The sequence below is a fragment of the Bidens hawaiensis genome, unplaced genomic scaffold (assembly GCF_021521415.1).
Source record: "Bidens hawaiensis isolate Kalapana, Puna unplaced genomic scaffold, B.hawaiensis_p1.1 tig00011436_1, whole genome shotgun sequence".
NCBI lineage: Eukaryota > Viridiplantae > Streptophyta > Magnoliopsida > Asterales > Asteraceae > Bidens > Bidens hawaiensis.
Window position 1 is genome coordinate 702,779 of NW_027491890.1, and position 71,853 is coordinate 774,631.

General features: G+C 34.9%; 7 protein-coding genes and 1 pseudogene across 10 annotated transcripts; 3 read left to right on the forward strand and 5 right to left on the reverse strand.

Annotated features, from left to right (window-relative positions):
- Positions 1–2,867: 2,867 nt before the first annotated feature.
- On the reverse strand, positions 2,868–4,587 carry LOC143537896 (uncharacterized; annotated as a pseudogene).
- A 701-nt stretch (positions 4,588–5,288) lies between these two features.
- Positions 5,289–14,151, reverse strand: LOC143537922 (uncharacterized). Of its 4 annotated transcripts, none has more exons than XM_077031588.1 (10): positions 13,859–14,151; positions 9,855–12,988; positions 7,590–7,717; positions 7,401–7,467; positions 6,912–6,999; positions 6,633–6,802; positions 6,263–6,406; positions 6,041–6,169; positions 5,713–5,941; positions 5,289–5,547 (listed from the first exon to the last, which is right to left on the reverse strand). In XM_077031588.1, the coding sequence occupies exons 1-9, from the start codon at positions 14,064–14,066 to the stop codon at positions 5,762–5,764; spliced, it is 4,248 nt and encodes a 1,415-aa protein (XP_076887703.1). In that variant the 5' UTR covers positions 14,067–14,151; the 3' UTR covers positions 5,289–5,547; positions 5,713–5,761. The 4 variants fall into 4 exon arrangements, with proteins under 4 accessions (XP_076887703.1, XP_076887699.1, XP_076887705.1 ...); XM_077031584.1 differs by having other exon boundaries at positions 7,401–7,470; XM_077031590.1 differs by lacking the exons at positions 5,289–5,547; positions 5,713–5,941; positions 6,041–6,169; positions 6,263–6,406 and having other exon boundaries at positions 6,634–6,802; positions 6,912–6,989.
- A 3,246-nt stretch (positions 14,152–17,397) lies between these two features.
- Positions 17,398–18,495, forward strand: LOC143537923 (chlorophyll a-b binding protein CP24 10A, chloroplastic). The gene is made up of 2 exons (XM_077031591.1): positions 17,398–17,670; positions 17,788–18,495. The coding sequence occupies exons 1-2, from the start codon at positions 17,450–17,452 to the stop codon at positions 18,335–18,337; spliced, it is 771 nt and encodes a 256-aa protein (XP_076887706.1). The 5' UTR covers positions 17,398–17,449; the 3' UTR covers positions 18,338–18,495.
- Positions 18,496–19,239: 744 nt separating this feature from the next.
- LOC143537897 (uncharacterized) lies at positions 19,240–21,287 on the reverse strand. The gene is made up of 4 exons (XM_077031559.1): positions 21,028–21,287; positions 20,871–20,931; positions 20,325–20,469; positions 19,240–19,522 (listed from the first exon to the last, which is right to left on the reverse strand). The coding sequence occupies exons 1-4, from the start codon at positions 21,236–21,238 to the stop codon at positions 19,268–19,270; spliced, it is 672 nt and encodes a 223-aa protein (XP_076887674.1). The 5' UTR covers positions 21,239–21,287; the 3' UTR covers positions 19,240–19,267.
- A 10,301-nt stretch (positions 21,288–31,588) lies between these two features.
- On the forward strand, positions 31,589–35,509 carry LOC143537898 (large ribosomal subunit protein bL21m-like). The gene is made up of 6 exons (XM_077031560.1): positions 31,589–32,027; positions 32,600–32,680; positions 34,590–34,691; positions 34,954–35,021; positions 35,093–35,217; positions 35,314–35,509. The coding sequence occupies exons 1-5, from the start codon at positions 31,611–31,613 to the stop codon at positions 35,202–35,204; spliced, it is 780 nt and encodes a 259-aa protein (XP_076887675.1). The 5' UTR covers positions 31,589–31,610; the 3' UTR covers positions 35,205–35,217; positions 35,314–35,509.
- Positions 35,510–37,266: 1,757 nt separating this feature from the next.
- Positions 37,267–39,774, reverse strand: LOC143537924 (peroxidase N1-like). The gene is made up of 3 exons (XM_077031592.1): positions 39,326–39,774; positions 39,058–39,220; positions 37,267–37,866 (listed from the first exon to the last, which is right to left on the reverse strand). The coding sequence occupies exons 1-3, from the start codon at positions 39,701–39,703 to the stop codon at positions 37,448–37,450; spliced, it is 960 nt and encodes a 319-aa protein (XP_076887707.1). The 5' UTR covers positions 39,704–39,774; the 3' UTR covers positions 37,267–37,447.
- A 21,802-nt stretch (positions 39,775–61,576) lies between these two features.
- On the forward strand, positions 61,577–62,873 carry LOC143537899 (peroxidase N1-like). Its single transcript, XM_077031561.1, has 3 exons — positions 61,577–62,042; positions 62,138–62,300; positions 62,426–62,873. Exons 1-3 carry the CDS (start codon positions 61,653–61,655, stop codon positions 62,842–62,844), a joined length of 972 nt encoding a protein of 323 aa, XP_076887676.1. The 5' UTR covers positions 61,577–61,652; the 3' UTR covers positions 62,845–62,873.
- Positions 62,874–68,139: 5,266 nt separating this feature from the next.
- LOC143537941 (peroxidase N1-like) lies at positions 68,140–69,754 on the reverse strand (the record flags this gene model as incomplete). The annotated part of the gene is made up of 3 exons (XM_077031604.1): positions 68,140–68,936; positions 69,030–69,192; positions 69,272–69,754. Coding segments are annotated over 3 exons (1,065 nt in total), but the record flags the coding sequence as incomplete, so codon positions are not given.
- Between the last annotated feature and the right edge of the window lie 2,099 nt (positions 69,755–71,853).

Genomic DNA, 71,853 nt, shown 5'->3' on the forward strand with positions numbered 1-71,853 from the left:
GACGTTCTTTTCTTGCGTTGACAATAGAAGAGAAAATTGAGATGGTCGAGTTGTATACCGATGGTTCAATGGGATAGTTGTGTATGGTTGAAGTATGTTTTGTATGTGATTTGGTTTTAACTATGGTTGATGTTTTTTGCTTAAAAACTATGTTTTGTATGTGAATTGGTTTGATCAATGCATATTTTGGTTGGAATTTATGCATCTTTTTATATGTTTTTTATTTTTTAATAAATATTTGTTATGAAAAAAATACTTGTGCTAATGATAAAGTTGATATAATTATCTGTTTATTTTCTATGTACCAAACAAGAGAAATGATTCTCAGCTATATTTCTCTACTGAAATCTCTGTACTACCAAACAGAACAGTCAATTCTCATTCTCCAGACCAATTCCCTTTCTCTGCAATTCCATTTCTCTATTCCATTTCTCTACAATTCCATTCTCTGTACCAAACACCCCCTAAATTCTATACAAGGGTTTTGAGGAATGAGAACAAGTGGGTCTCCATTTACACATATGTAAAAAGATATAGGATTAGAACATGTTCAAAACTTAATTTACCATTAAGATAATAAGAAAAACAAAAATAAAACTAAGTGAGTGCATTATTGAAACTTGATTACTATATAAAGTTATATACTTATTTTATAAACCACAATGTTTGGGCATATGCATAGGTCAACCAATGATATGAATTCTTATTAAGGCTCAATGTTGTGGTATGGTAATTGAGTGCCATCCATCCACATGTACATTTTATTAATTTACCATTTCTAAAGTTGAAAACATCCTACCTTGCATTGACATAAAAGGCATATGATATGATTTTATCTCACAAGTCACAAGCTCTTCCATTGAACCAAATAATCAACTTCCTTTTGTTGTAGGATTCATCATCATATTTAGACTACACATACACACAAAAATAAAGAAACAATTTAAACCCAAGTGAAAGTGATGTCATATCATACACATCTCATGTTTAAATCCATATATCTATTCCAAATTCCTACTTAGATATGGGTGTAAAAGCTGTGTGCTCATCATACTTTTCCTTAATGGATAACACAAGAAGTTAAATACAAATAATTAACTAAAAATGATGTAAACATCGCTACTGTTCAGTTTTGGGTTCACTTAAAGGTATCCAGTAAATCTTCTCAAATATATAGTTTTTAATTAAATGACTTACTTTTAAAATCAAGATTCAAGACAAGTATGAACATAACTAATAGACAGTAATTAACATATTTGGCACATTGATCATTTATAAAAGAAAAACACCTGACAAGAGTGTTTTGGGCCAACCGACCCGACCTGTACCCAAAACGCATCTTGACCAGTACCAATATTGACAATAAACTGGTAAGAAACAGAGAGCAGAGGATGTACCTTAACTGTATTCGTAATGTAGAAAAAGCAGTTGACAACTTGACATTACAATTCAAGAAGGTTGAATCTGTGTTCAACCAAAGAGACAATCACCGTCAAATTGTCGGGCTAGACGCCGGCATATCTAGTGTATCCAGCTGCCTGAGCAGCATCTAAGAATGGACTTCTTACGAATGCAGTCTTCCCAAGTTCTTGTGTGCTCTTGTTGCCAACATGTTAGCAATTTCCTAAATGTAAAGGAATATTAAAAACTATTGATGCTTACTGCTTAGTCTCATTAATTAATGCGTTTTCAAATATTTGATACTATTTCTTAAATGTTTACCTGAGGTTTCATCCCAGCTTGCAGTGACTTGGAGACAATCATGATTATCTCTATCATATAGACAGTCAAAAGGTCGACAATCTGTAACAGATACAACTATGTCGCCCGTCTCTAGTTTAATCAAGAGTTCTTGATATCAGTTGTTTAAACGTTCAAGATGACTTTTTTTTTCTTTTTTTAATTCTTGATTTATTATTGATGAATATTTGGTTAGCATACATACCTCCACAAGTAGCAAAGGGTCGTTAGAGTTGTCAACTTGCAATGCAAAATGGGAATTGTGAAGCACTGGAGAAGACTTCTTATAATCTGCACCATGTCTTATTAAATCCCGTATCTCCAATATTAGCTACATGAAGAGCCTGTCATGAATTTAAATTTATAAATTAACAAGGTACTTGTTAATTAAACTCTATTTGGATGAAAATCAAATCACAAGTTAGCGAATATTTGGAATTTGAACAAGTATACTAAAGATGTCAAAACACTAATATTTGTAGACTTGAAGTGTGAATACTGTATTCCAACACTAATAATTCAAATATGCATGAAATTATTATTTAATATTGCATATCTTTTCATCTATATAGATGTCTTCGAGATCTAAATTAGTATAATTTTAACTTTTTCCCATAAATGAAGAACATTACATGTGCACTTAGATATCCAACCAAGTTTTACATATCAAACAGCTCTTGTTATTTAATATTGAGCAATAAGAAACCAGCAACTAAAATGTCGATTATCATAAATGAATGTTACACACAACAAGATATCATCTGAATATATGACAATTTCTTTTATTATCTTGAAAACGTTTACAAGAAAAAGGCAAACAAGCAAGGAGATTTGATGACCACGAAAAGAAGGATGCCAAATTCAGCAGGCTGATGAATGCATCGACATAACCCACTGAACTATCAAGAATAAGTCAATTAAATCTAATGAAATGATTGCTACATTTGATTTCCTAAATCATTAGAAGTGAAATTAATATCAAGAAAATCATCCTGAATATGGAGGTATATATAATGATACTTTTAAACAACACAAATCAGTCAACAAATTATCATAATCATGTACTATGCAACTTAAACAGACAAGAAAGCGAACACCTAAATTGGAAGTTCAGGAAACAGACCGAGATGTTTAATTATGTATTGAGTCATCTTTTCTTTCTACACTTGTTAGCTTTTGAAGGATAGTTCGCATACGAGAATCTTTTCCTGTGTTTGGGATCCCGAGTAGTATTTTCTCAAAAGTAGCATGATCAGGCATAAAACCTCGATTAATCATTTCTTCCAGAAAATTCTCTGCCTCTTGACACTCGTTTTTCTTCAACAATTCTTGAACAATGACGCTGTACGTGATGCGATTTGGCAAACAACCATTCTCTTCCATCTTTCTTAGCATTTCTTTTCCTTTAACCAACAACCCTTCTTGGCAAAACACGCTTATCATCACTGTATATGTCCTAACAGTTGGTTTCAATCCTTTTAATAAAAGTTCATCAAACAGATCCATAGCCAAGTTAGTCTTCCCACATTTGCTACAACCATCAATCAATATATTATACAAGATTACATCTTTCATCAGTTCTTTGCTTTCCATCGACTGGAAGAGAGTCAACGCATCAGCAGACTGGGAGTTTTTGCACATTCCATGCAACAAGATACGATAGGTGCATATATCGGGAGCCTGGCCCTTTGCTTGCATCTTGTCAAATAGTTCTCTAGCCTCTGCAGGATTCCCGGACTGAAACAAACCTTGTAACATCGTATTGTAAGTAATAACATCCGATATCAAACCCGAAAAAGATTCATAGCCCTGTAGAATCTCTTCTTCTTACAGTATCCATTTATCAGGCTGCTATATGTGATCATGTCAGGCACAATATTCCTTTCCATCATGTAACCAAGAACTTTCCCCGCTTCCTTTAATTCACCACGCAAACAATATCCATCGATTAGTGCATTATAAGTGATTACATCTGGATGCAGTCCTCTTCGTTGTACATCAAGCTCTGCGTCTTTTACGGATCCTTGCTTGCAAAAGGAGTTCACCAAGATATTAAAGGTAATCACGCCCGGAGATACTCCATATCCATCAGCATTTTTGCAGCTTCCGTCTCTCGACCAAAGTTACATAAACCCTGAAGCAAAGAGTTGTAAGTGAATACGTCTGCACGTACTCCCTTTTCGATCATCTTAACAGATAGTTCTAACGCACGATCAACCATTTTGTCTTTGCAAAGGCTGTCAATGATCGTGTTGTAATGAGTTACACGTGTTTTACAAGAGCCCGACTCCATGAACTGCAGCAATTCAAGCGCTTTGCTAGTGTGACCTCCTTTACAAAGCCCGTTAATAACGGTTCCATACATAAACTGATTCGGCTCACAAAGTTTATGTCTAATAAGTTTCTTGAATAAGTCGACAGCTTCAAACACCCGATCAGCAACACAAGCGCGTTTATGAGCGTGTTATAAGTGGCCAAATCTGGTGGATGACCCTGCTTGAAGACGGTGGCTAAGAAGGCGAAACCGTAAGTAACTCGTTTCAACCGGCAAAAGAAGTTGATAGAGATGTTGATTGTATATATATTAGCAGGGATACCCATTAACTGCATTTGGTTAAAGAGTGTAAGTGCAGTGGAATAGTGTTTCACGTTTACAATAATATTAATCAGTTTAGTAAATTGGATGATGGAAGGTGGGGGTTTTCTTTGAAGCATTTCACCAAACAGTTGGTGGGCTTCATCAACTTTAGTGGCTCCTGAAGTGTTTTTAAGATGCTGAATTCTTTGATTGAAATTGTGGGCTGAAGCAGTGGAGTAATAATGAGGTCTGATAATTGTGCACTTCATCCGGCAATTGATCTTACTTGTATCTTATGGAGTCTCAACTCAATACTATTGGCTTGAGCAAAAACTTTTTTTTAAGGAATAAATATTTCTATCAATCTTCTTATTTAACTGCTAATTTGATCACTGACCCACCCAATCATCTTCATTTCACCTTCATGACAAAACCCACCTATAGATGAGAAAATCCTGGCCAAACTTAAACAAGCTATATAGTGAGACTTGAAAGTTGAAACCAAAATATATTTGTGTTAATGTATCTTTTAATAAATTATTTATATACTTTGAAATTCTGGTATCTAGACAACAACTAGCAAGGAGCTAGAACCCAAAACAATTACAATGTAACTGAACCAAAGGTTGAAGGAGTACCAATTGGCCCACTCCAAATTACAAAGATGAGCTCTATATCTAAGAACCTTTATATCATCTAAGATCTTGTGAATTGTGATTGATTTGTTACTAAAAATCTTATCATTTCTTGCATGTCGCATACACCAACATGAGATCACCAACGGACTGACAACGGGTGATCCGCAATCAGGATGAATAGTATCATATGAACACGAACCGTGAGCAATGCCTGTGAATATAAGCGAATGGAAAAAAGATATCTAGATATATTCCCGCGGCCCAGGGTGGGGGACTTGATATATACATATGGAAAAGAAAGCCTATATCGGGCCATAAAATAATTAAGTAAGACTAATTTACATAATTCAATATATATATACAAATAGCATTCAAATACTAATATAGATTTGGTTACATAAAAACAATGCAACAATAACATGTACATTTCATTATTTTACCATTTCTAAACTTGAAAAGATCCTGCCTTGCATTGGAGGACATATAAATGCATACGATATGATTTTATGTCACCAGCTCTTCCCTTGAACCAAATAATCAACTTCCTTTTGTTGCGGTATTAACCTCCATGTATTCATCATCTTATTAAGGCTACACAAACACACACACACACACACAAAAAAAGGGAAATAACTCAAGACCCAGGTGAAAGTGAGGTCATGTAATGCACATCACATGTTTAAATCCATGTATATATTCTGAATATCTATTTATATCGAGTGTAAATTGGTAAGAAAGAGAGAGCAGATGATGTACCTTAACTGTAGTTGTAAAGTAGACATCTGATGTAAGAAAGCAGTTGTCGTTACAATGCAAGAAGGTTGGATCTGCTTTCCACCAAAGAGACAATAACCGCCACATTATCAGGCTTGCCGCCAGCATATCCTGTGTATCCGGCAGCCTGAGCAGCATCTGAGAATGGACTTCTTACAAATGCAGACTTCCCAACTTCTTGTGCTCTTGTTGCCAATATGTTAGCAATTTCCTAAATGCAAAAGGATTATAGAACTAGTTGTTTTCGTGTCTAAAAACATGTACCTAATTTGTTATATTGTAATAATTAATAAAGAACATAAATGCTAACCTGAAGTTTCATTCCAGCTTGCAATGACTTGGAGACAATCATGGTTATCTCTCTATCATATAGATTGTCAAAAAGTCCATCTGTAGCAGATATAACTATGTCACCAGCCTCTAGTTCAATCAAGTATTCCTGAGATCAGTTGTTAAAAGTTGATGACTTATTAGACTGTCAAAAATAATCTTTGAACCTATTATTGATGAATATGTTAGTTAACACATGTACCTTCACAAGTTGCAATGGGTCGTCAGAGTCGTCAACTTGCAACGCAAAATGGAACTCGTGAAGCAATGGAGATGACTTCTTATAAACAGCACCATGTCTTATTATCAAAAATCCCGTGTCTCCAATATTAGCTACATGAAGAGCCTGTTGGAAATTCATTAATATAAATTTATAATTCAGCAAGGTATGTGTTAATTGAAATATATTTGGATAAGAATCCTAAAAGTAAATAAACCACAAGTTAGAGAATATTTTGGAATTTGAACAGCAAGAAGTATCCTAAAGTGTGAATTCTTCATGTTCTAACACTACACATAATTAATATATAATACGCATGAAATTATTATTTGTTATTATTATGAACACAAACCTGACCATTGAAGTTGGCAATCAACACATTGGAGGAACCTGACATAGTGGTTTCTTTAACGCCTCTACAAAGAAGTTCAACAGGGTTGGTCAATGAACCGTTGCTGGTATCCAACACAATCTCTTCACAAGTCCTCATGAGCTCTTGAGCATAAACTCCTGGACCAGTGCCTGCATTTCAAACGAGAATAATAATAATAATAATAATAATAACAATAACGGAGTTTGGTATTCATATTAAACCAATAATTAATCTTAATTTTAGTGTTATCCTTTTCACCTTCAAGTGACCACTGGCTAACTCCATTAGCGAGCCCTAGCCATTTGCCGCCAGCAACAAAATAGGCATCATCTCCACCTGTCAACGCCTGGAATTATTATTTCTATTACTAATCCAAACGTTTGTACCAATAGTCCAAAAGTAACAACTGTATTTAGAGTTTCAGTTAGATAAACAATATATTGGCATTTTCATGCAACTTCATTACTTTTAAGCAAAATGATAGACAGACAATTTGAATTAGTAAACTTCTCAGTCTAATAATTGCCTGAAAACAAGGTGTTAGTTGTATTTAGTTATAATTAGGGTTTTAGCCCATATAGTTGGCTAAAGCCCATGGGCCTTTTATGGGTTGATAGCTAGGGTTTATTTGTGTATAAATAGATGTAGTTGTTTATGTATTTCTCACACCTTCAAGTAATAAACATTACTTCACTACAACCATTTCTTTACACAAGGTAATGAAAATCTGCATCTTAGAAATATTACCTTAAATGGATGCTCCAACAAAGCCACACCAGATGATAGGAAATCGTCAGTGATATAAATCTCCTCCCTACTAAGTTGTGCAAATTAAAAAAAGAATTAGCCGAGTCCAATATTCCACCCATAAGCATATTTCTTTTTTTGTAAATAATAGAATTTCAACATGTAAAAGTAAAATGATGTGTTTGGTACCTTTCTACTTCAGCTTCAGACGCTAACAGTAAAGGAGTAACTTCTGATGCTTCAGCACGTTCACTGCTACCTACCACGCCCTCAGTTGTTTCTGCTTCCAGTAGTGGATCATGGGCTCTTTGTTTTAGCTAAAAATCACAATATAAATGAAATAAGTTGTTAAGAATTGAAAATCGGGTGACTTCAATTCAATAAAAACAATACGCTAATAGGCCCCATTCTAGAGGGGCTACTCTCCAATGACAATGATGATAGAAATAAATCAAGGCAGAGAAAGTTATATGACCCTAGGCCTATTTATTCTAAATAGTGCTGGACACGTCCCCAATATTTTAGACATTAACTTTGACTCTCCACTAATTAAGCCCTGGTCGGGTTGACCAGACAGGCTGGATACTTATCACTACTTCCCTCCCAAAAAACGATTTGTCATCAAGTCGAAGAGAAGGCAATGGCCGTGTTATCCCTCTGTAAAATTTCCAGATGGGCTCAATGGTGAGATGCTGAAATGTTGCAGAATTTTGAGTTCCCAGCTGCAAGCATTGCAGCTTGTAATCTTGACCCGCAATAGCTTGAATGGTATTTAAGAGTGGCCAACCACTGAACTCCTAGAACCACATCAGCCCCTCCTAGTGAGAATGGATAGAAATCTTGCCTGATTTGAAAAGCCCCAAATTTCAAAACAACGTCCATGCAAATCCGGTTACAGCTAATAATGTCCCCGTTGCCAATCCGTGCACCAAAAGGTGGCACTGTTTGTGTGGGCAGATTCACCTTTCGAACCAAAGAATCCGCAACAAAGGTGTGGTTGACACACCGTCAATCAAAATCCACTATCTGGGAATTTTTCAAGGACCCGTGAAGTGTCATGGCTGGGGTATGTGACTTACCCAAGATAGCATGGAGGCTAATCTCAGCCATGTCATTGTTTTGCTCCCCTGGACTGTTCCTTTCATTAACTGGCTGTTTCTCCAGTTCATCCTCCACTTCAAACATCTTGAAGGTGCCCATTTTACACCGACGTCGAGACCTGTACTTATCCCCGCAACGAAAGCACTCACCCTTCTGAAAACGTCCTTGTTTCTCTGCATCTGTGATGCGGGGAAGCAGGTTCTGTTGGCTTGTAAAGGAGGATGCAGCAGGGGTAGTCACTTTGCTATCCAGAGACGCAGGTTAGGTGTTACTGGCCAAGCAAACAGGAACTGTGACTGTTCGCGTTCCCAGCTTCATTTCGTACTCCATAGCCAAGCTCATAGCTTTGCATACCGTGCGGGGCTTATGAATACGTATGTCGGCCTTTAAGTCATCATTGAGCCCATTCAGAAGCACACCCAATAGACAGTGGTCTGGCCAGTTAGCGACCCTGGCCATTCGCTTTGCCAACTCCTGACGGTACTCTTGTACGGTATCCATTTCACGAATGCTGCAAGGGTATTCATCGGGGTTTTGGAAATTTGACGGACCAAAGTTCTTCTGTAAAGCATGTACAAGTTCCTCCCAAAAAAGCATCTCTTAATCTGTAGAGAACCAAGAATACAAATCAAGAGCGTCTCCTTCGAGGTGCATAGCAACTACATCAACCTTATTTTTGTCTGAAACATTGTCGTATTTGATATACTTATCAGCCTTAAGGATCCAGACCCTTGGATCATCACCGCTGAAAGCGGGTGGCCCTTACTGATAATTCCGCCGAGAAGACTCACCGCCGTCATCATACTTCCCTGACCATCGTTGTGAAACTAGGGCAGCAACGTCATCTTGCAGGGACTCAACTGGGTGGCTATTTCAGCTAATTGGCAGCGATTGGGTCAGTCTGACCACAGCTACCATCAGGGCTACCACGGAGACTTGAAGCCATCTTTCCCGGCAATGGAAACAACGTTTAGAACTGAAAATCGAGTGACTTCAATTCAATATAAACACTACAATAAATAGGCCCTATCCGAGATGGGCTACTCTCCAATTACAATGATAATAAAAACAATTCAAGATAAAGACAACCCTAGGCCTATTTATTCTAGATGATAAGTGCTGGAAACTTCCCCCAATATTTTAGCCCTTAACTTTGACTCTCCACTAATTATGCCTAGGTGACTGGTTATGTGGATAAAAGATGAGTTGACCCGACCCACTGGATACTTATCATAAGCAGTTAGTTTCAAAATTACAAGCAAACAATTTTAGTTCATAGAGATCTTTAGAGGTGAGGCATAGCATAAAACTTTTAATATTATGATCAGTAAAAGTTTTAATGTTGTAATTTACCCCCACGTCTTGAACAGGTTGAGATTCTAACTGATGGGAAGATTCCTCTACATCCTCAATGTAACTGTCACCTGCATGCTCAGAGATGACCTGCAACATCTCATCATCTAGATTCTGATCTGTAGCATCCAGAACTTTGATATCTGAAACATCCATGGTAACCTTGAGTTCGGCAGGTGGTAAATGGGGCTGGCTTACCTCTTCTTTCACAACTGGTTTGGAAGGCATCAAATCTGCATTTGAATTATCATCCATGTTATCATTGCTCACTAGTTGCAACTCAGCTTCAACAGCCAGATCCTTAAGATCCAAGGCTTCAGGATTTGAAACTTCTAAAGTTGGCTCAACTCCTAATGAATCAGATGTTGGCATCTCATTAATTAAAGTACCCTCACTAATGTTCATATCTTGCAACCTTTCATCCATTTCAACATTCTTAACATCCATGTCTTCAGTAGCTGAAACTTCTAAAGTTGGTTCAGCTGGATCAGATGTTGGCATCTCGCTAATGGAAGTACCATCACTAATATTAATATCTCGCAAACTTTCATCCATATCAGCATCTTTAACATCCATTTCTTTAGTAATTGAAGCTTCTAAAGTTGGCTCAGCTCCCAGCAGATCAAACGTTGGCTTCTCATCTATTAAAGTATCCTCAAGAGTATTCATATTTTGCAAGCTTTCATCTAAATTAACATCCTTAACATCCGTGCCTTTAGTAGTTGAATCTTCTAAAGTGGGTTCAGCTTCTAGTAGATCAGATGTTGGCATCTCATCTGCGAAAGTGCTACTATCTTGCAATCTTTCATCCGTATCAACATCCTTAACAACCATGTCTTTAGTAGTCGAAGCTTCTAAAGTTGGTTCAGCTCCTAATGGGTCAGATGTTGGCATATCATCTATGAAAGAACCCTCAGTGACTTTCATATATTGCAACCTTTCATCCATATCAACATCCTTAACATCCATGTCTTTAGTAGTTGAAACTTCTGAAGGTGATTCAGCTCTTAATGGATCAGATTTTGGCCTCTCATCTATCAAAGTACCCTCACTAATGTTCATATCTTGCAACCTTTCATCTGAAACAGCATCCTTAACGTCCATGTCTTCATTAATTGAAACTTCTAAAGAGGGCTCAGCTCCTAATTTATCAGATGTTGGCATCCCATCTATGAAAGTACCCTCACTAAATTTCAAATCTTGCAACCTTTCATCCATATCAACATCCTTTATATCCACGTCTTTAGTAGTTGAAACTTCTAAAGTTGGTTCAGATCCTAATGCATTAGATGTTGGCATCTCATCTACGAAAGTGCCCTCACTAACGTTCACATCTTGCAACCTTTCACTTGTATCAAAATCTTCAACATCCGTGTCTTCGGTAGTTGAAACATCTAAGGTTAGCTCAGATCCTAACAGATCAGATGTTGGCATCTCACCTATTAAAGTATCCTCACTAATGTTCAGATTTTGCAACCTCTCATTCGTGTCAACATCCTTAACAACCATGTATTTAGCAGTAGACACTTCTAGGGTTGAGTCAGCTCCTAATGGAACAGATGCTGGCATCTCATCTGTGAAAATACCCTCACTAATGTTCATATCTTGCAACTTTTCATCTGCAACAGCATCCTTAACACCCATGTCTTTAGTAGTTGAAAGCTCTAAACTTGATTCAGTTCCTAATGTATCAGATGTCGGCATCTCATCTATGAATGTACCCTCACTAATGTTATTATCTTGCAACCTTTCATTTGCGTCAACATCTGAAACATGCATGGCTCCAGGAGGCAGCAAGTCTTCTGTATCACACTCACTAGTATCTTTGCTTTCCACCATTTGTGACTCATCCTTGGCGTGTGATTGTGTAATATCCATCACTTCATTATCTGAAACTTGAATAGCCTCAACTGATGGATCCTTAATTTCATTGTTGACTTGCAAAGTTCCATTATCCAGATTCTGACCCATAGTATCCTGAAGGTCAGTATCTAGAACTTGAACAGTAGGCTTGAGCTCAAGAGAGGTTGATTCAGGTTGGCTTGCTTCCTCTTCTAAAACTGTTCCTACCTCTTCTATACGAGTAACAGGCATCACAAAAGCAACATCATTTCCCTCCCTGTTTTTGGTGCTCAGTTGTTCCAGCTCATCTAAAGTTGGTTGTTCAACTACTAACTGATCAGATGATGGCATCTCATCTATGATAGTAGCCTCATTAATGTTCATCTCCTGCAATTCTTCCTCATCCTCATTTACAGCATCCGTCAATTGAACGTCTAATGGATTGGATGGTGGCAGCTCATCTATAAGAGTACCGTCATTGACAATCATATCTTTCAACTCTTCCTCCACATCCTCATTTGCAGCGTCTGTCGATTCAATATCTGAAACATGCATAACCACAGGCAACGCAGAAGGCTCTATATCTTCTGTCTCGCTTTTTCTGGTATCTTCAGTTTCCACCTTCTCCAAATCATCTACGACTTCAATTTGTAAACCTTGTGTACTTTCAAGCTCAACAGAAGCATCTTCTGTGTCACTTTTTCTAGTATCTTCGGTTTCCACCTTGCCCAAATCATCAATCACTTCAATTTGTGAAACTTGTGCACTTTCAAGCTCAACAGAGACTGATGGATCCACAGTTTTATCATCACTGCCTTTTAAAAGTGTTCCTTCTGGATCTTCACTCTTGTCTATGTTTGGACTGTCATCAAGAAGATAGATAGCTGGGTCTGAACTCTCTTCCTTATCAAGTTGAACATTAAATGTGGTTTCATCAAGTGTGCTCTCGACAACTTTAAGAGAATCATTCATTTTAGCATCGAATTCTGATAAAAGAACTTCTTTTTCAGAACTATCCGACAAATTTTCACTAGATTCTGCATAACTCTCTCTCAAATCCCTGATGCCATTAGTCTCACTTTCAACAATGTCACTGTCAATATCTACGTTCCTTATTCCATCAGTTACCTCAATAAGTCTCCCCTCAACTAGTCTATCCTGATCTCCATCTAATACTTTCACAACACTACTTTCTTGTTCAATTTGATTATCTATTTCTTCCTCTGCATCAACATTTTCCACTACCTGAGAAGCATCCCCAAACTGGAAAACTAAACTGCCATCACGATGTTCTGCCATATAAGAACAGTAAATGACATTGAGAACCAATTAATCAACATCAAATATATTTAAAATCTAAACTTAAACTAAAGATCTTTTTTTTTCATTAAAAAGCAGGTGTTTACATCGATACAGAAGGCAACCGGCCAACAAGTTGCGCCGCTAACCCTTTTTGAATAGCAAAACAAAGTCATTTAAAATTACATTCATAGATCGTGGAGTCATAGCATTACTATTCATGACCCATTGGACACGACTAAGTAACTCTACAAGCGCTACGAAACCAAAAGTATCAAAGCGAAAAGGAATAAACACTTGTTGGTTGTCAAGACTCAAGACACACTTCTCATATTTATAGTAAAGATTAGAGCTTTCAAAATTACAGTTACGTCATCCAATAGATACACTCTACATCTATGCAGCCAATATCACCGATGTATCACCGATATATCAGTTATCGGTCCCTTGGTGAAATATCGGTTATAATATCGGTCCTGATATTATCGACGATAATATCACCGATTTTCACTATATCAATGTTTTAAATCTTAACTTGTCAATTTTTAGTGTTCAATCAATAATGTTAGTGTTTGAAGTCTTAATCACTTGCTACAATTGTTAGTTTTTTATAAGTTGCAAAAGGTTAAATTGTTAATGGTAAGGGAGTATACTGTGTTAAAACACCGCGATAACCAATATCTCAAATATCGGTTTTTGACCTATATCCGATATTTTTCCGCTTTAACTGCATAGTTCTACATTAGAATTTAGGCCTACAAAATCTCATTATGTTCTTAACACACCACTAACTTAAGGCAGAAGTCATTTCAGTATCAGAATCCCAATCATCATACTATTAAACTGTAGGAAACTAAATGTACCTGTAGTTGCAATGAGAACTGTATCCGATGACGATTGAGCCGCCGGTGTAAGAAGCAGATTTGATGAATTACGTCTTGAACTCCTGCCGATTGATACGAGCTTGTGCTGGAATGGAAAAAATGGGCGGCGAGTGGTGGCGTAAGGTTTTAGAGGCGTGCAGAAAGAGAAGGACCTGTAATTACATAAATCAGAGCATTGCCTAGACATTGTTATCAGTTTATGAATTCATCTGTCAAATTAGGGTTTTGATCCAAGGAGATGGAAGTGGTTACAGAGAAGTGTTTGTTTAGATTTGTGGATGGATATTTGGCGCTTACATATTAAGTTGGTGCCAATTTAATAACAGCCAATCATCTAGTATATTATATCCCTAAATATTTAGTTTTTTTTTTCATAAAAAAATTCAATGGACCAGGTCGTTCAAAAAGCTCATACGAAATTGGCTCGTTTATAAACCAGCTGGCTCGGCTTATGAACGAGCCGGGCTTGTAGCAGGGTAAGCTTGTTTGGTGGCTTGCTCATTTCCCCTTTGCTTTCTAAAAAAATAATAAATTCATGACAAGAACCTAAAGCTTCCTCATGTTTAGAGGGTGGCATCGGCCCTCCTGTTTTTTTCGCACAACAGTGTAAATTGACTCTTTTTTCGCTCGAAAAATTGTATATGTTGTGTAAATTTACCTATTTTGGCCGAAAATTTGATCCCCCCCCCCCTTTATGATTTTTCGTGTAACCGAACTCGACCAAGCTTCGCCACTGAGTGTAAAATAGACATCAACACATGAACAAAGAGATTTATAGTGGTTCAGGTGGATCTTAACTAACACGTCACATGCCCACTCGATAATCCTTGATAGTTTGAGTTACTATGAATTTATATATTAGAATACACAGATCGCCTTATCAGCTTTTCACTAACAAAGTAGTGTTTCTCATATTGTCTCACTATTCTAGGTAGCGATCAATGATCACTTTTGCTTTCTTAGCTAATCTCGGTAGTGATCGCCACTCACAAATACAATATTAGTGTTTCAATTTAGATTTTACAAATATGGAGCATGGTCAAATATAGGAAGAATGCTTGATATGGTGTGAGAAACAAATTTTAAAGAAATGAGCACGTACTACTACGTAGTTGATGTCATGACCATGATTTGTATATGTTATGGTATAATTTCACTTTGTTCTTTTCTAAAAAATTCTGGCTTTTTTTAATTGTCATTTTAGAAAGTATTAAGGTTTATCATTTCTTTAGAAGTCTCGAAACTTCTTTGACAAGTTTTTAAACTTAAAACGTTTGACAAATACCCAAATTATTAAGTTGTATGTCTATACATGTAGTTTTCAAGACTTTAAAACATGTTAGAAGATACTTTTTCACAATAGACCCTTCCAACTATTTTGTTTTTGATTTTCATGTTTCTAAAAGATTTATCTTTTTAAAATCCAACAAGTTTTATATAAAAAAAACTGATAATCTCTGTTGATCTTATAAAACTTATCTTATTGATCATTTTTTTTCTTAGGATTATTATGTCATATGCCCATCACCAATCTTTATAACCCTTGAATAGTTTTATAAAACTCATATATCATTTATAAAAATGTGTTTTAACCTTTATAGAAGCGTGGTCACTTTTAATGATCTTAAGCTCAACATAATCACACATCATTAATCATTTACATTGACGTGTCTTGTATACCGAAGGACGTTTATACATATTATTGACTTGAAAAATTAAAGTTTCACTTGATTAAATTGCCCAAACATGATGTGGTGATTGATTTGACCATGTGTTATATGTTGCTTAGCTATTCAAATTTCTCTTGTCATGATCTAGCAAGTGTATAATATTTCTTAACTGACTTGCTTCAATTATCAATCATTTGGGCATTCATAATGTTTAAAGAATGTATTATATATTTATATGAATGATTTTATTCAGTTTATTTTTTACATTTGTTATCATCAAAATAAGAAGTGCACTTCACATGTGGCCACATATGCACTGACAAGTCTGATTCTTCAACTAGGCCCAATAAAAAACAGAGTTTGGTTGCTATGCATTGCAAAGCACTAGACAGTAGTACTATGTTCAAGTTCTCGTTTTATTTACATAAGTCCGATTCTCAAACATGTGACCACAAATGCACTAAGTTTGATTCTTCCGCTAGGCCCAATAAAAAAACAAAGTTTGGTTGCTACGGAAAGCACTAAAATAAAAATTCTGATTTAAGAACTTCATGAATGCTTAAAAAACAATTTAAATTTACTAATCTAGTATAAAATTAAGTAAAAATCAAACTAAAACTTATTTAGACTATGTGTAGTGGATTAACGTCCATTACACTTAGAATATTTTGATTGGCTGATGTATTAAATACATCCATACATCAACCCTTAAAGCTCATTAGTGCACTCATGAACTCGCCCAAAACGCCTGTTGGCGCCCCAAACAGAATGGTTTGTACAGCTTTTTGGCGCCTCTTTTTCCTTGGGAGTTAAACCATTATAGTCAGTCTTAGTAAATTTGTATAAAACAAATCAAAAATTTAATATTAAGTTTAATATTTAATAAAACTAATTCTAGAAGTCAAACGAATCTTATCGATTTCTTTCTCACTTTTGCTTCAACTAACCGTGAGTTTAAGTGCTCGTATGCAAAGCTCGAGTGGCTGGCTACATTGACCAAGGAGTGGTGAGCTAGCTCAACTCGAGCAAGCTCGAGGGAACCGAGTTCGACACCCCACCCACCCTTAAAAGGGTCTTACATTTGGAACATGTGATATTTAAGACACCGTAAGTGTGTAGTAGTGATCGACCCTTCAAGATCCTTTTTTTATTATTTAAACTTATAACAATAAAACTATACATTAGTAAAAAGAATTATATTGATAATATAACTATTTCTTAAATAAAATAAATTAGCATATTAATACTACTTTACTACCTTCAAATTGCAATTATTGATCTAATGTCATGGGGTGATAGTTAAGACTTGGAATCTTTAAGGACTTAGGTTTGAAAGCCTGACTCAAGGGGTTTTCCCACAGTAGTGAGTTTCCTTAATAATGGTGTTCCTGAGTGTCACTCAGGTCTGGAACGTTAAAAGCAGTATGAACGATTTACATCTCTTCTCGTGAAAGCTCAATCGAGTATTGTGGTAGTTCAAAAGGAACAAAACCCTCAACAAAAATACTAATCTAATGTTCTTTTTTTATTTTACAAACTTTAAAAACAAAATATAAGCACTCTCTTTTTCAAAGTAAATGGGTTAGATATTGTCATCGAGATTTTGTTGAAAAATTAGTTGCAATAAATTAAAAGAAAAAAAAAAGTAGAGGCTGTGTGGCTAACCATTCATGACCACAAAGACTAAAAAGTGGGAACCACCTGAACCACAAGTGGTCCCAATGGATGGAACCATGATCAATGTTTTAGAGATGCCATTGGCCAGTGTCCAGATTTCACTAATCCAAATATCCTACTTGGCACAATCCTCAAATCTCTTTTGATTTCATTTCACTCCATATAACATCACCCTCTTCTTCTATACACATATTCAACACCACACACACCTTACACACTACAAATGGCAGCTGCTACATCCACTGCGGTCCTAAATGGGCTTGGATCACCCTTCTTGACCGGTGGCAAGAGGGCCCACACGCTGTCTGCACCGATTAATGTTGGTGGTGCTGTTTCGGCCCCGAGGCGGCTTGTTGTCGTTGCTGCAGCCGCTCCCAAGAAATCTTGGATCCCCGCCGTTAAAGGCGGTGGCAATTTGCTCGACCCCGAGTGGCTCGATGGCTCGTAAGTCTTTCTTATTTTTATTTTAATAATAACAATACACTCTTGAAACTTTGTTACAGTTATTTAGTTAAAAGACTTTTGTCCCGTTAATTTTAACCTCTAACCAATTAAATACAGGCTCCCAGGTGACTTCGGGTTCGACCCATTGGGCCTAGGAAAGGACCCAGCTTTCCTAAAATGGTACAGAGAAGCCGAGCTAATTCACGGACGATGGGCCATGGCTGCGGTCCTCGGCATCTTCGTGGGCCAGGCATGGAGCGGAATCCCATGGTTTGAAGCTGGAGCCGACCCGGGTGCCATTGCCCCTTTCTCTTTCGGGAGTCTTTTGGGAACCCAACTTTTACTCATGGGTTGGGTCGAGAGTAAGCGATGGGTTGACTTTTTCAACCCCGAGTCACAATCCGTCGAATGGGCAACCCCGTGGTCTAAAACAGCTGAGAACTTTGCTAACTACACGGGTGAACAAGGGTACCCGGGTGGCAAGTTTTTTGACCCGTTAAGCTTTGCGGGTACGATCGAGAACGGAGTTTACATCCCGGATACCGAGAAGCTTGAGAGATTGAAGTTGGCGGAGATTAAGCATGCAAGACTTGCTATGGTTGCTATGTTAATTTTCTACTTTGAGGCAGGGCAAGGGAAAACACCACTAGGGGCTCTTGGTTTGTAAGTGGGAAAAGGAGTTGTATTATTATTATGATTCAATGTAATCACCTAATGTAAATTTATTTAGAGAAATCCCACAAAAGTATGATGCTGGATTACTTGGGTTGATTTGTACTGTGTTTTGAAAACATGTTTGATTAGTAAATTAGTATTATTAAGATATTTAGATTGTCGTAGTTTCAAATTATAATTAACGCATTCGTTAACACACAAACGGTGTCAACGAGACAAGCTGCACATAAGCTACCCAAAATCATCTTGCTAAAAACTCGAATCAAGCCAAGGTTAAATGAGCTCAAGATGTTGCCTAAAATAAGTGTCTTAAGAAAACAAGTCCAGTCTTTACTTGTCAAGCTCGAGTTGGCTAGCGAACCCAAATGAGTCTATTATGCATATAATTTTTACTTAATATATTGAATATATAATTCATAATAATTATTATAATAAAAGTATGCTAAGATTTATATATTTAATATTTAATTTACTATTTTCTTTACTCAACTCGTGTAATACAAAGGTTTATTGCCTACTTATTTTAGATGTATAAATTATGATTACAATATATATTTATAAAATAATTAAATTGTGTACAAGTTAGTTAATAAATTTTAAACCAGCCAAGCTTGAGCATGGTCGAGTTCAGACTCAGCCCGGCTAGTTTACACCCTAGTCAAGCCAACCCAAGCCAACTAATTTAGACTCGTACTAAAACATGACCCATTTCAACGAACATGTTTTGACTCGACGCATTACCAGAGTACCAGACCCGCCCATCTATACTCTATACTCCTATAGAATTTAATAAAAAAACATTATAAATCTAAAAGCCAATGCATAAAAAGGAAACACTCTCATTAAAGCCAAATGGTTCTGTATGGAGGATTACAATTAATCTTAAACTCAGCATAAGAATATAAAACCGGAAAAAGATGCTTCACTCACCACTACCCATAGCCATCAGGAACTCACCTTCACATACAACCTCACCTCCAACATATGCTTTTCCCTCCATTTTTGCAATCCCGAACCGTTTTTGAAGTTTGGTCAATGTCATTCTCATTACCAAGGTGTCTCCCGCCACCACCGGCTTTCTAAACCTCACCTTGTCAATTCCCGCAAAGAAGAAATTCTCACGTGACCCACCCACTTCCGGCTGCAGCATTACCAAACCACCAACTTGTGCCATTGCCTGAAATATTAATGTTGAATTATTAGCCAAAAAGATGAAAGTTTAGACTTTTGTTAAAAATTATATCAAAACAGATGCGACAAAAGTTGCTTTATTTACAAAACAGCCACTAGTGCCTAGTTGGCAACTGAAGCTATTACAAATTAAGCTCCATTTTTCGGTCATCTATCATTCTATTAGAGGGTTGTTTGGATGTGCATTTTGAAAATGAGAATATTTAGAATAAGACAATCAGCTTTGGGCTGCAGATAGTGTTTGGATGTGCTTTTGCTGTTTAAAGCTATAAAACCAGATAATTACTTGTTTGGAGTTTTGAAAAAAAAAAAGGTTCTAATTATCTAAGGAATTAATACATAAACAGGCATAAAAAAAAGATATTGTAGAAAATAAAGAGACAATTTGTGATATAAAATCTAAATATATGGGTAATTTTACTTGATAATAATATTAACTGCACTACTGCAGGCTTGCAGCTTATATAAAACTCACTATCTGCTAATTCCTTAGAATGCAGAAGCAAAATGTTTAGTTTCTTGTAGCAAATAATAATCAGTTTTTTAATGTTATCATCTAATAACACAAACAGAGAAGAGCAAAGATACAAACTTTAGATTTAAATCCATTTAACACTTTTATTAAGACCGCCCAACTAAAGCATCTAACTTTCATCTTTTAAACCAGTAGTCATTTTAAACCTTGATGCAATGCGACAAATTTCAAGATAGCAAACTACAAACACACAGAATACACACCGGAGAACAACAAATAATTTATACATAATTAATTACATGTAATTATTTACCTCAACCATGAGAACACCAGGCATAATCGGCCTCTCCGGAAAATGACCCGGAAAGAAATTATCATTAATAGTCACATTCTTGATCCCGACAGCCGAAACTCCAGGATTATACTCAATCACCCTATCCACCAACAGAAACGGAAACCTACAAATCCCACCAAAACCCCAACTCAAATCTCAACACAGATTCACAAATGAATAAATGAGTTCAATAAACCTTTGAACCGGCGGTTTTTTTGTAAATTCGGATTTCGTACAAGGGCCCGGTATTTTAGGGCGGTTTACTAACCTTTGAATCGCCCTTTTTTTTGTAAAATGCCAGTTTAAACCATTCAACCGGTTTTAAAACCCAAAAGATTTTTTACAGTTTGCGGCCCGTATTAAAAAAACAATCTTTTACCCTAGCAATTATAACCGAAGACTATTCCCATTTGGGCATTCCTTTATTAGTCTATTCCAGTGCGAGTAAAAAACCGGTTTTTAAAACAAATACAGAAACACACCAAACCCTAATTAAAACAACAACAATGATCAGAAATTACAAACCTATGGGGCAAAATTTCACGAATCTGATTAATATCCACCACCGTTGGAAACGCAGGAAACCCTAAACAGCAATGGCGATATTATTATTATTATTATTAAGACATGGGTTTTGAAGATTAAGTTGGAAAGTGAAAGATCTGAAGTGGGTTTTACTTACTGAGCTCAATTGGGGTTTCGTCTTTTGAGGTACCAGTTGAAGAACAGTTGACTGTGAAATTGGTCTTCAATTGAGTTGATAAGAACGGAGATCTGGTGGTGGTGGTGGTTGGAAGTGAGCATCGGCTGAAGGATAGGTTTTGGGTTTCCGGCCGCCGGTGAGAGAGAGTGATTTGAGAAATAAGAGAGTTGGAGAATGCGTTGGAAGCCATGGCTGCCGGACTGTGTGAAGTGAAGTGAAGATTGTTTGTTGTGTTTTAGTTTTGGTGTTTTGTTTGCAAGTGATAGTGGGTTAATAGTAGGCAGTTACTTCTAAATTCTTTTTATTTGTTATTTTTTTTCATAATTAATTATTTAAACTTTTTTTTTATAATTACAAGTTTATTTTATTTTATTTTATTTTATTCCTTCTTTCTTAAATCATCGTCTTTAAACAAGAATTGAAATAATTGTAAAAAGAAAGGAAGAAAAAAACTAAATCGTTTTCGATGGTTTATCAAATGGATTTCGTCTTTCGATTTCACACTTCACATTATAAGAATCGAACAATCATTATCAACCCAACCCATGATGAAAGTACCTATGGATTGTGATTATTCTCTTCGTAAGTCAATAATCACACTTCAACATCTGGATCCATCCATGTTTGATATCGGCACATGCAGGGTTTTAATTAGGTAATTGATATCGACCACATCAAGTTAGAAGACGAGTAGCCATGGTACGTGGTGGAAACGAGCTTGAAGAAATGAAGATACTATATTTTGCAACGGTTTCGCAAGGTTAAAGGGAGTTTCGCAAGGTTTGTTTGCAAAACTTCTCAATCATTCATTTTGTGAACACTTAGAGTGCTCTATGTAAGACTTTATGTTTCTCAATAAATTTCTAGTTCATTTGTAGACTTTTGATTTCATATATCGTTACTTTGTTCGTGTATATTATATCTCAGTTTAATAGTTTGGCGGGATCTTAATAGTATTACTTTTAGCTTTAATTCATCTTTGTTTATGTTGATTCGGTGGATTAATAACTCATTAACTTTGCTCTTCGTTTCAGTTACGTGTCTAAAGATCCAAACAACAAATCTGGTTGTTTGTTTGACCTTTATCTTTGTTAGCAAAATTCATAATTGTATGAAGTTAATTGGTTGTATTTGGAAGAGTTTGGTCTATCTAAATTGGATTTTGGTCTTTTTTATAGGTCGCCAAACACCCTATATTAGTGTCTTACAATTACTATTGAGACTTATCCATCTAAAAAGTGCATTGATAGAAATTTAAGGGTATTTTCTTGCTTTTTGATTTGTTTCGTATGTGTTAAAACTGATAATTCTTTAAAAATAAAGTGTATTATTTATTCTAAAATTGTTGTAAATATAATTGTAGAATGTCTATGTGGTCATTAACAATGTTTGATAGGTTTATTATATATCAGTTACTAGTTTGAGGCCCGTGTATTACACGGGTAATTGATGAAAATTTTAAATTTTAACCATTAACTGAAATACAATCAACAACATGATCATATGTTGTTAATATAATTACAATTTACATTAAAATTACAGAAATTACATAATTAATATTACACAAATAAGTAAAACCTTACTTATACACTACATTTGTGACTGTGTTGGTCAGTATAAATTGTTTATCAAAAATCAAAATCTTTAGTACATGTTTACTTGTAACTCTTGATAAGGTAACATATAGGCATGCTTATAACTCTTTCGTGTGACAAGTAAGGTTCTTCAAGTACATACCAACCATGGATAAATGATAATGTATCCATGAAACTAACAAAAAAATATTTATACACATTATCATACATTCTAATCAATTAACATGATATCATTTGAGATTATCTGCCCGTGTTTATCCAAAAATCATTATTGTCCCAAAAAACAGATTACTTGAACTTTGATTAGATAATCATCTTTAGAATATTTAGAATTTGAAATTAATTGATCATGATAAATTTGTTGTCATTAATATTCTGCATATGACAAGTTTTTAATTTATTTTGTATTTTATAATTAACAATTGTATAATCAAGAGACATATAAAATCGAAATTAAAATATAATAAAATGATTTGTTTCATTTCATATGAATGTAATTTCTAGAAAATGACAAAGACATACTAACATTAAAGCATGGTCAAATAACAATGATTATTCTGAGTTAACAGAATGTTGGAATATTTAAAGTTGAATAGAGTGAATGTAGTGATTCTTATTTATAATACTTGAAAGGATTAGACTAGGAATGTATAAATTTTGAATACTAATCTCGTGTTATTAGTTAATATTATGGGAAGTTATTGGAATATCTAACTAATAGATATATATAATTTAACAACTTATAGGGTATGTTTGGCAAAACTAGCTGGTGGCTGTTAGCTGTAAGCTGGAAGCTGAAGGCTGGAAGCTGGTAGCTGTTAGCTGTAGCTTTTTAAATTTGTTTAGGTGTTTGGCAGAGTAGTATAAGCTTTTAATAAAACTAGTTGGGTGCCCACGTGGTGCGGTGGAATGGGCGCACAACCTAACATCAACCGCATAATCAGTGTCGGTACATGATTCTAGGGGTGAGCAACTTAACCGCCATAACCGTTAAACCGAACCATAACCAATATAACCGAACCGCTTTTAACCGATAACCGACATAACCGATGGGTCGGTTTAATGAATTTATATCGACCGCCAAATACGGGTCGGTTTTGATTAATGATAATTCCATAACCACTATAACCGAACCGACCCGTTTAATTAACCAACAATGTGTTTAATATGTTTGGGATTATCTTCCACCAAACAAGTTGTTGGATTATATCATTTTGATGTTTTTGGTTCGATGTTTGTTATCAAATTAAGTCAAATTTCATTGTTGGATTATATAACGTCATTCTTTTTTGAATATTTGGTTTTAATATTATGGATTATAACATTGTTAGATTATGTCATGTATTTTTTTGTAATAACTGGTACCAAACTTTTAGGCCTAGTTACATTGTTTTGGTTACGGTTAACGGGCTCATAACCGACTCACTATAACTTAAAAACCGATTAACCTAAACCGCCATAACGGGTCGGTTATGGTTATGGTTATCCATTAACCGACATATCGGTTATGGTTATGGGTTCGGCTCAAAAACGCCTCAGACCGACCCATGCACACCCCTACATGATTCACCTGATGACAGTGCATACATAACCTGAATGTAGACGTGTAATTCATGGAAAAGACTGTAAGCGTGTAACTGATGGCGAAAATCAAGAAACAAAGCTGAAATATACAGTAATTTCAAATAGATACTTTTTTAAACCAACCTATTTTGATATGAATCCCTCTCTGAACATGCATTGTTCTAATCTGAAACATGTTCTGACCTTACCCTTTTCGACTCAAAAACATATTGACACGAACCGAGCTAATTTAACCCTTTTTGTATCGACTTATTCTGACCCTAATTTGGTCTTACACATGACTCGACTTGTTACCGATCCTAACCGATAATCACGTAGTTTGTTAATTTTTTAAAGTTAAAGAATTATAACAATATCATACTCAAATTAAAGAGAATAAAATGCTCGTTTTTATGATGTGATTTGTTTAAAAAATTAATAACGTGTGAAAAAGTTATGGCCCTTAAAAAAGTCGTGGAGGTAGTTAGTTTTGAATAGGAGTTGAATGTGTAACTATTATATAAATTAACAAAAGTTGATAGAAGTTCAAGTACTAATCTTGTAAATTCAAATGTAAAAGCTTGTAGCTAGCTTTTTCTCAAACGCTACCAATACTAGCGTTTAAATATAGAGTTTTTTCTACCAATCTAAAAAGTTGAAGCTAATTCAACCAAACAAAGCTTTTTACTAATATGAGTTTTTTTTCTTAAAAGCTTAAAGCTTGAAGCTCTTAAAAGCTCATTGCCAAACATACCCATAGAAAAAAGGAAGAAGCAAAGAGTTTGGATTTTATGAAAACATGGTAAATGACTTTTAACCGGATTAACTATTTATTTTTTTAAAAAATTAATGTGATAATGGACTTGAAATATCATGAGAAGCATGATTAAGTTACAAATAATATAAAAAATAAAAATAATATATATTTCTATTAAGTTACAGTATGATTAAGATGTGAATTTTAAGTAATTTTTATAAATTTTAATAATAAATGGTATAACTGTAGCTTTTTTTATATAAAAATATGTATAACTTTATTATTTTGAATATAAACCATAATAAACACTTTAATTTTGTACTAACCAATATGTAAAACTAACATAACCCGGTTCGTTGTATTTGTAAAGGAGTAAAATTAATAAGTTAATATAATATTGAAAGTATGTAAATAACTGATGAAAACGATATTCTAGGTTTCAATATCCTAAATGATTTTTGAAAAACGAAAATAGCGGAATGAGATTTAAAACAAATTTTTTGGTTTAACGTTTTGAATGCTTTTAGTCAAGTAATTTATCTTTAAAGCATATTAAATTAAATATATTTAAATGAATAAAAAATTGTAAACCAAACCATAAAATATATAAATCTGCAGCATTTTGGTTTGAGTTATGAAAGAAAATATTGAAAACTAAATATTGATATTCTTATTGTTAAAACCATTTATACTACACCAAAAAGGTCATATAAATAAATATTAAATAGTTCATATAGTAAATCGTTATACATATGGATTATAATTATAATGTTTAAGATATATATAATAAATATTCTACATGTTTGCAATATTTATACAAATTTTTTAGTGAAAATTAAAAAAAAACACACATTTTCCTGATTTCAAATGCATATGAGAAAAATTTAAATCTAAATTTGAAACCAATCTTATATAAAAAATTGTGCATTGTTGTTCGAATCCCAGTTTAAAAACAATTTGTAGGTTCCATACAAATCCAAATTATTCGACAATAATGCATCTTTATTTTATTTAATTTGCAATTATATGTGACTTTAAAATTTTATTCTAATAGATTTGCAACTTTAATTTTGATATTTTATTATTTTCTTATCTCACAGTTAATGTTAATGAATGAATTGATAAGGATTTATATTTAATAAAAAATTGAATTCATATATTAAATGAATTAAAAGATAAGGACCATGTATTAAAATGAGTTAAAAAAAATGTGAGAGTGGCTAAGAGATTGACAAGTGACAATAGTTAGTAGTCTTTTATTAGAATAGATAGATTTGTTAGATAATGTATCATTATAAATAACCCATATAGTACATGGGTCTAAACTAGTACATATGTATCAATAAATCACATAATGTAAATAGGCAATTAAATTAATTTACTACATTAATTAAATAGAATAATAATATATAGACCGCCAAACACCTATACTAGGGTCTTTAAAAGTACAATTACAAATTGGATTTTAATAATCCCAATTTAATACAGTTGGGCGATAATAATCTCAACTTTAAAAATAACTGTCATTGGTCCCAACTTTCACACTATTTGTTTTCATTTGACCTCTGTTAAAAAAAAATTTAACGACGCTAGCTTTTTTCCAAATTTCAAATTAATGTTTTAGGGCTTCTGATCGGAATGAGAATACAAATCATTTGATGTAAAACTTAACTCGAAACATCGCTTCAAACAACTTGATTTTTGTTACATACAAGTTTAAACACCGGAATTGAGACATCCTTTAGTCGCTTGGACAACCATTTGAAGGTGAGTTTTACATAAATCGACTCGTATCCTCATTCCGATCAAAAGCCCTAAAATATCAGTTCGAAATTTGAAAAAAAACTTAACTTCGTTATGTTTTTTAACGGAGGTCCAGTGAAAACAAATAGTGTGAAAGTTGGGACCAGTGACAGCTATTTTCAAAGTTGAGATTATTATCGGCTAACTGCATTAAGTTGGGATTATTAAAATCCAATTTTCCTATTATTAATTAAATTTTTAATTATATTAAATATAATTATATTTCCTAATTAACTCCTAATATATGATTTATTTATAACAATCCTGTTACATGTATATTTTTATCAAAACATACTAATTAATACTATAATAACATATGAAAGTGCACGTGAAACGTAGTGTAATGTTTAATAATGATTAGATAATGGGTTGTAGTCCTAACGAGGAAGTAAGGAATTAGATGCCAGATCTCATTAAGATAAATAATGCATCTTTGTTATTCATCGATGAGATTGAAAACTCTTCTTGAAGAAAGAAATCGTAGCCAGCAAGAAAGTGTATATATATCAGCTTACTATATATAAAAGTCCTACAAACCAAGGTAGCTTTAATATATATTATATAAAAAGTCTTACAAACCAAAGGAGCTTTAATATATTTTAGAGACGAAAGTGAAAGTAACGACCATCTTCTACACTTGATGAAGAAACACGGATCTAATCCCTAGAGGGAATAGATCAATGAGTCCATAGGATACGGGTCAAACAATTACCGAATTACCAATACAAGTCCAATCTTCCAAGTCCGATGACGGAAACCTACAAAACAGCCACCGTGAACTCGTTACGGGAAGGACAAGAGGGAGGTCTTCCCGTACCCACCATCCGGCGTGAGAATAGTACCGTTCTTAAGGAGAGAAAAGTACTTGAAATATTTAGAGTAAATCGTGGGGAGTGAGTGGATACCTTGTGAAGGTGACGAAGGTATTTATAGCCGAAGTGATTAGGGAATATTATTGGTCCAGCAGTCCCTCTTCTAGAAGACGCTTGTTGTAACAACCTGGATATGTGTCCGCATATGATAGGACGAGCTAAATAGCCATGTGCATAGTTATAACAACCTGACCAGTTGTCCTCCTCTTATTAGCTGTTACATCACGTTCTTTCCAAGAAAGAATCTTTGCAAATCATTTAGAAGGAAGTTAGTTAACTACAGCTATCCCTCTGACGTTATCCTCTGGTCTTCTTTACGGGTGGGGATAGTGCCCCGCGGATGAATTCTGAGGACGCCTATGTCACTCTGCAAATAGTCTCTGGACCTTATTCTTATTCTTCCTTTGACTTAAGTTATGCGGGTAATTAATGTGTTCCGCGGGTGACTTTTGAGGGAGTCCTTTTTCACCTGTGGACAATCTTTACGGGTATTTGGATTTTTTTCTACCCTACCTCTATACTCGAGTTACTGAAACCGATAAGTAACTACATCAATCCATAATTTAATAATGTTGTATTTTATTAATGTGCCATACGTGTTTATTTAGCATGCAAATTTATAGTTATTTAAAAAATGATTTACGATATTATGAGCCCAAGTATGTGAAGGGTGACTAAAAATAGGGACAACATTTTGAAATAAATATGAGTGTGATCCCTTATAAAAGTAAAATGGTTTACGGTTTTTGAGAGTGTCGGTAATTGAAACTCCAAAAAATTTTGTCATGTGTGCAAAAGGATATCAAACTTTGAAATCTTAAGGAGTTTGGGTTTTAAAATCCAAATAAAATAAAAAAGAAATTAATAATCCTTATGGATTAAAAATAACCTCGTAATGAGGATTAAATAGGAGGATTTCGTGTATTGAAATCATAAAGAATTTGGGTGGTAAATCTGAATAAATTTATACAAATATATTTTGAAATAAAAATATTTACTTAGCAAAAGCTAATAAAAATATATTTTTAAACTCAGGAAAGACACACCAAAAGTAGCTTCGTGGATGTGAATGGACTAGTAAATGAACCCTACTTAGGGGCTGTTTGGCAAGTGCTGAATCATTAAGTGCTGAACCAGTAAGAGGTCAATGATTAAGAGACTCTCAGTCAATAAGTGCTGAACCAGTAAGTGCTGTTTGGTTGGACATCTGAATGATTATCCAGAATGACTATTTTACCCTTCTGAACAATTTTGATGTTAAAATCTCCATTATCACAATCAAATTGATGAATAAACCACATTTTTCAAGGCAAATCATCAGAGCAAATAATCTACATAAACAAGCACCAAACAATTACCAGCTTTAATTCTCAAAATTATAACAAAATCAATAAATTTGGTTATCGAAAAGTTGAAACCTTACAATGAGAAATAACGATTCTTTTCCTTAGCGTAAGTAGCAGAAGCTCCCTGAACCGAAGAAATCTGCTGCACCATTACAGAAGGACGACAAAACGAGGACGAAGAAGATAGACTGGGAATTGAAGGTAGCATAGATTGAATTGAACAACATGTTATTAGTTACAGAAGTTGTGATTGAAATCAGAATCCGTTAGTAAACCCTAATTGGACAGGTTGAGGAAATTGATTGAAAATTGAATCTCTGGTGAGGATTCAGACTAGCAGAATATAATCTTAATCAACCGAGGACGGAATAAAACTCGATTGAATCATACATTGATATTGAGCCTGATTCTACATCGTTGTAGCAAATAAGAGATGCGGTGTTCGGATCCGGCGACGGTGGTGGTCGACGATGAGAAGGTGTAGAGGCTGATGAAGATCGGTGGTGAGGAAGAAGAGAGCTATGCGTGTTAGGGTATAATTGTCATATGTGTGCGCTGAATGGTTCAGCCATTTTTTGATGCTGAATGGTTCAGAGCTGGACTGAATCATTAAGAGCAATGTTGTTGAAACCGGACCGGCCGGTCGAACCGGTCTGATCGGGATTCGGTCCACCGACCGGTCCGGTTCACATAGTTCGCTCGGTTGCCAGGGAACCGGCCGGACCGGAAAACCGGACCGGTTGAACCGGTTTTCTAAAGAAAAAAATATTTTTTTTTTGAAAAAATAATTTTTTAAGCTTGATCCGTCATTTTTTAACCAAATTTGTTCGGCCGGTCCAACCGGTTGAACTGGTGAACCGGTAGGCCGTCCGGTTCGGTGTCCGGTCCGATTATGAAAACATTGATTAAGAGGTTTTATTTGAACAAACCAAACACATCCATGTCTGACCAATTCAGATATCTACATCTGAATGATCCCATTAAGTGCCAAACAAACACCCCCTTATGTTTAAAAGTTTGTATAATAAAACTTGTTATCAAACAAATATGTTTTATTGTAAAATAAATATTTTAATGAAATGATATTTACCACGAGTGGCAAATTTTGGATGTTAACAAAGACACAACTCTGGTAAAAATTGTAAAAACATAATTTACCCAAATAAAAGCAGGGTGTTTCAATAGGCATCTAACATTATGGATATCAACCCTGCTATGTGGAGAACTGACACACATTTCATCCATATGATGAATGAACGTTACAAATTTTCGTTAAATGCATGTGCACCACCTCTAGTTTTATACAAGTCTTAAAGTCATTCGACACATTTTTGACATGTTTAAAGACTTAATACATTCCGGCAAGTATGGATCACAAAAACATATTATGTTGGTGTAAATGACTTGGTTTTTACGTTCTATCAATTTCACCATTCTATAAACTATTTTTCATAGGTTATAAAACCTAAACACGATCGTGGACTAAAGAGATTTTGGTTTATAAGGAATGTCTCATCTCATAATTCATTAACTTGCGACTATAGATCTCTTTAGAATTCCACAGTTAAGTATGTTTAGATACAAGTAATACCTAGATGAGTGACACTATGAGAAGTCTCCACTCTCCACCATGCAACCAAATACCAATATGTGAATTCTTCGTGAGCAAAACGAAAAATATTGCTTGTTTTCTTCCAACTTAATGTGAAACTCCTATAATTAACTCATACATGTCATTTACAAGATTCAAACACAATGCATAACCATAAGTAATTTGCAACCCAATTAATTTATATAAAACTAATCGAATAACTATAGACATGTCATTTAGACATGACTTCTCATCACCTGCTCTTAGTATTGACCCCTAATTAGAAAGTGTGTTCAACAAATACCCGATCCAGCTCAACACTTTTAAGTATCTCACAACTCACATAAACAATATTTAGATCAAACTCCACCCTTTCATGGCAACTAGTATCAATATAGCATAAAAGGCCCCAAATTAATCTCAGCTACACCAAAATCTCTCTCTTCAACAACAAATTAGGCATCATAATCATTATTCATTAGGTTCATATTAGGAACTACAAATAAACTTTAATCTCTAAGATTTACTATGATTTTATCAATACTATACTCTATAACAACAAAAAGATACGGACATTACAAGATGGATAATCACATAACAAAACTTCTCACATAAATGATGGAACTGCTTGGTTTCCTTAATACACACACATACACTTCTATTTTGACAATCAATACAATTTTATATTTTATACCACCATTTCAAGTATTAAATGTTTTATACTTCAATTTCATATATTCATACATTCATTTTATCATATATGCATACCTCACTTCATGCATTACTAAAGTAATAGTTTTAGTCCAAACTTGAAAACCAACAAATTAACCGAATTAATTTACCAAAATCCATTGATTAATAAAATACCAAAATAGAGTAAACAATAACCTCGGCTACTATTTAAGTTTAGACTAATAACCGAACCTTCACATCCCGTATTGGTAAAAACATTTTTCTGCAGCTAAATATTGGTCACTCTGCGAAGCCATAAACCCTGATCAGAACCAAGTGGAAAAACACAAGCTTGAATCAACAATGGCGAATCGACGGTGTATTCAAACCCGAACTCAACAGCTTTACAAATCACTTCAGCACCTCAGAACCCTAACCCACATCCCAAATTTCCCCAATTTAAACCCTAAATCTCACCACACGTTTTCAAACCCTAATTTCAATTCTCCACTAACACATTTCACCACGTATCGCCATTATTCGTCTGATCAACACGATAATAGTGACGTAAGCGAAGACGACGACAGTGAATATGATGACGATGATGATTATGTTATGGAGAATAATAATGTAGCGAGTTGTGTTGTAAATGTAAAGAAAGAGTATTCACCGGAAGAAAAGGAAACCGAGGCGGATGCTATCGGGTACAAGGTGATCGGGCAGCTGCAGCGGTCGGACCGGGTTTTTAAGGCGTATGAACCTGTATTTGCTGTTATTCAGGTTATATTTTTTAGTTCTTAGTTTTGAGTATTTTGGTTATATATTATGGGGAAGGTTACATTTTAATCTTAACATGAGAACATAGGAAATAATATCAATTTATAAAAAAAATGAGAATGTAACAAACAATACCAACTACAATACCAATATACATAAACAATGCATTGTAATAACAAAGAAAAAAACCTAAAAATTACAACAAAATAATCAAAATCAAGAACAAAATAATGACAACAAATACCAACAAATACTTATAACAACGAAAGAAAAAATCTAATAACAACAACAAAATATAAATCAACAAATACTTATAACGTCTCATAATCGAAAAATTAGCAAATACGAACAAAAAATAACAGAAAAAACCTATAAAAATAAACCTAATAATAACAACAAATTGGTTCTCACGGTTTTCATGTTAAGAATAAAATGTATTTGATCCCGTTTCTATATATTATTGTATATATGTTTACAAGTGTGTTATTTTTTAAATTTATACCGTTGTTGAATTATGAATGCATATGTTGGATGTTAAATGTTTATATTGGTGTAATTATTTGTTTATGTTGTAGATTGGAGCGCATCAGTTCAAGGTTAGTAATGGGGATTGCATATACACTGAAAAGTTGAAGTTTTGCGAGGTGAATGACAAGGTTAGTTAAGCTCAAATTTACTCTTTTATAAGCAGATATATGTGCATATGCCTTGTATTGAAAACAAATGTAAGTTTGTTCTTTAAAGTTTAAACAAGAGGTATTAGAATATGAATGCTGTTACCGTATTAACAACTACGGTTTTGGCATCATAGTGCTTAGGTTGTGTGAAACGATTTGCCCGCTTGTGGAAATGTCTAAAGTTAAGCATAGTATTACAAAATTGAATCATAATATTTCACTACAGAAATAGATGATCATATATATGACAAGTAGGTATATGGCATATGCACACATGCTCTGTAATGAAAAACATGTAAGTTTGTTCTTTAAAGTTTATAAACGAGGCAATTAGAATATGAGTGTCATTTAAGAACAAACAATACATATATAGGCTGCTATGATTTTGGCATCATAGGTTTTAGGTTGTGTGAAATGATTTGCCAGCTTCGAGAAATGTTTAAAGTCAACCATCCATATTACAACATTGAACTATAAAGCTTCATTAGTCGAGATATAGACCTTGAAATCATGAAGGGAAAAGTCTATGAGGAGGCGAGGATATGCGTATATGACAATTTTATAGAATGTTTATAGCATCAAGCTATCACTAGTTAGTTGCTAATTGCTTGGCGTTTCATTTCTAATTGAAATTTTTAAAAGCTATATATCATTATGCCTTCATGAAAACTTATATAGTATTATATGATCTCATGATCCCAATTTTTTGAATAAAAAACTCTTGTGTACCTAATAAGCTTTGGCTATGGTGGTTTTATGAAGATATATTAGTTATCTGCAAAATGAGATCGTAGAATTACAAGCATAAGATGGCCCAAAATGGTATCTTATCTTTGTAATGGGATATTCAGACATACTCGAGGGGCATAAAACTATTATACAAATTGTTAAAGAAACCTAAAGCATTGTTAGATTGGCAGAGGCGGGTCAGAAAACAATTCTTCAAAAAACAATTATAAAAGATACAAATGCATGGATATGATCATCAAGGAATTGAAGGGGCGAAATGAGCGGACAACGGCGAAAGCAACTTGCTAGAATCTATGTATTCGTTGAAAATTGTAAAGAGCAGAGGCCGCGAGATCCAAACAGATTCAAGAGGTTTATTGGTTTGGTAGTTGCTGTTTTGAAATCCACAAATACTTAGTTTTACTCCCAATCTGTGTCACATTTTAAACTCACTCGTTGGTTTTGGTAGTTTTGAAACGAGACTCACAGTGAGATTAGAAATGAATATTGGTGGATTTCTTGACAACTACAAAATAATACACTTTCGTTTATGCTATTAACACAGATGTGGTGGATGCTGCTTGTTTCGATTTTCTTGAGTAGAAACAATTGCCTAGTTTTCTGTTAGTTGTTTCTGCCGATGGCTGCTTCTTTCGCTCTTTTACTTCCTTCACGGTTATTCTCTTTGTGTACCATCTTTCTTTTATACTCACTTTTTAAGGAATTATTTTATGATCTGGCTCAGTGGATTTGATAATGTTGTGGGATTTTTTTCACAGTTTCTATGTTCCATTTTATGCCCTTTTGTTTGTCAGATCATCCCGTTGCAAAGATACCCTTTTGGTTCACCTTTTGCATACAATTTTGCAATCCAGCTTTGTAGGTATCTAAATATCTTAATGAAACCGCCATAACCAAAGTTTATCAGGCGCAAGAGGGTTATTTATCAAGAAGAAAGAGTTGGGTTCATGAGATCACCTTAAAGTATTAGATGATCTCTTGATCATATAAAATTATCACTAACAAGTTTATTTGAGGTTCTGGCATAGTAGTCAAAGGCGCACCTTGGCTCGGCTAGGTTATTTTTATTCATTTCTTGCCATAAGCATTTCATACATAAACTATAATCATTTGTTTTATGACATCTTTTTCATTGCAGCTAATTCTAAATAAGGTTCTCGTGCTCGGATCCAAGACTCAAACGATGATTGGTGGGCCCGTATTGCCTGAGGCAGCAGTTCATGCAGTTGTAGAAGAGCATGTAAGAATAATTTGAACATATTCTTCGCTTATAATAATCACTAAAAAATGAAGCTTTGTTATAATCAAATTACTTTATAATATGTATATGAGTATTGATAAGCACTAACAATCATGGGAAAACAATGGAGATTTATGCATACTTTGAAATCTTAGGTTCTCACATATACTTTATTTTTTAATTATTTTTTTGCTATAAAACGATTTGCCTCAACCGATTTATTATGAAAATCACTTTCATTTTATTTTGCTGTTATATGCAGGCGTTAGATGCAAAAGTAATCATATTCAAGAAAAAGAGAAGAAAGAATTATCGAAGAACAAAAGGTCAGACAGGTAAAGCTGAATCAATTTTCAACCTGGCCATTATGGTAAATATAGAAATTTAAAAAAATAATTATGTTATCAGGAATTGACAAAGCTGAGGATAACCGATATACAAGGAATTGAAAAGCCAGAAATGCCATTGCCAACCCCTGCAAAGAAAGTAGAAAAGGCAGCAGTAACAGCATAGTATGGACTTTAATGTAGGTGATAATATCTCATTATACTTTAATTCTTTATGTTTTATTTATCTTCTTTTTTTCATTATTTAACTAACTGTGATTATGAATTTGTTGCAGCGTCAGGTGGCTCAACTATAGTGGTCCCCAAGTTTCAGTGAAAGGGAAGAACCATCTGCTTCTGTTCTTCACTTCAGTATAATATTGAGCTTCAATAATTGATGACATGGCTGACTCAGATTCCTTAAGAAGTTGAAGAATACTAGCAGTCATAATGTTTTTGCTTCAAACTGAGACTTAGTGGTAACTAGTTTTTGTATTTTTGAGCTTTAAGATAAAACACTACATGTTAAAGATTCATGATAAAAAAGTTAAAAAGTATCAGAGGTGGCCTCCGGCGGCTTTGTTTGTTGGTCGTTCATAAAAAAAGGGTATTAGAGGTGTCAAGACAGGAATGGTGGGTGGGTTTAAGACTTTAAGTAATAGGTCCAATGCGGTTGAGTCAAGACTCTGTAGGCTTGGCAGGTTTGGGTTGAACCGAAAGTTTGATTCGATGACCTGTTTAATTTATCATGTCGGAAAACCCATTCCGGAACCGGACATGCTTAAACCATGTAACTTGTAACCCGAACACGACATGCGTAAACCGCTTAATTAAACAGGCATGTGGGTTTAGTGGGTGAATGCAAATTTGTAACTGGTCTAAACTCGTTGGCAGGGATGAACGCCTAATTTTATTTTATTTTATTTTATTATTAAACTCTAATTAGAAATTTAAACGGATTGGTGGATCGATAACCCAACATGAAGTTGACTCATGTCTCATGGGGTTATTGGCAAGTTGACCCATTCAACCCATTTTCATTTAATTTAGCTTCTTATATGGACATGTGTTAATATACATGTGAGGCTGAACATGTAATCTGTCATGTTTTTCATTAAAACCTATTGATTTAGCAATATTCAATGCATCTGATTCTGTAAGTAGGTTGTAACTTGTAAGGCCTCCAAAGTTGCTGCATTCCCAAAAGAGATAAATCTGCATAATGTATAGTTGTCACTGCTATGTTTAAAATAAACTCTAATATTTGTTGATAAACTGGACACTTTTTCATTCATCGACCGGGCATGGGCAGCTCAAGCAATTGCAAAACTGACTTCTAGAATTCTGTAATTGATCCCTGGACTCTGCCCCAACATTCTATATACCTAAACACCGGCAAGTCATAATTATATTGATAACATATGCAAGTATGCAACTATGTAAATAGATAATTCGTGTCAACAAGAAGTATCCATATACAAGATTAACATAAACATAAACATGCGGAAACAAATAGCTAGATATTTTATCAACACACATGGTCACATTAATTTGAATATGAATAAAATGACAATGGTCAAATTAAATAAAGTTAGAATAAAAAGAAGTCTAAAAAAATCTTAACATATATATGTGACTATGTTAAGAGTTTCAGTATAAAAACATTTTAAAAAGAAAAAAACTTATAATGAACCGAACCCATACCGATCGAATTAGTAAATTACTTTTAGAATTACATACTTGCCGGGAAACGCAGACACCTGCTAGTCAATTGTTAAATGACCTATATCTTACAAGTTTTTTTTTCTTGATAATCATCCCCTTATTCAAATTGGCTCCAATTGTTAATTAATACAAGTAGTGTTTTTTTTAAATCGCCAACGGTATATGTTGAAGTGGAATAAAGAGTTATAATTAATTACTTCTATAATGCAATTTGCATTATATATGTTATTGTATTTAGTACTACTATTCATATCGTGATATCGAGTAGGTAGTTGTTAAATTTGACTCATGGCTATATGACAAAGAACCTTACATATGAATCCAATCCTTAATCTTAAATATGTTCCACTCTTATAATAATCTTCAACATTATGGTCTGTATTTGACTATTTGTACGTCCACAAAAAGGTAACTAGTTAAGCCATGCATGAAGACTATTGAGTTGTTTCATCAATCCATGTCACCAAGAAAAATATTAGGTAATAAAACTTAGATGATCTTATTTAAGTTATGGACAAAATGAGTACAGTTTGAATCCATTCAGTCTTTATTTATTCTTGTTCTTTCCTTTTTAGAAAAGATGATTATTCAAACAGCTTAAGTGTTCCTATATGAAACAAAATAAACATATTTCTTGTTCATTAAACAAGAAAAGATGAGAATATATATACTAGCAAAAAACTTATTTAGGCTGCTTCTATTTAATTAATTGGTTGCCCTACAAACCCGTCGGATTTCGCCTTGGCTCCCGGTTTTCAACTCAATATTACCCATCTTTACCATGGATCTTCCAAACTCGACGTTAAATGTCAATCCAAGTAGTCCGCTAAGTCCCAGGAACCGTTGCACGATTGGTCGTGTGGTTGAGTCACTCCATAGCTTAGCATCAGATTCGAGAACTCCCCGGCCATTCCTCAAGTTTGTAAAATAGGAAGTGTCAAAGTGGGTAACGCTCCCTGTGTCTAAGTCTACACGTCTTGAATCATTACCGCCTTCGGGACAAAGTGCTCGAAGTTGGGGTAGGAATGATGGGTTGATATCCGGGTCGGGTTGGTTGGTGCCGTTGAAGTTGTATAGCCTGTACCTGAATACTATGCAAGCACCTGTTCCAATTGTATGCGCACCTAGGAAACATATATATATTGACTACTCCCATTGGCAAACCACCATTGGTTTGTCACACTATTTAGAATAAAAAAATATTGAAATGATGGCAAACCGGTTTGTTCTAGCAAGTTAGTTTGCAACTCATTTTGGTGTCACATGTCACCATATGAGTGGATATATTTTTAATTTATTTTTCTTTATTCTTTAACAGTAATTTGTTTTATGTCTAATTTTGAGTTTTGCTAATAACTTTTAATAATTACGTATTTATAAAATTTTAAACGCACAGTCTTGTTCAGTTTTTGTTGTGTATGAGCGTACATGTATAAATTTTATTATAAAATGAGTTAGTTAAAAAAATTATATAAAATTAACATTACTTATTTAAATATGTGTGATGAATATTTTTTTTTAATATAAAACCATTATTTTTTTTATATTTCTAGCCACTTAGAAAAACAGTTATAAATTATATTTATTGAATAAAAAATAATGAAGATTGGGTTGCTGATGAGTGTGAAAAGTTTGGGTTTGATTAGATTGGATAGGTGAAAGAGAAAGAAATTAGTTTTATAATAAAAGATTGGTTTGGGTTGGTTTTTGAATCATTGTGAATGTGGATGGTCTAAAGTTACATCAGTTTAGTTATATAATGCTTTTTAATTGATTTGGTACCATAGACATGTTAACCATTTTTACTTCTCAAGTACACATTGAGTTTTAGCTTTTCAAAAATAAACATATCCAAAAACATCTAATCAGTAAACACCACGTAAGCTAAGCCGACTAGTGAGGTTTGAGGCAAAAAAATTTTTAAAAAAATACTATGAGGTACACCGGTTAAATTATAACCTACATAGAAAAGCGGCATCTCGTGTTGTGAAAAGCATAGGCTAAATTTTAGCCTACTGAGAAAAGCGTCAACTAAGTTTTAGCCTTGTAAGGAAATCACTGTCTATATTTTAGCAGCCATTTATTATTAATTTGATTGGTTCTTTTCATGAACTTGTAATACTTTCAAGTTTTTTTTTGCGTTAACTAAATTTTAGTCTTCTTAACCGTCTTGGCTTATATGGCGTTTTATGATTGGTTGCTTTTGGACATCTTTATTTATTGATTTTTTTGAAATAAATAGAAAAAAAAAGTGATCTAACATGTCTATTTGGTGATTTTCTTTTTTATATACTGTGTACGTTCTAGCAACTTACCAACAAGAGTAACAAGATCTTGGATGTTTAGACCTTTATCAGCAAACTTTTGGATTTGGACACTTATTGAATCATTAAAGGCAGGCAAGTTTACAGTATCAGATGCTTGTGAAACCAATCCATCTCTACGCCCTAATGGCACTTGCCAATCAATTCCACCAGCCTGCAACATACTTAAAAACCAATTAATTACAACTTATTTGGTAACACACAAACACCATTACCATATATGTATCATAGCTTGCTAAAACACAAACTGATCGATTACCAGGACCACGGCATCACGGGCAGCAAGCGCAGAAATATCGGCACAAGACACCACTCCAGGGCAAGTGGTTTCGAGCTGCGATTTTGCAGCATCGATAACCTCAAATCCTCTCAAGGGGAGGTTGGGTGGTGCGGTCTTTTCACTTGATGGACCGTCAAGTAGTACAGACCCATCGCAGCCATGGACAAAGCAGTCATGGAAGAATATTCTTAATACACCAGCTGCGATTGTGGGATCGGCTCGGACGGCAGACTGAACCGCAGTTCGGACTATTGACTCGACACTTGGGCATGTAGTCCTGTAAAAGCCAACCCGTGTGCCTTGGCCTTGTGCAATGGTGGTCAGTGTGGCTAAGAGGAGACACATTAAGATAGTCATTATGTTAAAGGATGAAATCTTTCACTTCTTTCTATTGTGAAAGAAGTGTGCATGAAATGAAGTATTTTGGTGTAGTGAAACGTATATGAGATGATGGGTATTTATAGTAATTGTAGGGAGTCAGTTAAGGTATAAAAAGTGTAGAGGATAGAAGGAGAAAGCTACATTTTAAAACTTCTTGACAAGTGGGATTCAACTTATGGCAAAATTATTATTGATCATACCATATTAGTTGGTAGAATTGATCACGTTAAGTGACAACGAAACATGAAAAGTAACATGCCAGTTTACTTAGGGTGGTGCAATTTAAACACCCTATTTTCAAAAGGATGTTTCCACTAAAGGAAACAACTCTATGCCATCTATTCTTTGCAAGTTACGAATTTACATGATTCTGTTGATTAGCGGAAAATTGACAAAACTAGTAGGTATAGCGATTATCATATGGTTAAGAAAAGTCATATATGTTACTAATAGATAAAAGTGACATATAAAATAAATAGGTTTCGGTTTATCTTTTTTTACTTTATATTCTGTATATAATTAATATAATACTAACTAGTGAGAACAATAAGAGAATAACAAAAAAAGTTGAATTGACTAAAAATCTATAAACAGTTGCTTGTTTTTATCGGTTATACATTATTACTGTATATAATTGTGAAGTTTGGTGTCGCTTGGCCATCTATTGATCCAAGTGGCACCGCACCATTGGCCAGACCAATTTTTTTTTCTTTTTTTTTTTGTTTTAGACTGATATCCTAACGAACATATTAAAAATTGACCGAACTTGCGTAGACTTACCGCCATAATATCCAGGCCCGATAATGCTCAGGTATTACCAACGCACAAGTTTTACCGATTCACCACCGCAATGCTCGAACTTAAAATACTCGGTTTTTACCAACACTGGGGTTTTATTTATTTTTTTAGTCTTGGTACCATATCAAACGTATCCAAAACCACCGAATTCGTGTCTCCTTACAGCCGCAACGTGCGGCACCGACAACGTCTGGGTTTTACCGACTCACTGACACAACACCGTGGACTGCAATGCTTGGTTAACTGACCGAATAAACATTGGTTTAAATATATAGATTTCTTATTTGTTAATTTGACGAATTTATTTTTTTGTATTTTAACGATTGGGTTTTACAAACGTTGTTTATACCGTAATTGAAACTGACCAAATTCGCATCGACTTTCAGTCGTAACGCTCTGGTTTTTCAGCACATGGGTTTTACCGACCTACCCCCGCAACACCGGGGACTGCAATGCTTGTGTTTTACCGACCGCATAAACGTCGTTTTAAATATATTGTTTTTTATATATTAATTTGATGAATTTATATTCTGTGGCTTTAACCGTTGGATTTTAAACGTTGTTTATACCATAACGACCGTAACTGATACGGATCGATTCGCGTTGACTTTCCATCATAACGCTCGGGTTATACCAACCAATTGTCCGGCGCATTGCGCTGGGTAAAATTCTAGTTATAATTAATTAACAAATTTGATGCCGCAAAGCTCCGATTGGGCCGCTTTGTGGCACCCTATTGGTAGTATTTTTGTTTTGTTTTAATTTTGGACGTAATGAAAACCTACCGAATGTGAATTTTGTTTTTGTTCTTATTTTATTATTTTGTTTTAGTTACGGTTTATTTTTTAGTTTCGGTACCGTAACGAACATGATGAAAACCGACCGAATTCGCGTAGACTCAACCACCTCAACGCCCATGATCAATAACGATCGGGTTTTACAAATGATCGAGTTTTTACCGACTGACAACATGCCATTGGTCCACCCCAACTATTATAATGTATTGTTTTATTTTTGTTTTAGTTCCGATATAATAACACACGTAACTGAAACCGACCGAATTCGCGTAGACTTACAGTATCAACGCTTATGTTTTACCACCGCTCGTGTTTTACCTGCTCGACGCAACATGCCGGGAAAAACACTACTTACAAAACGTTACAAAACTTTAGATGCCGTTTTAGTTTTAAAGAATATAAAGATAAAATGAATATTTCATAGGACACTTCAGTTAAAAAAATCAAACATATAACAGAGGGCGAGGCACCCATATGGGTAGAGTGTATGGTTTTCAAATCATATGGAAACACCACCGCCATCCAATGTGGGTAGGGTGCATGAGTTTATTTTATGACAAAGATTTGCCACAAACTTGATTCAATGGCAAATGTTGGAAAATTAAAATTACTTAATAATTAATTTATTACACATGTGGACAAGTGCCATCAGTAGTTTTGTAATTTGTGGGTACTTAAAGGTTAAAATAAGGTGACAATGTAAGATTGGTAAGTTTAAGAGTAGTAACCATAAATACCCCTCCCACTCTAATAATTCACTTGTAAAGCAAGCGTTACTTTTACAATAAAATGAAAAATGACCCGTTTTTAAAAGTAAAAATATAAATGGAAACCAAAGTTATGGAATTTCAAATTAGAATTTTGCTAAGACATAGCTTAACAATTTCAAGTATATTCGGTCCCACATACAAAGTTTTCAAGTCGAGTTATATCATTACGTACTTGTATAAGTAAAAAAGCTCAATCATTCAACAAAACTTTATATTTGTTTCTTTATATTTTGAGTTGAGAGTTTGAGACCATGTGTCATTTTTATTTTATGTTTACCCTAACTTCAGCAATACGAATAAAGCTATCAACTACAATCATCCGGGTATTCGGCGAGTTTTAATCAACGTCTTGTTGACACTCCGAGGGCAAACCCATTAAGATTTAAGGATTGCCTGTGGTTAAGTGACCACACACTTTTTTGATACTTACATGTTATATATACTATCAAAAATTTTCAATCAGTGACCATATAGTGATTTCACAAGTTGAGTTAGCTCGTATAAAAACAAGCTCGGTACACTTAGAAGACAACTTCACTAATTGTGAAAATACTTTGAAGTCTTGAACTAGTTAGTAATAATTGTTACATTTTATTTTAGACACCATAGTAGATTATTAGTTTAAATTATTAAACTTTGGTTGTAATATATGATTTTTTAGTTCATGTTATGTATTTGTGGTTTGGCTTCAACAACAACAACAACAACAACAACAATAATAATAATAATAATATGCTTCAACAACAACAACAACAACAACAATAATAATAATAATAATAATTAATAATTAATTATTATTATTATTATTATTATTATTATTATTATTATTATTATTAATAAGAGTATGTCTGTATGTGTACCAAATGTTGAGCAAACATTTCAAAAAAAAATGTGGAGCAAAACTCCAACGTCAAGTCATTCATCTTGGCTTTAGAGGGGGGTAGTCACCCACTCAAGATTCAACTTTAGTGCTAAATATTTACATTAAAAACTTTGTACCCCTTTCTATTTCTAAATTTTCCCACTTTATATGTTCTATTAAAAAATTACGTATGCAACACATGTGTTGACTCATAACTTTAGAACAAGTGCTGTTTTACCTCTTGATTTGTGGAGTTGGTGAGTTTTGTTGACATATAACTTGAACTTCTAAAGGTTACTAGATTCTTTGAGCATCTAACTTAATTACATGCACAACTTGAGATGACCGATACATACACGATCTATGTTTACATGCTAGTGTACGTTGTTCAATGTTCCAATATTATGTTCGGTATCGAATTATAACTTAGAATACACATACATATATAAGGAATCAAAGTGTTTTTCTATCTACAAATATCTATACAAAAGGTTTTAAGCATAACATATAATACGCACACACTTGCAAGGTAGGTTTAAAACGGGACTCTAAAAAAGTGACGAATCTAGAAACTAAATCTTAGATCATCCATTTAATCTTTTGGCGCATCCTTTGTGCTCTTTGATCCTCTATATCTCACATGACCTCATCGAATAAAAAAACTCTCCAAGAACCTAAACTCACCCACCGGCCACCTCCTCAAAAACCTAACAACACCCCCCCCCCCCCCTCCCAACCCAAAAAAAAACACAAAAAGAATAAAAAAAAAAACTAAACACGTATCTAAAACCTCAAATTTACTTGGGGCCCATACGCCCTTAATTTTATGTCTTTTTCATTACCTTAATGTAACTCAATTTTCTTCGGCCGCCTTGAATGCAAGTTGATTCTTGTATCTTTGTATGCTAGATTTTTTTTTCTCAGGTCACAACTCTTTCTGCATTTAGTCTCTCAAAATTCTGTTGGATTAATTGCTATCATCAAATGACCAACGTCGGTCGACTTCTTCATAAGAGAACCGTAACATATAAACCATCTCAACTCTGAAATTTGAAGTCATGGGTTCATTCAGTTGGGTTTGCTGCTTCTCTTGTTCAAAACGAGCTGAGAACACACTTCATAATCATTTCTGCCTTAATATGAAGTATTAATTCTTTGTTCATTTGTTGACTACATTACGTAAAGTAATAGTGTTGTAGTGAGTCATGTGTGATTGCAAAGTTGTTTTTTTCTTCCACTTAAACTCACCCAATTGGCCAATTCTATATGTATGATTGTATGGTTAAAATATTTGAAGCACGATTATCTTTAAGGAAACTTATATAGAAAAGTGTACGTCAATATTAATCCCAATTTTCCATTTGTTAAAGCATCTCCAATTTTTCCGTTTGTAAATGGAAAAGAGAAGTGAGAAAGCCATATAGAGAATAGAGAGAGGAGAGAAGTTTTAGATTACAAACGAGTTTTTTATGAGGTAAGGTTAAGAGCATCCACAACAAGCTTTAATTTTCTAGGTCTGGATTTATGTAGTAAAGAAATAGACTTGGATGACAAACTTTCCTTGGTGTAGAACAAGTTTGTGGATGTTGGGTTTGTGAATGCAAACTTCAACAAACTTGCAAGGTGACATGTTTGTAGGGCCACTCTCTTTCTCTCTCTCACATGCATATATATATATATATATGGAATGAATCTTGCGAGAAGTGATATTACAACGAGAAGTGCGAGAAGTGAAGGCGTAACTCCATTAATCCCTAATTTCACTCTATTTCTTATGATGTTACCTACATGTATGTAGGTTGTATTTATATCTTAGCTACACACTAACACACATACAAACCAACCTACACACATTCAAACCCCAATACACACATACAAACGTACCGAGCCACATTCAAACCTACGTACCTACACACATACAAACATACATACAAATATAAAAAAATACGTACCAACACACGTACATACGCACCTACACAATAAGAAAGGGAGTGAAAATTAGGGATTAATGGAATTACACTTTCACTTCTCGCAGTAAAAAAACTTCTGAAATGATCCAATACATATATATATATATTATATACGATTATAATATATTTAATGAGATTTGTGTAGGTTTGTTGTTGTAGAAAAAGTTTGGGTTTTAAGAAAAGTTTGAAATATAATGTGGCTACTATGTGACGGTTTGTAAAAGTTTATTGTTATGGATGTTCTAAGAGGGAGGATTGAGGAGAGAAGTCGTGACATGGACCCGTTTGTGACAACCCCTGTTACTCACGCTTTTAAATTTTGATGGCTTATCGATCATTGGCGGAACTTGGGTATTTAATTGTTTAAATTACAATTTACAAGGCTTAAAATGAAGTATTAAGATTTCTGGAGGCCTGCCGTTATTTTATTCATTAAATTATTTTATTTGTACACATGAAAAGTTCCAAAGTTATGCATAGCGGTCAATTTGTTCGGCGCCACAAGCTAGCACCCTTGGGCTTATATGCTCCACTATCCATCTAGGATTGACAAAGATAATGGCGTCCGATGTAATAGTACACCTACCCATAAAATGCCAACAACTTACAGTCGTTTGTGGAATTTTCAAATACGTCATTATGTGATGTTCTTCAAAATGTAACGTGGGATGTCAAATAATTAAGCTGCCAAACTTATACTAGTTTATTTTTGGCAGAATAAAATGGTTTAACTAAAGATCATTTCTATATTGTGTGGACTGAAACTTTATACCATTCAATCATTCATTAGCGTTGAAACTTTGAAAAGAATCTTTTTACAATATGCTAACACGAAAGTGAATGAACTTGAATTCGTTAAGGAAGTTGTTGAAAGTTCTTAAGTCCGTTGAAATCCAAGTCACTAAGTAATTATTATAATTAATCACTATTAATTACCATCAATAATAATAATAATGCATTACAAAACAAATCACATTTAAGCATCAAATTCTACGAAAATCCATCTATATTTATTGACGGCTTAAAAAGTCCATGTTTGTGAGGGATTTGCAGATTGTTGCTCTACATTGGCCACCAAGGCCCCAACGAGACTCTTTGGTATTAACGTTGCGTGAGACGCAATGATGATGGAGTGTTTAGGCCATAACATTGTCAAATATGACTGATTTTACAAATACAATACATTACATTTTCAAGCCCTCTATTTGATGTAGGGTTTTATCACTTTATGTTAAAAGAGAGGTGTTTAGATTCCGAGACCACCTATCACATTGGTTACTAACGAGCTTTGTTATGTGTTATTTGATTGGCTTTGTTAGGTTTTGAACTTTCGTCTAGACATCCAATTTTTTTAGCCGGTGGTATAATGACTGAAGAACGTCATGTTCTTCTTGTTGAACCTTCTTTCTCCACTCTTTGATTTCTTTACAACCCTTAAGTTTATTTGCAAAGCATTTATGTGGAGGCCCCGATATATTTGTCTGAACCACAACTTCCTTAACCATGCCCTTTAGATCCTTATTTCGCATCCATGAAATGAAAAAAAATATCTAAAAGGGGTGGTCCAAATGTTAAGTCTATAAGGCCATTCTTTATGGGCGGCATCAGGGGGGGGGATAGGGGCGGTAAGAGGGGCGTACACCACCGAAGGGCGGTATAAGGGGTGGTTTCATGAAGACGGGCAACATGAGGTGGGGTTAGGGCCATGTGTTCTCTCTCTCTCTCTCTCTCTCTCACACACACACACACATTTATAATGAGGGTGGTACTAGGGCTTAAACCGCAGTGAAGCTTTATGGAGAGGGTCTTCGAAGCCTCGTTTCCTAAGTGACGATGACGTGAAGGGGCAACGGATGGGCTATTAGTTATAGAATTTTTTTGTCATCAAAGTAAGAATTTATTTAAAACACATTAAGTCAAAATTCAGGGTGATATGTGTTATGGGTTGACGAGTTCGAGTTAAGTAGTATATATTTACCAAAGGGCTCTAGGCTAATGATATGTGTGTATAGTAATATCTCTCCATGCCATGAGATTAAGGGCTCAAGCCCCATTATGAATAATAGTGTAGATTTAAGAGTATGATTAGCTATGTGGTGTGTGTTTGTTAACAACTCGGGTTTTTCATTTATCCATTACCTGACTCGTTTTTATATTCGGGAAATTTAAACGACAAAATATCGCGTTACTCGAGTCATTATTATTTGTTATAATATTTATTTAATATATATAAAACAACTTAGAAAAATATACAATTTTAATCCAAAACAAACCTTTAACCCGTTTATGTTTCCAACAACATAGCTGAGGGACCATTTTATAAAATATGATATATTAATATCTTTTAACCCATACCCAGTATCCAGATCCTATTACCAAACCCGTTAACCCGACCCATATTGCACTCGTGATCCGTTTAGTTAACTTGCACCTTAATTCTCGACGTTTATTTGGAAAATGAATCATGCATCTTATTCTTCATTATATGTGCGGCCTCACCGACGTATTCAATTTGGAAACAACGATCTTTTGTGATTCATATTAACATAATATACAAACCGTCATTGAGCTTATTGGGATTATACGTTTATAGATCATAACGAAGTTTTATATAATTTACTATAAAACGATTACAATAAAGTGGCAGGCAAACGGGCAACAAGCTGCGCCGCAACCCCCTTTTGAATAGCAAAGCCAATCCTGCTAAAAACGAAGCTTTGGGACCTAGAAGCTGAAGAGGTTCCGTGTACGACGCGCTGAACCCTACTCAAAAATTTCACAGCCTCTAGAGCTAGAAAAACAAATGTATCAAAGGCAAATGGTAGGAAGACATGTTGATTATCTAAACAAGCTTTCTCGTGTTTAACAACTTTGCCCGATTCAGCCTTCAACGCAGCCTGACCCACAACAAACCCACGGTCCCTGAGCCCAACAAGAGGAGACACTTCTGTAAGATCCACACAGGCGTGTTTCCCCCCTGCCCACCTGAACACAAGAATATCAGCTGGTCGTAAAGTAGACCTCCCTTCAAGAGGATCCGTGAGAAAGTTAACAGGGGCCTCCTTTTTAGCAGAAATCCCTGCCCGTTTAAGAACATCACACAGAACATCCCTAACCAGATCATGTCTGTATTTAAAGCCAGGCAATTCTTTGCAATGCACCGCATGGTCACCAAAAGAATCCAAACAGACCTTGCGACAAATTGGGCAAGGTTCATCCGTCGGGAACATAGGGATCATTAACCGGTACTTAAGGATAGCCCGATACTCCAAACCCGACATACGTTGGCCTATCCTTCAATGGGGATGGCCGTTAGAAAATCCTGAGCCCGAGGAGCCCGAAGGCATTCAAACACCGCCTTTTGGCGAAGGGATAGATCAAACATCACTTCTAAACTCTTGACGATTCCACTAAATAAGGCACTCGCCACAACATGTTGGGCTTTAGGGGGGGGGGCGGTGTCCTTATTAGAGAACCCGCTAAGATCAAAATCTGAAAGTGAAGTACGTAAACGATCCATCGCACACCCATAATCAGAGTCCAACCCATAAATATCACAACCCCGAAGAATATGGTCTTGCAAACACCACGACTGTGCTCTCGAAGCCACAAAGCATATGTAGATACATCCTCGGCCGAACAGAGACCCAACCCCCATAACGGATCGGAAGTGATGCCAACCTCCATTGGAGATCCCCAAAGAACGGACCTCCACAAACCACGATGTCCTCAATCGCCCTTCGAAGACCATTGTCAAATATAGAAACAGCTTCCCCCACATACATAGGTTGGCATGTTCTCAAACCGAACAAAAGCTTGGCGACTCCCATACATGAGCAAAGCAAAGGAAGCTCGCATTGAGGATCCCGAAGTCTTGGGAGACAGCTCATCAGTTCCACAGCGCTAGATGCCCTTTTCATAGCCAAACTGCTGATAAACCCCGCATCCTGGCTTACAGCACCACTAAGGAGTTTCACGCCAAGCACCGGTTTTCCAATCCCGCAAGGGAACAACCCCTCCTGTGCCTTCACCCCATTGCATGTTGGCCAAAATAACTCTGTTTTTTTAACGTTTAATTCAAGACCCAAACGAGGCCCCTCAGACCTGATAATATCTAATGCTTTGGCTACCTCTCTAGTATCCCCGATAATCGTATGAAAGAGAAGCTTGCACCGATCTCTGATTTGGTGAACAAGTGGGTGCAAAGCTAAGGCAAAAAAGAGAGGCCCAAGAGGGTCCCCCTGTTGAACCCCAGTGGTGGATTTAATGAAAGTATCACCCACATATAACCTAGCTGACTGCCCATATAAAAAATCCACCCAAAGAGAAATGGAAGGACATCGACTCCGAACCTCATGTAGAAGGGTCGTCCTATCTACTAAGTTGAAGGCATTAGAGAAATCAACAGTAAGCATAGCCAATGACCCATCCGAATGAAACTGATTTAGAAACCTGTTCGCGCTATGAAGCACGGCCTCTGCCCCACTGGGGATTCCCACCCCAAATTGAAAGTCACCGAGGTATTTAGCCGTCTCCTTCCCGACACCCCTCATAGCCACCTTAGAGACCAACCGCCTCCAAATGGCCCCAACGGCAATAGGTCTAATCCCATTGTCCGGTTTAAGCAACGGCGTAAGTGGGGCAGACGCAACAAACTCTGCCAACACCTTAGGACACCTTCCCCCCAGAAATAAATTAACCACCGCAGAGATAGCCTTGAGCAAACCATCCGCAATCGGAGACCCCTCTCCGCACAACGCATCTAAAATGTGTTGGGCTCGCAAACCGTCCCGCCCACACTAAGTCCCTTTAGGGAAAGACTTAATGCACCCAAGCACACTATCAACGTCCACGCCAAGGGGAGACTCAGAAAGCAAGGAAGCAGGCATAATCGGAGGTGCCATGATGGGATGCTTAGACAACAAAGTGTTCAAAGTATCCTTACCGAAAGGTGCAACCCCTGAAGAGCATAATACCTTGACCGCAGCAGTGAAATGCCCATCCGCAACTTTTCGCAAACATTGTTTAACATTGGCGACCAACCCGGCGTTGTCAGACTCGGGTACAAACGCATCACCACCCGAGGCATCTCCTAGGGGTTGGTTAAAAAGCGATATAAGGAGCTCAAAGAAACCGTCACGGTCACCCCAAGCGGATAGCGACCGTTGAATAATTCGGCATTGCTCAGACTTTCTATTGCCAGACCTGCGTTACTGACGATTAGAAGGTCTGAAAACTCGTAAGGTGCAACGTGGGTAACAACAACAGTTTCACCCACGCCTCAACAGACTCTGGCATAGCCGCCACCTTACCCAGAGCACCCACTAAGGCTTGGGAAAAAGCCATACGACAACTATGAGGAATGTTTTTAACAGTTGTAATAGGAAGAGTGAAGACACGCTCAAGGAGAGCTACATCCACCTCCACCCTTCCCACCGCGACAACTTCCCTCCCAACATGTGGCTTCGCAATCCCCACTATATATTCCTCCACATCTCCCGTGACACACTTGTACCAGACCGACCCGTCATCATGATGGCACCCCCGACGGAGAGCATGTGACTTTAAAGCCTCACCAACCGAAATAAACAAATCCACACATCCACCTACGCGAGACCTTTAAAGCCTCACCAACCGAAATAAACAAATCCAAATTTGTCGAGATCGCCTCCCGTAAGGTCTCTTTTTTGTCATCCGATGACAAATGAAGCCGCTTAATATGTGCGGCCAATCGAACCCCCTTGGACCCCGGTAATCCATCCGGGCAACAGTGGAAGCCTCTAAATGGACACGGCCAACAACCTCTTCAATAGCCCCTGTCATACCACCCCCGACCCACAAAACACCCCGGTAGCCACGTACCACACCAAGAAAAATAATAATAAAACAAAACTCGAGTTGAGTTTGAGGAATGAACACCTGAACCAAAGAGGAAGGAGGAGAGCAACCACCCGTTGCCCTCCCCTCCTCAAAACACCAAAAACAAAGATTATTTCATTGAGGCGTTTTGTCGAACACCTGGCGGGCAAACTATTTTCTTCAAAATATTGTTGTCCAAAAACTACCAATACAATACAACACACATAACAATGTCAAATTACATAATTGTTCAAAAGACAAAGCAAATTACGGTTCACATAATACGAATACGAATCACATAACATGAATCACACCAAAAAACAAATACCGACATCCCTCCTTACTTGAACATCCCCAATGTCATCCCGGTCATCTTAATCCACCCTTTTAACACCTCAGGATCCGATGGCAATGTCATCCATGCTTGTCTCATTTGTATAGACTGACCAAAAATGTTAAATGCTGCCAAAAACAAGGGATCTATAGGCTCTAACCGAACTAATTTCAACTTCTCATAGCATTCGTCAGTTGATGGTCCTTCCATGTTTTTCACCATATGCTTGAGTGCGTTTTGCAGATCTTCAGCCAAATCATCTAGAGTAATGGTGGTCTTAGATGTTTTAGCCTTTTTGTTGGGCCTAGCTTCATTATCATTAAATTTATGAGCCTTATTATTGGTAGGAACTTCATCACCATTTTGAAAACTTTGTTCATGAGAGTTTCCATCATCATCTTCTAGATTATGAAAGCTACCATCTTGAATCTGAAGTGTTTGGATATGTAGGGATGATGAAACGCCAGATGTTTGAGTAGATGTCCATTGATTACCACCTGTAGCACTAAGCCCTTCAAACACAGCTATGTGAAGGTCAAGATGAGGCAATGGCCGTGTTTTTAAGTACATTGCCCTCGGGTGACCCTGCACCAAATATGGACTATAATAAATGCTTTTCATTTTAACGTATGACATAATACTGAAAACCTAAACAAATACACACCTTCTTAAAATCTTCCTATTCCTGAGACGTTAAAGTGAACATATTTGTTTATGGGTTGTATAGATTTTCAGTCTTGTTTCTTAAATAACACCATCCTACATAATTTGATTTCATAGTATCAAAAGCATTTCTAATTTGCTTTTGAGTCAAATCCATGTGAAATTGTTCCTTGAGTTTCTTCCCTACTATAACCCAAGATTTTCCCTGCGCAAGCTTTGTCCATTTCTACCTATCCTCCCTATTTCTTCAAGACATGTTTCTAATAAGCATTTAATAGCCTCATCCGTCCATTGTTGTCAACCATCATTAGTTTCCATCTAGAATTAAATAACACATAACATACAAGACAAACAAGAATCACATAATATATTTAACATGATCAATACCATCTACTTTGTGTTCAACATTCAAGAAAGTATAAACATCAAGTATTGAAAAATAAGCATAATCAGTTCATAACACATATAGCCACCATATTCAAATCACACATTAGAATTTGAGTTTTCTGATCCGAAATGTGATTTGTCAATACCAAGTTTCTTTTGTATTTATACATTAAAAAAAGCTTAATAGCAAAAAAAAAACCAAACAAACAAAATTTCTGAACTTGAAAATGTGTCCTGGTGCATTAATCCAACAAATCCAACATTAATGGAAACTAACATCTACTTTTACACCAATATTTTGTATGTATCAAGAAGCAAAATTAGGTCTAACAAATTAGGGCTCACAAACAAGAAACAAAAAAGAAGCTAAGTCAAGAAGCAAAAAGAAGTACCTAGGCGGAGGAGAATAGGGAGGTCGTCGGATGGTGAGAGAACCTAAGAACTGGCCGGAAAACTTGTCGGACGAGGTTGGTCTGTGCGAAAAGGGGCTGCGGGAGTAGAGGATGACGACATGGGGGAAAGAGTGGTGGAGGAGATGGGTGAAAAGAAAGGGCTGAGTGGTGGGAGGAGTGGATGAGAGGGTGGCTGCAAGAGAAGAAGAGTAGGGTTTTTTTGTGAAGATGTTTTAAGTCAGGGTTTCATTGCTTCTCTTTTAAGATGAAAGAAGTTAATTTCAGATCTGATATAAGAAAAAAAACAAATAGTCTTCAAGGGTAATGTCTGCGCGCCTGCAGACATTAGCTCCCTTGAAGATGTTCAAAGAAAAAACAAACACCCCCTAAGTGTACTGTGTATACTATTAAGAACTGTGTATACTATTAGTGATATACATGAAAGTGTTCCGAAAGTAGACTAATGACTTCCGTATAATTTATAGCTGCTAAACTATCACAACATTTAGTTGTAATGACACAATACACTTTATAAAAGAGTTTACTACTAGCATTAGGAGGTCTCGTACAATGTCTATTTAATGCAATATATAGAGAGAGCAAGGTGATAATAAGAAGTAGATTTTTCCTAATAAGTGTAAGAAGTGTGTTTTCACCATTAAATCTAATAAAACACATCACATAATAAACACACCCCAACTAAAATAAAACATACCGCACAATAAACATATTTTCCAAATCTACCGTCAGATCACCATATCTAACACACCAGATTACTTCTTATACTTCTTTGACGCACTTGACTTCTTATTATAACCACACCCTATATATGTGTGTGTAGGAAATTAGAATAAGTTTTATGTTATTCTTTTAATATGAAAAATATTTTTGACATATTTTGATGGCAAGCCGTTGGCGAATGACCAAACAAGACTTTGTTGATATGGTGGTTGGTAACCCATTAGTGAATGGGGTAATTCAAGACATTGTTGATATGGTGGTTGGTAATCCATTGGTGAATGGTGATACTCTCCGTTGTTAATCCCGTTGCAGTCCATAGATAACCCGTTGGTAAATTATTGCCCACACCATTTTTCCGACGGAGTTTCACTCTCGGAATATGGTTCACACTTTAACTCTACAATGAATGTGTTGTTTAAATTTGTTTTTTGTTTTGTAGTGATACGTACGTTCGTGTTTTATCTAAAGTTATTAACTTGATAGATCATATTTAAACTCAGTTTAGTTTCTTTACATAAACATGTTGCATTAATTATTTAATTTCAAACTGATGATTCAAAATTTTGGATTCATCATTTATGTAAAACCTTAAATGTGGTTAAATATCTATTTTTCAAGGGTATTGCTAACCACACCCTAGTACACCCCACAATATGCCATGGATAATGCTATCCGTGGCATATAAGGGTATTTTCTAAAAAGATGTTTTTTTTTCTTTTGTGTTTAATTTATTTTACTTTTAATTTAAGTTTATATATTTTAATTATTGTTTTTTTATTTTGTTGTGTTATTAAAAAAAGTTTTTTTTTAATTTCTTTTTCAACAATTATAAAAACTATAAGGAAACAATGTAAATAAACGATATATACATACACGCAATCATTACAACGAGTTTGTACAAATAATAACAAAAAATTATCTTAATGGCAGTGTCACGAATGTCATCGTTGTCGTCGTTGCTATCAAACCTACATCTGAAACCCGGTCTATCGTCGTCCTCGCGGCCGCGTCTAACGCCCGGTGTGCTCGCTTCATGGTCAGAACGTGGTGGTGGTTATTATCACGTAAATCCTAATATATAATTATTGTCTGTTAACACGATGACGACGTTGTCATTTATATATATTTCTACATTTTGTTATTATTTGTACAAACTCGTTGTAATGGTGATGGTTTTTGTGTTTTTTATCGTACAACGTTGTCGTTGTCCTCGCGACCACGCCTAATGCTCGATGTGCTCGCTTCATGGTCAGAACGCGGTGATGGTTTTTTTTTGTTTTTATCGTCACATAATCCTAAGATTTAAGCATCACCTGTTACCACGCTAATGACGCTGTCATTTAGATTAGGCCTGTTCACGAGCCGAGCCGAGCCCGAGCCAAGGCCAGCTCGAGCTCGATAATTATTCGAGCTGGCTCGGCTCGAGCTCGAATCTTAATCGAGCCAAAAATATGAGCTCAAGCTCGGCTCGGTTTTAAATCGAGCCGACTCGGCTCGGCTCGACTCGATTTGGCTCGATTTTGAAAGTAGAGGAAGATTGATTGATTGATAACAATAATAACAATAAAGAGGAATTAATTAACGTTGTTTAAAGTAGAGGAAGATTGATTGATTGATAACAATAATAACAATGGTGATCGGCTGTTTAACGTTGTTGTTGTTGTTGTTGAGCGGCTGCGGCTGGTAGTGGTGACTGGTGAGCGGCTGCGGCTGGTAGTGGTGACCGACGGTGGTGGAGACATGTGACTGACGAACTGATGGTGGTGGAGAGGAGGTCCGATTTGTTGATCTAGGGTTGAAGAAGATGAAAGCAGAAGAGGCGCTTGCTAGTTCTGTAGTTCTAATTTGTCATATGTGAAACAAATTTAGGGTTTTGTTATTATATGGTTATTGTGGATTTTAATTGTGTTGGGCTACATGGATATTCAATTGAGAAAAGAAGTCCATATATTATATACTAGTTTGAAACCTGTGTACTACACGAGTAGTTCTTGAAAATACAATATTTAATAAATAATCATTATACAAGAAACAATAAAGCCGTAAACACTATTAATATAGTCGTTGTACAATAGTTATTAAAACAATTTTAAAGTAAAATATAATTATAAATATCAAATGTTTGGAAAAAAAATAGAAAGTAAATATAAAATTAACAAATTTGAAACATAAATTTTAAAAATTGTAACTATTATAAATTTGTTAATAAAGGTGAGGTTTAATATAGGAGTGACAAGTGGCAAAACTTGTAGCCTTTTATTAGAGAGTATAGATTTGGATTTTGGACTAGATAATTATATGCATGTATATATATAATAAATTAAAATGAAATAGTTCGAGCCTATCGAGCGAGCCTATCGAGCAAGCTCGAGTCGAGCCGGGGCTAGCTCAGGCTCGGCTCGTTTATAAATCGAGTCGAGCTAGGCTCGGCTTGTTTACAATCGAGCCGATTTCGAGCAAGCTTTCTCCGAGCTTTTTTCGAGCGAGTTTCGAGCGAGCTTCGAGCCATGAGCTTTTTGAACAGCCCTAATTTAGATATATTTCTACATTTTGTTATTTTTCGTACAAATTTGTTGTAATGGTTGTGTGTGTATATATGTATACAGTTTATTTACATTGCTTCGTTATAATTTTTGTAATTCTTGATAAAAAAATCAATAATTTTTTAATAAAACAACATAATAAAAAACAATAATCAAAATAATTAAAATTAAATTAAAACTAAAATATACAATAAACATAAAAAGACAAAAAAACGCGTGTTTCTAAAAGACACATATAAGCCACAGATAAAACTATAAGTGACGGTTTAAGCCACAGATAGAGCTATAAGTGACGGTTTGGGCGGTTTTTCTATTAGCCATGGTTAGATAAAAGACAAAAAAACACATCTTTTTGAAAAACACCTATAAGTCACGGATAAAACTAAAAGTGACGGTTTAAGCCATAGATAGAACTATAAGTGACGGTTTAGACAGTTTTCTAACAAAACCTTGGAAAAGTCCAGGTTTTAATTATGGCTTGGAGGTGTGGTTAGAAAAGCACTTTTTCAAAGAAGAAAAGTCCAGGTTTTAATTATGGCTTTAACTATTTGTCAGTTGTTCCACATCGGAGAACTGTTCCTCATTTTTGAAAATTTCTTAACCTTAATATTGAAAAAAGCCATTTGACGAGCACAATGTCAACCATGTCAAGTTACTTATATAATTAATATATAGTCAGCGCGATGGACTTTTACACTACATAATTATAAGTTGAATTTATGAACACTGATAAAATATTCACTTAACGTTAGGTTTGGTGAGAAAGTACTAAACTCGGTTTACCTTTCAATCTTGATTTGATACAGTATCTATTGCTCATGACTTTTTTGTATAGCAAGTCGTCTTATAAGCGGCCGTGGCTTGTTCGAGTCTCACATGTAATAATTTGTTTTGGGTTGAGCTGTTGAATTTTCACTGTTGTTGGTTTCATTGACGGAGACAAGGTGGGCATTGGCCCACCTTTCACATCTGTCTAGCCCATATTCAAATGTCCACCCTACAAAACAAAAGCTCAAACCCATTTTTTTAATTTTAGTTCAAGTGCTCACAACTCCAAGCTTATGGGCCAAGGCACAAATTAGTTAAATGTTTGATGGATCTATAGACTTAAATCAGCTCAACCGTGCTATGTGTGTTCAAATTTCATTTTCCTTTTTTGACTTTGTACGTAATCCTTATTCATGTTATTGGTTTTTTTTGTCAAAGTTTCTTTTATCCTTTTTAGTCATTTACTCGTTTAATGAATTGATAATATCTTCACAATTAAAGCAAAAACAAGGTGCTTATTTTTTATTCTCCATAATGATGCGGCTGAACATACCCCCCCCTCTTTTTACCTGATTTATTTTTTTCCTTCGTAGCAAAAAATTTTTAGATCCGCCTCTGATGAGTTTGCTTCGGGATGGGTGCCCCAGGTCACCAATAGTGATCCATTACTAGAGTGATCTTAGGTATTCAGGCCCTGAGTGTACTAAAAATAAGAAAAAGATTTAGTAGCTTCGGACCCTCACTTTTTTAACCCACCTCTCCTCTTTGTACTCCCTCATCCTTATATATATATATATATATATATATATATATATATATGTTTAAGTTCAAAAGAGAAATGATATTACTGTGAGAAATAAAATAAATGAATATGAGTCACTAGTTTTATTTTAGTTTTAAAACTTAAAGATTTAAATGCAACAATAAATGCACTTTCTCTTCAATTAATACAACTAATATAACCATAATTAATCTCTCTCTAATTAATATATCTATCTAATTTAACTATAATAATTAAAAAAATAAAAACACTAATTTAGTTTTATAGTTTATTTACATCCTCTTCATTTTATCCAACAAAAATACAATTTATTCATATAATACTAGTTATTTATATTAAAAAACAATTTCTTTTCACTCAATTTATTAGCATATATCAACGCGTAATTTTTAACAATAAATATCAAAACATAATATATTTTTTTAATTGATATATCTAGAAAAACTATTGTCATAAATAATAAAAAAAAAATGTCATACAAATATGTCCATTAAATATAAACAATAAATATACAACATACACAAAATTATATAATTTACACTTGTTTTGAGCAATAAAAACGTATAACAAACAAAAAAGCATACAACTTACATACTTAATTCGACATCAACAATAAAAACGTATAACAAACAAAAAGATACACGTGTGTAGGTTATATATTTTTCGTGTGTGGGTTATATGTTTTCTTATTCTTATAACAAGTGTGGGTTATATGTTTTTGTGTAGGTTGCATATTTCACATTTGATGCAAAAATGTGTAAGATAATTTTTTGTATTATTCATCACAATGTAACTACGTGTTGATGGATATTGATAAATTGAGTTAGAAGAAATTGGTTTTAAATAGAAATAAATTTTAGTGTATGAATAAATTGTATTTGTGTAGGATAAATTTTCGTGTGTAAGTTATATGTTTTAGTGTACGTGTGTATTTTATTGATGATTAATTTTATGTGTAGGTTATATGTTTTCTTATTCTTAGAACAAGTATAGGCTATATGTTTTCTTTCTCTACTAATGGCAAAAATGGATCTGGTAAAAGAAGGGGGTCAGGCCAAATGAAACAAGGTCGGCCGCATCATTTTGGAGCCTGGCAAAGTAAATTTCGGAGCCCTTTTCTTAATTTCGTTATCATAAATGATCAACATAGTTATATAGGAGAACAAAAATTTAGCACCTTTTTATGTTTTAATTGTGAAGATATCACTGGTTCATTAAACACGTAAATGACTAAAAAGATAAAAGAAAACTTCACAAAATAAAAAAAAAAACAAAAACACACACACAAACATGAATTAGGATTACATAATAAGTCATAAAAGAAAATTGAAATTTGAACACACATGGCACGGCATGAGCTTATTTGATTTTATAGATCCATCAAACATTTAACTAATTTGAGCCTAAGCTTGAAGTTTTATAGGGGGACACTTGAACTAAAATTAGAAAATTTGGCCGTTAACTATACTATGGATATGGGTTAGACGCCAATGAATACTTGAATTAAAATAAGAAAATTGGGTCTTTGAGTTTGAGATTTTGTAGGGTATGTGGGCACTTGAACTAACATAAAAAAATTGAGCTCGTAACTACACCATAAATATGGGCTAGACGCCAGTGGACGGTGGGCCTATGTCCACCCACATTAAGCTTTGCGTTCGCCTATGAAACCCACAACTGTGAAAATCCCACAGCCCAACTCATACCAAATTGTTTCATACGAGACTCGAATAGGCCATGGCCGCCTATACGACAACCTGCTATAAAAAAGTCACGAGCTGCAGCTACTGTATCAAATCTAGATTGAAAATTTGAAATGGTAAGACCGAGTTTAGTACTTAATGTTCATAAATTCAACTTATAATTAAGTACCGTAAAAGTAAAAGTCCATCGTCGCTATATATTATCTAAATTATATAAGTAACTTGATATGGTTGACATTGTGCTCGTCAATGGGATTTTTTAATATTAAGGTTACGAAATTTTCAAAATGAGGAATAGTTCTCCGATATGGAACCGACAAGTAACTGTAGCCATAGTTAAAAGGTGTTTAGTACAATTGGACTTTTCTTCTTTAAAAATAAAAATTTAATCACATTTAAGGTTTTACATAAATCTCAATTTTGAATCATCAATTTGAAATTAATGCAACAGGTTTATGTAAAAAACTAAACTGTGTTTAAATATGATGTATCAAGTGTAACACCACAAAACAACGGAGAAAATTTTAACAACAAACACATTCATTGTAAATCCTTGAGTGAAAGTGTGAACTGTAATTCGTGAGTGACTTCATCGGAAAACATGGCATGGGCAATAATTTACCAACGAGTTATCTATGGACTGCAACGGGATCAACAACGGAGAGTATCACCAACGGATTACCAACCACCATATCAACACAGTCTTGTTTGGTCATTCATCAACGAATTGCCATCAAAATATGTCAAAAATGTTATTCATTTTAAAACAATAATATTAAACTTATTCCAATTTCATATATATATATATATATATATATATATATATATATATATATATATATATAGGGTTTGGATCAAATACAAATGAAATTAATGTGCTAAACGTGAGAATCAAGTAGAGTAATTATATTTAAACGTAGAGTAATTATGTAATTACATTATAGAGTAATTATGTAATTACTCTATAATGTAATTACATAATTACTCTACGTTTAAATATAATTACTCTAGTTGATTCTCACGTTTAGCATGTTAATTTTGTTTGTACGTTAACCTTCTCATATATATATGTATGTATGTATGTATGTATATAAAAAGGTTTTGCATTAAATATTTGACAATAAAAGACCTCGTAATGTTAGAAGTAAACTCTTTTATAAAGTATATTGTGTCATTTCAGCTAAATGTTGTGATAGTTTCGCAACTATATATAAATGTAAGAAAGTCATTAGTCTACTTTCAGAACACTTTATAGATAAACGTAAATATAGTATATTCATGTATACTGGCCCGGCTCAAGGGAGGGGTAGGATGGGCTACAGCCCAAGGTCCACTCATTCTTGAGGGCCAAAACATTTAAGGAAAAAAAATATTATGTATATATAATATTTCTTTTGAGAAATGGTTTAACTAAATGCAAATGGTTGAGTGGAAAAACTTTCTTTTGTTCCAACTGCTTGTTTTTTTCTTAAAAAAAAGTCTAGGCCCCATTTTTTTTAAAACAAAAATGACTGCCCCATTTTTAGTCCCAAAACACACATGCTTTGCCCAACATATTTACTTATTTTTCCGATGTTGATTAACTATTTGCGTTTTCTTTTTGTTTATTGTATCGTACTTTTGTTTTGTGATCGACCTGAACCGTTTTCCCATCTAGCTCATAATTTTACCATTAGCCATTTAAATCGTTATTGCTATTAAGAACGATATAGTAGAGAGTATGGATTAAAAGGAACTGATCAAGAGCTTTACTTTCAAAAATGATGTGAGGTTCACGATCCATTTAAGTAACTAAATTAAATTATTTTGTTATAATACTTTTATATTGTGTACTATTATCACGATTATTTAAATTATATGGGGATTATTGAGTATATATATTTAAAGACCCAACTTTTTTACAAGCCCTGGGCCCATAAAATTTAAGGAATTTTTGAAGACGGCCCTGAATGTATATCACCAATAGTATGTATATCACCAATAGTATAAACACTTACTAGGAAATATTAACACTTACTGATTCACGTGTAACTCATTTGTAATATCAACACTTATTGATTCATATGTAACTCGATCTTTTGTAATATTAGGCTACCGATATAAATTAATATTGCGTTTGTAATATTCAACCTATGGCTGTAGTGAAGATGCTAGCTACTATCATTCACATATTCTACTTTGTGATAAATATATATATAGTTGATACGTAATTAGGATGTATGTATCTTACATATATTTCTTTCTTTGTTAATTAAGTACATCCAATAAATTACTCTAGGTGAGTTGGAACCCACCCAGCATATATCATGTGATAATATTTTGAAACTTGCTTACACTTTTGATGCCTTCGTTGCACCACCATGCATGTTTGAACTTGTTGACTTTTCCTACACTTTTGACTATATATCTCTATACGCGTATATGGTTGGCCTCCAATATGACTATAAGTACCCTTGTTGTGCATGCCTACTATCCTCATCAACGCATTACGTATTTAGCCAGCTTATAGATCAATCATACATAAAGCAATATATATAATTTCTGATATTATATAGCCATGAATGATAAAACGCCTATCTTGCTATTTTTCTTGCTAGCCACACTCACCTCCTTGGCACTAGGCCAAGGCACCCGCGTTGGCTTCTACCGAACCACCTGTCCAAGGGTCGAGTCCATAGTCCAGTCTGCGGTTCAGTCCGGTGTCAGATCAAACCCAAGAATCGCACCAGGAATACTGAGGATGTTCTTCCATGACTGCTTTGTCAATGGCTGCGATGCATCCATTCTAATCGACGGTCCGTCATCAGAAAAGACTGCGGTGCCTAATGTCCCCTTGAGAGGCTTTGAAGTTATTGATGCGGCAAAGTCACAGCTTGAAGCTGCTTGTCCAGGGGTCGTCTCTTGTGCCGACATTCTTGCACTTGCTGCCCGTGATTCTGTAGTCCTGGTAATTCACTAAATTTATTTTATTTTATTTTTTGCATTATGCATCTTGCTTAATAATTTGTTACTTAAACCTGTTTATGGGTATATATGATTCAGAGTGGTGGACCGAGATGGGAAGTGCCATTAGGACGTCGAGATGGATTGGTTTCACAAGTATCTGATACCGCAAATTTACCCGCCTTTAATGATCCAATTAGTGTCCAAATCAGTAAGTTTGCGGACAAAGGATTAAACACTCAAGATCTTGTTACACTTGTTGGTAAGTACTAAATTAAAGTTACCTAGCTAGCTAATTAAAAGAAAGAATTAAAATATATCATTGATCATAACAACTAAACTATATTAACTGATGATGTAACTAATAAATTTGTGTTTGTTTTTCAGGTGGTCACACAATAGGAACAGCAGGCTGTGCAACATTCAGTTATAGGCTATACAACTTCAACGGCACCAACCAACCCGACCCGGATATCAACCCGGCATTCCTTCCCCAGCTTCGATCACTTTGCCCGAACGGCGGGGATGGGACCGTGCGTGTGGGCTTAGACACGGGCAGCGTCAACCGCTTCGACAACTCATACTTTTCAAACTTGAGGAACGGAAGGGGAGTTCTTGAGTCTGATGCAAAGCTATGGAGTGATCCAACAACACAAAGGTTCGTACAACGGTTCCTGGGGATTAGAGGGCTTCTCGGGTTGAGATTCGACGTGGAGTTCGGAAGGTCCATGGTGAAGATGGGTAACATTGAGCTTAAAACTGGAACTCAAGGCCAAATCCGAAGCCTCTGTACTGCTACCAATTGATGTTTTAAGTATCAAGAAAGTTATTATCAATTGTTGATATTTATTTTGTTATCAATATTAAAGAAATGATCATAGTATTAAATTAATTCAAGTATTCATTCAACATTACTATTGCTCAACGTATACCATGCAATGCAGCGTTGTTATTATCAGCTTAATTAACGTCAAATGTTAATTAATTAGCATGTCCACCAAGTGTAGTATTTTATTCCTCCTAAATCAAATTTGATATTTTATATTAATTATAATTTTAGTAATAGTATAGTATTAGGAATTTAGGATGATTTAAGTTCAGGCGTTTGGAGTCCATAGAAATATTGTAGAATCTCAACGACAATCATCTTAAGATTTATAAGATTATTCATAACAACAAACATTCATAAACCGCCATATAATAGCCACACAATATTCCAAACTTTTCTCAAAAACCTACAATTTTTCTAAAAAAAAAAAACCTTGACAAACCTTAATTGTGAAACATTAACTCATATTTTCAATTTGTTGTTACAATTAATTAATATGTTGTTAGTTTGTTACAATAAATAAACTAAGTTGCGCAATAACTTTTTATACTATTTTTAAGTATAGTAATAGAAATTAAAACAATAGTCAAAGTAGCTATCATCAATACTCAATTCACTAAATTTATATTCATTACAAGAATACCACTATTTGTACGTATAAATTAGTTGTGAATCTATCTATCTATAATATATATAAATGAAAACATAAAAATCTTATGTGTCGCGATGTGGTCACTCCCCCCTTTTTTGGAGTCACCAGATTTGTTTTATTTTTAAATAGAGGCTTCTCATGCATTTGACCCGAATTCACGGGTATGGGTCTTATCAAACCCAGATATTTTTTAAACTGGTTATTATATCTCATTAAATTAAAAACTAATCTCACCAAATGTTTGATATAAAAATCCTATAAAGTATGGATATATTAAAATTAATATCTGATTTATTTAAAAAAAGATATATATTAATTATAATTAAAAAACCAATTTTATAGTAAAAAACATAAGCAGGTCTTGGGTCTCATCAAACTCATATAGCTTTTAAACCGGGTTATAGCATCTCATTTATTTGTGAAACCATTTATTATCAAACCATAACTATATTATAAACTTTCATACAATAAAAAAATAAAAATTCAAAAAATAAATAAATATTAGAAACAAAATAAAACAACCCCATAATACCAGGGATAAAATCTAGTTTAATATTTATATGCTCATCTAGTCATCTGGCTAAAAAAATTAAAATAATTGAAAACAGTTAACTTGTATATGTAAACAATAGTGATTGAATAATAATAATAATAATAATAATAATAATAATAATAATAATAATATGTTTTCTCTTTGATTAATTAGTTGGTTGAGTTCACCATATATATACAAATTAAACAAATACTTTCTATATGGAGTAAGAGTGTTTGACGTTTGAGTTTAGACCGTGTCTTACCTTTGAAAATTGAAACAATCACATGAATCTTTCCTTTCAATTAGTCGTTGGTTAATTAAGCATGTCGACCAAGTATACTCTTCATGGATATATTTGGCATTAAAATGTTTAACTTATTCCTAGCTATGTATACTTCAAAATTTAGCTTTATATATATCTTTAGGTATCGTTAGCGTTGTGCATGGTTCATTTTGGGTCGGGATTGGACTAAAACCAAACCAAAAACCAGAACTTCGTATTTGTATTTTTGAAACCGTTTGTTTTTGAATTTTTGAAACCGTTTGTTTTTCGATTTTCATTTTGGTTACAGTTTTTCGATTTTTGCCATCTAAGCTTGAAAACTTTAGGCCAAAAAAAAAAGTTGGCCGAAAATATTGAATTTAAGTATAAATAATTTTATTAATTAGTAACTAATTTATTATTATCCAAAAATATTTGAGTTACTCATTTATTAAAAGTCTTATAGATTATTAATATCAAAAAACACAAATATAGAAATTCGGTCCGATTCGCTTCCTTATTTTGTTTTTTTAATTAAATGCAAAACCAACACTGAACCGTAAAGTCCGGTTTTTACAAATACGTAAAATCAAACCGATGGTCTTTGTCTCGGTTCGGTTTTTTTGTTTTGGATTTTTGGTTTTGGATCGGTCAAGAAACCGAGGTAACGTTTGGTATGCATGAATAAAATGTTAAATGAAATGGATTATTGTGAGGGAATGAAAAAAATGTTGTTTGGTTAGTCAATGCAATGGAAATATGAAATCAACGATTACACAAAAAATGTTATTCCATTAAAACCATTTCATTCCTCTTTTATTTTATTTTCTCGACGCTATCACCTGACCACCACCGCCACCACCATCGCCGCCGACTGTTGCCGCCACCACCACCACCACCACATCGTCCGCCATTTTATTTATTTATTTATTTTTTTGCTAAAAAGAGTTTATTTGAAGGTAGAGGTATATTTGTCATAGTGGTTGACTTTGGGATGATTATATCATGTATGTCTTGGAATGGCCAAATCTGTTACAATTACAGCATTGAGTACCCTTAGAACATGAGTGGTTATAAAGCCCGTGTTTCAGGTATTATGCGCCACGTGTCGCATAGTCAGAGTTATGGTTTTTTATAAAACATGATGCAGTCATAAAGCCCCACCACCAGGCATTATGCGTCACGTGACACCCAGTCACTATTAATATTATTTGTTTTTTTTAAATAATAATTCATTTAAATAATTAAATATAAAATTAAAAAGTACATTAAAATTAAAAAAATACATTAAACTCATAAATAAAAACAATCGGTTTCAACTGAGCGTCAAGATGGTGATTCTATTCAACTCAATCGGTTTCATTGCAGGACCGAAACAAAAACAAAACAAAACAAAACAAAACAGAAGCAAAATTGGCATTCGATCGGTCTCTGACACGTTTGTTACGATATCGAAACAAAAACAAAATTGACATTCGATCGGGTTTTCGTTAACCACCAAGACACCAACTCAACACCCACCAAGACAACAACCCAATATTTCTTTTTGTTAACATCCTCCTGGGAACACACACACCAACCAAAACTCTTCCATTTCATTCCAAAACCAAATCAGAAACCAAATACTCACGCGGCAGCCGCCTCCTCCTCCGCCGCAAGCTCGAAGCCAAATCAGAAAACAAAGTCTCCTTCCACCGCCTTCTCCTCCGCCGCAAGCTCGAAGCCAAATCAGAAAACAAGGTCTCCTTCCACCGCCAACTCCTCTGCCGCAGCCGCTGCTAGAGTTACTCACCGTCGGTGTCAACGGTAACCCATCTCCAGAAACCCTTCCACAACTCTCAACGGTAACCACCCACCCCCAACGGATAGTTTTTTTTATTTTTGAGCCAGATCTCACATTATATACAAAACGCTTCAAAAAAACCCCAAAACGCCGAGGGGGGGCGGTGTGCCCCCGGCGTTATGCTCCAAAGCGCCGGCGTTATCGAGCCATTACGGATGGTCTTAGGTCGGTCTTGACTTCGTCTTATGCATCCACCTTTGAATGAACCCCTCCCACAACCTCTACTGCCACTTGCAGTATCCCATTCTGAACAACTTGTAAAGCTTGTTCATCTAACTTCTATGGTGTTTTATTTGCTGATCTGCAATTTAATCTTTCCTCTTCAGTGTAAAGATCCAATCAGCTTAACATGAGTGAGAAGAGACAGATCATAGGCCACTTCTATGGTTGGCACAACACAATCAAACTTAGGAGTTAAACTCCTAAGTATCTTCTCCAACACTTTCAGATCTTCTATGGTCTCTTTCCATATGATCTCTGTTGACTCACTATCCCCATCACCCTGCAGAAATAGTCACCGATCATCTCTCATTCATTCATCTGTAGTTTTTCAAACTCCAGCAGACCGTCCTTAGAGCATCCACAACAACAAACCTTCACAAACCACCACATCATCGTCACATCATATTCCAAACTTTTCTCAAAAACCTTACTTTTTTCCACAACAACAAACCACTACAAACCTATTAAAAAATTATTAAAGTTATATACATATAATGTGTGTATATATATATGCATGTGAGATAGAAAGAGAGAGTGAATATGCACTTAAAGTTTGTTTCAAGTTTGTAGGAGCAAACTTTCTTCTAAAGGACCTTTCTCCACAATGGTGGACTTGGCTTTTCTCGAGTTTGCCGCCCGTCACGTTGATTCGGACCTACGGAGATGGAGCTTGTTGTGGATGCTCTCCTAGAGTATTACCTCATTCACCTAAGAGTCTCCTTGGAACTCTACACAGAGTATCTCGTGTTTCTTTAGCGGCATTGACTGCTATTATGCGACAGAAAAGATTATCATGAACTCCTTGTTGGATAAGGGCCATGGCTCTTGCATCTTTCTTCTTTTCCTCTCGTAGCCCAGCTTCCTTACATTGATCCCACAGTTCTTGAGATCTGAGAATGGTCCTCATCCTTATAGTCCAATATTCGTATCCTTCACCTTTGATTATTGGAATCACTTGTGGGGTCGTTGGGGCTCTAGACTTATCAGCCATTGAATGTAGCAGGTTTATAATAATTGGATTATGAAGGCTAGATATGAATTACCAAAGCTGTGACACCAATATGTTGGTATTTCGAACTAGGCAATGAATGTAAAACAAGGTAAATAAACAAATAATTGTTTGAATAATAGAAAATAGAGAATTGTCGCGTACATGTAACTGAATTAATCACAAAGCTGCTTAATAGAAAATAACAATAACTGACTTACTAGTCTTATGCATAAAACCAGGACAACCGGTGACTAACGACTGCTTATTCAGACTTCAAAGTTTAACATAACAAACTGCACATGCACACTCCATACAAAGCCATAATACCGTAAAGTTTGAGTTACAATTTCAACAATTCTAAGTTAATCCTTTGACCCAAATGCGTAGTAGTGAGTTGTCGAACACATGATAAATAATCATGTATGCTTGTATTGATTGTAAATGAGAACTTACAAAGAAGCTTTAAAAGGTCCTTGCAAGTGCTTTGCTATATAAGATTTTTAAGTATGTTGTGGAATTAATGAGCAAATTAGACTAGCCATGTCCTATTCATATCTACCGGTAAAGTGTTGGTCCAGATGGTTCTAAGCTTGACACATCTATATTGTTATGTATATGAATCTAGTCTAATATCTCTTAACAATTAAGATCTGAAGATATCTAGAGACTAGGCAGTCCTCCTTGAGTGTTCATGATTTCTCTGTACTTGGACCAGATCCATGTTGTGTGGAGCGATCTATAACTCCAACCAACCCTTGATTTGTCTATATCGGCCTAGAAAGTTTAGATTATGAAACCAATAATTAGAATTTGAGCGGGTCGTGACACTATGGACCATATTCTAATGCCAGAGCACTTTAGTCTCTTGTCTTGAGGTCTTGGAATTTCTATTTTCTCACAAATTACCGGAACCACTTCCAAATATATCAAGGTTAGTTATATCGAATATAATGAGCATGAAAAATAAGAATATCTTTCACTTGAAGAAAATCATCTAAAATATTTAAAACAATTCCCGATTAACAATTCAATCTTTGATCTTATTTCATATAAAAAACAAATCACAACATATTTCAACGCAAGTACATTCTATTAACAACTTCTGAATTGTGTTAAACCGGCCAACCAACTTACCAACATTCTCATTAGTTGGTTGCAGTACATACGCTACGAATTTCACCTTGTCTCCCTGTTTTCACATCAATATTACCCATCTTTACCATCGCTCTTCCAAACTCTGCGTTGAATCTCGATCCAGTTTGCCCTCTTCCTCCCAAAAACCTTTGTACAAACCTCTTTGTCCTCCGATCACTCCATAGTTTTGCATCAGATTCAATAACCCCCCGCCCATTCCTCACATTTTCATAGAATGAATTGCCGAAGCTATTACTGCTTCCTGTATCAAGGGCTACACGCCTTAATGCATCACCACCGTTGGGGCAAAGTGCTCGGAGTTGTGGTAGGAATCCTTGGTTTATATCAGGGTCGGGTCCATTGGTATTGTTAAAGTTATACAACCTGTAGCTGAATAATGCACAAGCTGCTGTTCCAATTGTGTGTCCCCCTGGTAAACAAAATATAACAATTTAGTTAATAAATAAGGCAATAACATTTTGTGTAGTAGTTACATAAGGTGCAATTTTTGTGTTCATCTTACCCACAAGAGTAACGAGATCTTGAGTGCTTAGACCTTTATCAGCAAATTTACTAATTTGTACGCTGATAGGGTCGTTAAAGGCAGGCAAGTTTGCAGTATCCGATGCTTGTGAAACCAAACCATCTCTACGTCCTAATGGTACCTGCCAACTACGCCCGCCGGTCTACAAGAACATGTAATAAAAATGATTGAAGACGATGGCCTAGCGTATAACTACAATTTGTTAATGTACAAACACTTACCAGGACCACAGAATCATGGGCAGCTAGGGCAACAATATCCGCACATGAGACCACTCCAGGGCAGGTGGTTTCAAGCTGGGACTTGGCAGCATCAATAACATCAAAGCCTCTCAAGAGAGAGTTTGGCCCTGCTGTCTTCTCGGTTGATGTTCTGTTAATTAGTATAGATGCATCACAACCATTAACAAAGCAATCATGGAAGAACATCCTTAACAAACCAGGTGCTATTGTTGGGTTGGTTCGGACCACAGACTGAACTGCTGACTGAACAATGGATTCGGCTCTGGGGCAGGTGGACCTATAGAAGCCAACTCGAGTGCCTCCGCCACCACCACGATTGCCTTGGCCTATTGCCAAGGTTGCCAGTGTGGCCAATAGGAGAACCAATAAGGCAACCGTTTTGCTAACTGCCATCATTAGTAATGAATAACAAAGAGTGTTAGAGGTGTTTTTTTGAAAATGAGATGGTGATGTTGTGACATGTTAGGGAGGTATTTATAGGATCATTATGTATGAATTAATGCCAACCATTTGTGTTTATAAAAGAAGTCATATTCAAACTCAACATGATGCATGTGCAAGGAAGCTAGCATGCAGAAAGACAAACTTGAAACTTTTAAAAACATGTTGGATATGATTATATGAATCACGGACACAGCTGTACTTTAAAGACAGTTTCAATAGTCAAAATTAACGAACTATCACTGTTTATATAAACTCTTTTAAATTGTATGTCATCTGAAAGGCATCAAAGATGATGAATTGAAAAGTCGACTTTCATTATCTACAACAAGCCAAGTCGAAGGAACACACCGATCCAGTGAAAGAATTAACGCATGTTTATATTGGTTTAGGTAGCGCTAAAATTATTAATAAAGAAAATAGTTGCATTCAAAACACAGTTGCTTGTAAAACTACCTAAGCGTTCATGCGAGGATTCGTAGTTTTTTTTGTTTTAGGATGGATAAATATGTTACACTTCTATAAGGATTGATCTCATATTGACACCCTAACCGGCTTACCATCCGGCCAAAATGAGAATGTCAGGAACTCAGGATTCGTTGTGTTACGTAATGTGAAGCTCAAAAAGCTATAGAATAAAAATTAGAAATACAATTATATGTTTAGTTGAAGCCGTCAAAAACGTGTATACATGATGGCTAATTTTAATATTGTCTGAAAGAATAAAGGGTCGATTCACGGGTTAAGCATCTCAAACAAGTTTATGTATATCTAGCCAAATTAACAGCTTGTTAAATATATTTTTATTAAGCAGTGCAAGTGCCCACTATCATTGCCCATGGAGACAAGCATTATCCAATTTCAATATTAAAAAAACAATAATTTTAAGAGTTAAGGGTTAATATCGTTTTTATCCATGAGGTTTGCTCAGATTGTTCGTTTCAGTATAAAAGAATTTTTTTTTCTTTTACAGTTCAGTAATTTTGTTTTTCACCCTATTTTCAATTGTTGACTTTACAATATTAATTAATTATGTTCACTTTCCTGTGTGCCACTCACATAAAGGTAATTTTGTAAATTTGAAATTATAATTTACGTCTTGTTTAGTCAATGGTCATCGCAAGGTTCCTTTATAACCCGGCTTTTATATATAACAAGCTTACAAATTCTAGCAACTTGAGAGCTAGTGTACCCTCTTGATTAGGAATGTGCACGGTTTTGTTTGGGTTCGATTTTTAGCTAAAAACGTAATTAAACCAAAACTTGGATTTTGATTTTGATTTTAGTTTTTCAGTTTTGTTGTTTGAGCTTAAAATTTTAAACAACAGAAATTAGACCAACCCAAATCATTTTGTTAATAAATAACTAATTGATAATTACTATAGATTTGCTCATGTTAGTAACGGTTATTTGACAACGTTTGCAAAAGTTTGGGATGGTTTCCTATTACAAAAGTTTAGAATTAAAAAAAGAGAAGAAGAAGAAATACGAACATAAATCATTTGCTTTCTTTACGTATGGGAGTAATAATAATAACGTTGAAAGCAACTGTGATTGGCGGGTGCATTAGAACTTCTGGGCCATTGGACCACAAACCGAAGTAAACAAACATATGAAACGTAAACGGGCCTGCTTAAACTCAAAATTACCACACAATCCTTTTCTATTAAAAAATCATTAACTGAATCTCGTTGTCATAATCAATATAAATCATTGATCAATCTAATCAACGGTTATATATATATGAGGAGGATTATTTTGGTAACCATTGTGAGTTTTAAGAGCTTTAAAAACTCAATTTTGAACCACATATTTAATTAAATGGTATGAAATATGTGGCTGAGATTAAATTTAATTAAAAAATAAATGAGAGAAAATAAGTATTTTTTATAATTACACAAATTTAAACGTTAGTTACACATGTGTAAAAGGTCGATTCGGTGTGTAAAAAAATACCGTAATTTTTTGTACATCACTTACACTTACGTATTACACATGTGTAAAAAAAATTCCAAAAAAAAATTGTTACGTTGAGTTCTTTCTAGTTCTTAAAACTAAAAGTGGTTATCAAAAGAAATCAATCCATATATATATATATATATATATATATATATATATAT

Excerpts from the sequence above, each read along its gene's own strand:
- LOC143537924 (XM_077031592.1), bottom strand. The coding sequence starts at position 39,703 with ATGACTATCTTAATGTGTCTCCTCTTAGCCACACTGACCACCATTGCA. Across the intron at positions 39,221-39,325 it reads CCCGTGATGCCGTGGTCCTG|GCTGGTGGAATTGATTGGCA; the intron begins GTAATCGATCAG and ends AGTATGTTGCAG. Across the intron at positions 37,867-39,057 it reads AGATCTTGTTACTCTTGTTG|GTGCGCATACAATTGGAACA; the intron begins GTAAGTTGCTAG and ends TATGTTTCCTAG.
- LOC143537923 (XM_077031591.1), top strand. The coding sequence starts at position 17,450 with ATGGCAGCTGCTACATCCACTGCGGTCCTAAATGGGCTTGGATCACCC. Across the intron at positions 17,671-17,787 it reads CCCGAGTGGCTCGATGGCTC|GCTCCCAGGTGACTTCGGGT; the intron begins GTAAGTCTTTCT and ends AATTAAATACAG.
- LOC143537899 (XM_077031561.1), top strand. The coding sequence starts at position 61,653 with ATGAATGATAAAACGCCTATCTTGCTATTTTTCTTGCTAGCCACACTC. Across the intron at positions 62,043-62,137 it reads CCCGTGATTCTGTAGTCCTG|AGTGGTGGACCGAGATGGGA; the intron begins GTAATTCACTAA and ends TATATGATTCAG. Across the intron at positions 62,301-62,425 it reads AGATCTTGTTACACTTGTTG|GTGGTCACACAATAGGAACA; the intron begins GTAAGTACTAAA and ends TTTGTTTTTCAG.
- LOC143537922 (XM_077031584.1), bottom strand. The coding sequence starts at position 14,066 with ATGTCTAGGCAATGCTCTGATTTATGTAATTACAGGTCCTTCTCTTTC. Across the intron at positions 12,989-13,858 it reads AGTTCTCATTGCAACTACAG|AACATCGTGATGGCAGTTTA; the intron begins GTACATTTAGTT and ends CTTATATGGCAG. Across the intron at positions 7,718-9,854 it reads AACCTGTTCAAGACGTGGGG|CTAAAACAAAGAGCCCATGA; the intron begins GTAAATTACAAC and ends TGTGATTTTTAG.
- LOC143537898 (XM_077031560.1), top strand. The coding sequence starts at position 31,611 with ATGGCGAATCGACGGTGTATTCAAACCCGAACTCAACAGCTTTACAAA. Across the intron at positions 32,028-32,599 it reads CTGTATTTGCTGTTATTCAG|ATTGGAGCGCATCAGTTCAA; the intron begins GTTATATTTTTT and ends TTTATGTTGTAG. Across the intron at positions 34,692-34,953 it reads ATGCAGTTGTAGAAGAGCAT|GCGTTAGATGCAAAAGTAAT; the intron begins GTAAGAATAATT and ends TGTTATATGCAG.
- LOC143537897 (XM_077031559.1), bottom strand. The coding sequence starts at position 21,238 with ATGGCTTCCAACGCATTCTCCAACTCTCTTATTTCTCAAATCACTCTC. Across the intron at positions 20,932-21,027 it reads CGAAACCCCAATTGAGCTCA|GGTTTCCTGCGTTTCCAACG; the intron begins GTAAGTAAAACC and ends ATTGCTGTTTAG. Across the intron at positions 20,470-20,870 it reads CGTGAAATTTTGCCCCATAG|GTTTCCGTTTCTGTTGGTGG; the intron begins GTTTGTAATTTC and ends TGGGATTTGTAG.